We start from the raw sequence: 72,089 nt of genomic DNA, 5'->3' as shown, positions 1-72,089 counted from the left end.
ACCAGAGGTACGTCCAGCTGCGTTTACATCCCTCTCAGAGTTCACGACACATTTCTGCTCGCTTACCTGCCTCCTTCACTCCCTTCACTGTGAGGTCCTTCTGTCAGACACCACATTTTATTCATCTCTGTATCGCCGGCATTTAGCATGGTGCCCACCTCACCCTTGAGTCTCAGTACATGTTTCTAGAATACTGAATAAATATACCATGAATTACAAGCCATGAGACACAAAATCAGGGCAGGTGAAACTGTTAATAAGCCTTGAAACAGAATATACAGTTGAGTGTGAAATGTGGTTCAGTGAACGTTTAGAGGAGAGAAGTAAATAAGGGCTCAAGAGTTGTAGAAAGCTTTATGGAGAACGTAAGACCCAAACTTGGCCATTGGGAAAAACAAAAAGAGAGGAGCCGTAAGAAATCAGCAAGGGCACTTCAATTTTCCACTCTGTCCCTCTGAGTTTTCCGAGTGGGGCTGTCTTTGTTTTTCTGCTCATCTTATCCCAGCCTCTCTCATTAGGTCGGCTGCATGCTTCCCTTCCACCTTTACCAACCTGGCCTAAAAATCCTCTTAGGGTGCTCATCTGTGCAACCTCATCTTATTTTTTAGCCCAGCGTGAGATATCAAAGACTCTGATGGACAATGCCACTTTTGTCTCTTCTTCCAAAGGTCCCTTGGGCCACTCTCCCAGCCTGGTCTGGTTACTGAGGCTGCCCCTCTGGAGAAATGAGGCTGTGGGGTAATTAGGTCATAGAAAGCACTGAAACCAGAGGATTCAGCTGGAGATGAGGCTAAAATTCATAAATAAAGATTGGCATAGCTTGAATTCAAGATAAGCTAATTTTAGATCCCTAGGCTTGGTCTAGCAGAACAGTGACAATTATATCCTTTCTTGAAATGTTTTGCCTCTGCTGGCTTTTGAAGCATTTATTTTCTACCACTGAATCATTCAATAGCAATATAATTGTTATTTCCATTTCCCTGGTTCGACCGGGTCTGAGAGCCAGTTACCATTCCCAGTTCATTAACCGACTGGCCTTCGAATTAACAGCCCCTCCATCGGGGGGTTGCCTTGGAGACAAAGCTTCCTGTGGGTAATCCAAGATTATCTAGCTCTTTATCCTGCATGTGACCCTTAATTACTTGCTAAATTAGAATGGTTTTCTGAAAATCACAAGCGGAGGTTAATATGTTCTTCCAGAGCTGGTCAAGCTAAGATGACACTGAATTCACAGGGAATTCAAGTTACATGATCCCTGAAGGCGTCTCTTTGAGGAAGAAGATGAACTCTCCCACTGGGAGGCACTGCCCCCCCATAAAGCCCCTGTCACTCACTGTTCCTCTGCCTGCTTTTCGAGTTGCAGTTTAATCTCCTCCGGACAATTCGCTATGTCAATATTGAGCAGATTCATTCTGGCGCAGGAGCCCGCACCCATTTGTCTTTGATAACTCATGCTTTCAACTTAAGGACATATTTTTATCATAATTGCAGATTTTTGCTCTATGCATTTACACAATTACAAGGCTTCATGGACCAGTTATGGACAAACAAGAGAATGGAAGAAACTATTTTTAAAAAAACAAAGTAAACACTTTGGGGGAAAACGTTGGGGCCCTGTAGTATTTTCCCTAACATTATACAGGCCTCAAAGCAAGATTAGTGGAAAGGAGGGACTCTTAGAATGCACCTAATGGGATGCCTCTTGAGATGGCTTTGGAAATAAGGAAAATACGAGTAAGTGCAGGTATTGAATGAGATTTGTCATGAAAGTGTACATTTAGCGTTACTAGGTTTTTATTCATTTAGACTATAATGAAATTATTGAGTGTAGTTCCAGAAGATTAAAAAACCTGTCTTAAAATCTTAAATATTATTAATAGTCCTCAACATTAAAGTATCAAACTCAAAATAGTACAGAGCCTGGAATCTCACAGGCATCCATCCAAAAAGTGTTTAGGAAGTTGAACCGAATCGAATTAGAAATAAGCATCATTGGCGATTCGGCACCTCAAATAATTCATTCAGGTTCCTGAAGGAGTTGTCTGCAAACTGCTAAAATCCTAGTCTCTCAGAATGCTTGACTGATTACATACACAGCTTTGTGTGTTCATGGTTATATTCCTCAGCTGTGTACCACCTTTAACCATATTTAAGCATCTATTGTGTATAAGGCATCACGCAGCCCTCATTCTGTTCAACTGTAGTAGTCAGAATAGGAATTATTAGAAAGGTTATATGAGAATCATTTAATTACATTTGTTCATAGCTTAATCATGGTATGTGGGAAAAACCAGGAAATTGACTTTGACCGTGGCACCTTCAATAAGCCATCAGAGTGATTTGCTTTTAGAGAGGTTTGGTAAATCTTGGAGTGGTTACCCATGGAAACTGAGATTTTCTTTGACAATGTTTTAAAGTAGTTTTGTTCAAGACTTATGGTTGCCAAGGGGGAGGGGAGAGTGGGGATATGGGATGGATTAGGAGTTTGGGATTAGCAGATGCAAACTATTATAGAGAATGGATAAACAAGGTCCTACTGTATAGCACAGGGAACTATATCCAATATCCTGGGATCAACCACAATGGAAAAGAATATGAAAAAGAATATATATACTTGTATACTTGTTGATTAAAAACTGATTATTTAAACGATAGTGTAATCTTGAACTGAAAAACTCTTTGTTCTTATAATCATGTTATCACATCCTCCTAACTTAGATCACTCTTTCATTTTGCATCCTTAGTAATCTATAAACTCTATAAGACATTATCGTGTTGTTGCTTAAAGAGTGGAGACATTGTTGGTTGCCTTCCAGTCTTTCATTTCAACTTTCTTCCTTCTGAACTGAGCTCCTGGCTTTGGTTAGATATTCACCCCCTCACACATATAGCCCATGTGGCTTGGGAGCCGACCCCATCTTCAGCTCCTAGGATAGACCATGATTTGTCTAGGCCGGTGATTGTCAACACGTAGTCCCCAAACATCATTAGCATCACCTGGAACTTGTTAGCAATGCAAATTCCTACAGCCTATCCTCAGCCTACTATGTTATCTAGAAAGGCTGGGCGTGGGGCTCCCCAGGTGATTCTGAATCCCACTAAAGTTTGAGAACCATGGTTCTTAACCACACCTCCTAATCCCATGCTCTTTACCAGTAATTGAGTCAGTGCATGGTCTTCCCCTGTCTACTGTTAATGTTCCAAAGATGGACATGTAACCTAAGTGGACCTCATCAAATGAAGGGTGGAAATTTTATTCCAAGGTTGGAAGAGAGATTTTCTATCTCTCGTGGAACATGAGGAAGAAACCGCCATCTTAGGACTTGGAGAGAAACCTGAGGACAAAGTCAGTGCAAGGTAGGGCCACAGACATTTCCAAGATGCAGAGCAGAGATGGCTTATACCTTCCTGCACCCAGCCCGACCTACCTCTAACTTACAGTTCTGTCCAATGCCAGGTTTCCCTATTGTTTCAAATTGAGTTTTTTCATTCTTGCAGCTGAAAGCATCCCATTTATTAATTTTTTTTTTTTTTTTTTTGGCTGAGTTGGATCTTCGTTGCAGTGCGTGGGCTTCTCTTGTTGCAGAGCACAGGCTCTAGGCCTGTGGGCTTCAGTAGTTGTGGCTCACGGGCTCTAGAGCGCAGGCTCAGTAGTTGTGGCACAAGGGCTTAGTTGCTCTGCGGCATGTGGGATCTTCCCAGACCACGGCTCAAACCCGTGTCTCCTGCATTGGCAGGCTGATTCTTAACCACTGTGCCACCAGGGAAGCCTCTATTAACATTTTATAACAATTTTTTAAGCTTAAGTCTGAAATCTCCCAGGAAGTTGTATTCCTACTACCTTGCCTCTAGTATAGCGGAGCACTCAATATTTTTTTTTATTATACCAGCAAAGCAAGTTTATTTGGGAGCAGAAAACAACTGCAATTCAAGACACGCAACTATAGTAAACCACATGCAAGTCCAGCAAAGAAGGAGAAGAAACGTTTTGTTGAGGAGAAGGGAAAGTCGGGAGGCGCTGTTATAAACAAAAAGTCCACTAGAGCAGGGGTCCGCAACCCCCGGGCCATGGACGGGTACTGGTCCATGGCCTGATAGGAACCAGGCCGCACAGCAGGAGGTGAGCGGCGGGCGAGTGAGCCATTCATCCCCATCACCCTCACCACTGCCTGAGCTCCGCCCCCTGTTGGATCAACATCCTCATTAGATTCTCATAGGAGCACAAACCTGTGAACTGCGCATGCGAGGGATCTAGGCTGCGTGCTCCTTATGAGAATCTAATGCCTGATGATCTGAGGTGGAGCTGAGGCGGCGATGCTAGCGCTGGGGAACGGCTGCTAATACAGATTATCATTAGCAGAGAGGTTTGACGGCACAGGGACCATAATAAATCAATTGTTTGCAGGCTTTTATCAAAACCCTATCAGTGAGTGGCAAGTGACAGTTAAGCTGCGTCTGGTGGCAGGCTTTAAGTCAGAATTCGACACTTATTTTAGTCCACGCGTGGCCTGCCCATTATTTTATTTACCACTTGCATCTGCGCCTCTTTCCTGCACTGCGCACTTGTCTCAGTCACAGTTTTGGTAAGGCCACAAGCTAACCCTAGCCAAAACGGGTAAAAAAACAAACATTGCTGGAGAGCTTCTTTGAAAAGGGGGACGACCCAATGATGAGAGAGCAGAAGACTCTGAGGCTGCCAACAAAAAGAAAGCTGCATTTAAAAGAAAAACCAAGAGTCCTACTTAAATTACAGGTTCATTGCAACAGGTGATTCACGTTCTCCAAGCCCACTTTGTACAACATGCGGTAACCAGCTATCCAACGAAACCATGAAACCTTCAAAACTGCTCATCTATCTCAGCTTTCAAAAGAGTTTGAGCATTACTTCCCAACCACAAAAGAGCCCCCGAACTGGGAAGGAATGGATCTGTGACCCATTTGTGAATAAACCTGGTGAATCGACTCTGTCCGTGCTAGAAGAGGATCAACTGCTTGAGATCGCAAATGACGGTGGCCTTAAGAGTATGTTTGAGACAACTTCAAATCTCCGCACGTTCTGGATTAAAGTCACGGCGGAATATCCTGACATTGCCACAAAAGCACTGAAAAGTCTGCTTCCATTTCCATCATCCTGTCTTTGTGAAGCAGGGTTTTCTGCAGTGATAGGCAACTAAAACGAGATTACAGAGTAGATGGACATAAGCAACACACTTCAGTATCACTGTCTCCCATCACCCCCAAAGGGGAACATATAGTTGCAGGAAGACAAGCTCAGGGCTCCCACTGATTCTGCATTATGGTGAGTTGTATAATTACTTCATTATATATTACAGTGTAATAATAATAGAAATAAAGTGCACAATAAATGTAATGCTCTTGAATCATCCCAAAACCACCCCCACCACCACCACGCCCGGTCCGTGGAAAAATTGTCTTCCACGAAACCGGTCCCTGGTGCCAGAAAGTTTGGGGACCGCTGCACTAGAGGAAACTGGGAGTTCGAAGTATAGAGGCTTTCTTTTTTTTTTTTAACATCTTTATTGGAGTATAATTGCCCCACAATGCTGTGCCAGTCTCCGCTGCACAACAAAGTGAATCAGCCACGGGTATACATATATCCCCAGATCCCCTCCCTCTCGCACCTCCCTCCCACTCTCTCTATCCCAGCCCTCTAGGAGGTCACAAAGCACCAAGCTGATCTCCCTGTGCTATGCGGCTGCTTCCCACTAGCTATCTATTTTACATTTGGTAGTGTATATATGTCCATGCCACTCTCTCACTTTGTCCCAGCTTACCCTTCCCCCTCCCCGTGTCCTCAAGTCCATTCTCTATGTCTGCATCTTTATTCCTGTCCTGCCCCAAGATTCATCAGAACCTTTTTTTTTTTAGATTCCATATATATGGGAGCACTCAATTATATTTGATGAGTAAATAGGAGTAAACGCATGCATGCATGAATGGATAATCGCATTCAAGAAGCAAGCAGACAATGCCATTTTCAAATACAATTGATTCGACGTCATTATGAGGTTCCACTAATGCAAGCAAAGAACTGACACGTAACCGTAGTTTTAACACCATTTTTGCTGCAGCTAAGTGGAATCCTTTCCAGCTAGCTTAAGCAAAAATAAGGATTATCATATCGAATTCTAAAGCTAACTGAAGTGTCTCATGGACTATAGATTTCATCCCCGACTCTTTGCTAACAAGAATATGTGCCTTTGGTGAGGGGAGTGTCTGGAAGTTCCCATTTCTCTATATACTAGCTAGTATTTGATATTATCATACTTCTAAATTTTTACTAGTCTGATAACTAGGAAATGGTATCCCATTGTTTTAATTTCAATTTCTCTGATTTAATTCACATTACTTGGGATAAATCTTAACATTTATTTCTTGGCAATTCAGATTTCCTCTTGGGGGAATGGCCTATTGTAATCTCCTTTTTTTTTTCTTTTTTAATTGGGATGTATGTTTTTTCTTATAGATTTCAAGGAGTTCTTCTTCTGTTCTAGATACTGATCCCTTGCCAGATTTATGCATAGAAATTATATTCTTCCTGTATGTGACATTTTCTTCCACTTTGTTTAGTGTGACTTTTGTTGAATAAAAGTTTTTGTGAATTTTCAGTAGGTGAGTATATCAATATTTCTTCCTTATGGGTTGAGCTTTTGTGTTTGTTTGAAAGAAATATTTTCCTACACTGAAGTCATAAATATATTCACTTATATTTTCCTCTAAAATATTTATAATTTTGCTTTTTCACGTGTAGATTTTTAATTCACCTGGAATTTAATTTTGTATAAAGTGGGAAGTTTGAAATAATATGGTTTTACTATATGCTTGCCGTTCTGGAGAGAGGAGAGAAAAAAACCCCTAATTCTGACCTAAATTGCTTAAAGCATTTTTTTGGTCTGGTGGGAGATTTGCATTGCTGGAGATTTCTTATTAACAAATTATTCTCTTTCCAGCATCATCTTGCCATGGGTGCCACAACTTTGAAAGAATTAAATAAAAAATCCTTTACTTATTGAGCTAGCCAGTAGCTGACAAATTTTTGTTATTGCCTCACATGTCACTGAGATTTCTTTCAGTTTCCATACTGAATAGGCTCCAGCATTCCAAATGTGTGCAAAAGACTTTATCTCCAGAGAATGGAGAAATAAACTCCTAAAAGCTCTGGTTCAATTCTTCTTTAATATATAGTGGAGGGGTGCGATTATTCCCTATCTATGTTAATGTCCCCTTTCTTTACATCGAACTTTGACTCCCAATTTAAGTGTTTTGCTTAACCTCCCTTTACTGGTCTTTGTCATTTTGCATTGGGAAATCAGTATCTACAAATATTTATTCTGTGGTCAAAAATGGTTCAGGATATCACAGTTCAGATAAGAACGTTTTCCTCCCCTCTCCAAACATTTCTTTCTCTCTTCTTTTGCTTTCTGTTCTCCTGCCAACTATTTCTTTCCTTTTTTCCCCTTCTTAACTTTACCTTGAATTTGTCAAAGGAATGAAAGATAATGTTTTGTCCCAATGGAAGTATAAAGGGTCATATTATGACTGACCTTTTCATATATGAAGAAAAGTTAAACAGTTCTGTTTTATGGTGAACAACATATCTTCTTTCAAGTGTCAGGCCTAATTTTACGTTTACCAAGATGGAATTTACATTTTACCAAAATCTCACATTTTGGTGAAATTCCAAATTTAAAATTATATATTAAAGGTTGGAATGGAGTCAATTAGTCTATTTAAACATCACAGGACCAAGAAAAGTATCTTCACATACACCGACTGCTTAAGACAAATATTATTTGATAGCTTATGGATACCTAAGCCACACATGACATATTAATACATAGACAACCGATGTCGACACATACTGTGCCAAATATAGCATCATTCTCCCTTCTCTGTCCTAACCTAAACTGCATCCAAGGCAATTCTTACCTATATTTTATTCATTGACTAAAAGGTAACCATGAAGAAATTAAATTGCAAATTTAAATGTAATTGGCAAATTCTTTAGCACTAACTACTATAGCATTTGTAATACAATTAAAATAGACCAAATTAGCCATATTAGCTCTGCTCTTTCCAAATCTGTGGCATGACTCTGAGGCTATTCATAAACTATCTGCTACTTACCTAAAAGATGTCGGGCAGTTTACATTACTATGAAGTCACGAGTTCTTCAGTGTTCACTGTTCAAATCTGACTGCAACTTGGGTGTGTTTTCTTACCTTGAGGAGAAAACAAGAGATGGGAAGAAGTGATGGACTGTGTTTCTTGATGAATGCAACCGTGATGTGACTGATTTAATGGGGCTGAGTTAGGCTTCTCTTTGCTATCAGTGGAAAAGGGAAAAGATGTCAGCAGAATAGTTCACGTTTATTGAGACCTTACTGGGTTCCAGGCAGTGAATTCTTTCTAAAATGGAAAATTTTAAATGGCATAGGTACTGTTATTAATCTCCCTTATCTAGATGTGGAAACCAAGCTTTAGAGAGGCTAAACACCTTGCCCAAGACCACACGCTGGGAAAACCAGGGGTCACCCCCCAGTCAGTTGACTCCAAAGCCTTTGTGCTTCATCACTGGTTTATAACTGGCGAAAACTTGGAGAAGAGCTTTTAAGATGTCCAACATGTTATTTTAGGGAAGGCAGTCAAGTACGTTAAGAGGACTGTTTCTTATACATGAAACAGTAGCAGCAGAGTAAATGAAAACATTGGGTTAATTTCCTCTTAAATGAGTGAATGTATATTTACCACCCAGAACAGTGCCTGGTACATAGTAGCACTCAGTGCATGTGAGCTATGGTACCAGTTAGGATTGCAGGTAACAAAACCTGGAAACAATGGCTTAAATGAGTGAGAGTCTTATCTCAGAAGATAGAAGTCTGGAGATAGGCAGAACTCCCCTGCCAGAGGGGCTCAAGAAAATTGCTAAAGGTGGGGTTCCTCTGGCTTCCTGGGCCATCATTCTTAATGGTCACAAGATGGCTGCTGCCCTCCGTCATTGCATACACATTTCAGGCAGAAGGAAGGACAAACAGGGAAAAGAAAAGCCTTCATCTCATGAGGTTTTATCTTTTTACTTGGTAAGTGACTCCTTCCTCAAATATTTCTACCTACCTCTCATTAGATGCCCAGCAGGCTGGAGAAACAAGTATTTCAATACGCTGTTGTATAAAATAAGCTACAAGGATATACTGCACAACACAGAGAATATAGCCAATATTTTATAATAACTGTAAATGAAGTATAACCTTTAAAAATTGTGAATACTATACAGTATTGTACACCTGTAACTTATGTAATACTGTATATCAACTATACTTGAATAAGAACATTTTTTAAATAAAATAAATAAGCTCATATGTGCAGAGCGCTTAGTGCAGTTTCTGGCAGATAGTAAGCATTCATTAAGTATTTGCCATAAAGATAAACGTTAACATTTCTGTAACATTTATTGATTTTTCACTCTATGCAAGGCATAGAGTTAGTTCCCACAGAGATGAAAGAATTGGAGGTAAACTGATTAAATCCTATGAATTGAAAACCCTGAAGAGACTGGAGCAATGACCCACAAGTACTATACAGACACTAAATGTTTGTTCCTGCTGTTGCTGAGGTGGCAATGAGGAGTGTACTTTCATTTAGTTACATCTGGAGACTGAAGAATGGGGAGCCATAAATCCATATTCAACTTAAAGGTTTGATTTGAGCACTAGAAAGAGATTTAATAGTAATGGCCCATGAATCTGGAGGTAAGTTGGGAGGCCAATGAAAAATAAGTTAAAATAATGTGGGCACACAGCTCCTAGGGCTAATGTGGTACTCACAGCCCACATTAAGAGCTAATGAGGAGAGGGGTCAAGATGGAGGAATAAGAGGACGGGCAGTTCACCTCTCCCCACAAGTACATCAAGAATACATCTACAGGGACTGCCCTGGTGGCACAGTGGTTGAGAGTCCGCCTGCCGATGCAGGGGACACGGGTTCGTGCCCCGTTCCGGGAAGATTCCATATGCCGTGGAGTGGCTGGGCCCATGGGCCATGGTCGCTGAGCCTGCGCGTCCGGAGCCTGTGCTCCGCGACGGGAGAGGCCACAACTGTGAGAGAATGCATCTACAGGGACTTCCCTGGTGGTCCAGTGGTTAAGACTCCAAGCTTCCACTGCAGGGGTTGTGGGTTCGTTCCCTGGTTAGGGAACTAAGATCCCACATGCTGCACACGGCTCGGCCCAAAAAAAAAAGAAGAAAAAAGAAATCTACAAATGGAACAATTCACACAGAGCACCTGCTGAACTCTAGAAGAGCTAATGAAATAAGCTATTTAAATCATACTGCTTATTCTCAGATTTGAAAAAAAAATTCAGTAAGACATTTATGAAAAACAAAACTCTGGATGATCATTAATATTTTGACAATATTTTTTCTAGGTAAGGCAAAGGAGATTCCCTTTTAAAATGCAGAACTTATTTGTTGAATCAAAGACCAATACTATCTCAAATGTCCAGGTTCTATTTCTCCCTCCCTTCACAGCACATTATTCCTTTTATCAAAACTAAACTCAGTTTCATTTGAATGCCTTATTGCTATGGTTTCAAAATTTGGAAAGCTCTTGGGATTAGATTTTGAGAACGGTAAATGTTGAGTGATAAACTCACACCTGATTCAACACCAACAAAAAGATCTTAGGTTTCTCCAGGCCTGTGGATTGCTGGTTCCCAGTCTGAAATGCCCTAACACAGGTTGGTGGAGCTCAGGGGCTAGGACCATTAGTATTCGTGATTATGCCTTGTTTCTGGAAAGACATGATTCTGCAAAGTCCACCTAATGAAAACCAGCTACTGAACAATGGGTATCACATCAAAAGGAATGCCTTTCTTCTACCTAATACTGAAAAGGTTTATTATAGTCAGGGAGGATTGATGTGGTGGGTCCACAGGTGTCAGGGCTCGAGAATTCTTTTTTTTTTTAAAATAGTTAAAGTATTTTATTTTATTTTTTTAACCTCTTTATTGGAGTATAATTGCTTTACAATGGTGTGTTAGTTTCTGCTTTATAACAAAGTGAATCAGCTATACGTACACATATATCCCCATATCCCCTCCCTCTTGCGTCTCCCTCCCACCCTCCCTATCCCACCCCTCTAGGTGGTCACAAAGCACTGAGCTGATCTCCCTGTGCTATGTGGCTGCTTCCCACGAGCTATCTATTTTACATTTGGTAGTATATATAAGTCCATGCCACTCTCCAATTCGTCCCAGCTTACCCTTCCCCCTCCCCGTGTCCTCAAGTCCATTCTCTACGTCTGCGTCTTTATTCCTGTCCTGCCCCTAGGTTCCTCAGAACCTTTTTTTTTCTTTTTTTTAGATTCCATATATGTGTTAACATATGGTATTTGTTTTTCTCTTTCTGACTTACTTCACTCTGTATGACAGTCTCTAGGTCTATCCACCTCAGTACAAATAACTCGATTTCGTTTCTTTCTATGGCTGAATAATATTCCATTGTATATATGTGCAACATCTTCTTTATCCATTCATCTGTCGATGGACACTTAGGTGGCTTCCATGTCAGGGCTCGAGAATTCTAAAGTATGTTAAGAGGCAGGAGGAAGCTCCTGGCCTTCGGGTTTGCTCCTCCAACACTCCATATCAGGTGGGAAGGGTATGTTGCAGTCCCTTTCCCGCCCTGGGAGAGGATAGGAGGAGCGGGCGGACCCTTGCCGCCCCAGGCCCCGCCCACAGATGCTCTGGGTCCAGCAGCCTCCTGGACAGCGGAGCCTGGGGGCGGAGCTCACCCTTGCCCTCGGGGTCCCCCGGGCTCCGCCAATCATGGAGCGCCCTGTTGGCCGGCGGCAGCGCCCGCCCCCACCTCCTTCCGCCGGCCTCCAGTTTCCCAGAATCCAAGATGGCGGGATCCAGGCAAAGGGGTTCCCGGGCCGGAGCTCGGCCGCTGTTCTGCGCTTTGCTGCTGTCGCTCTGTCGTTTCGTCGGGGGCGACGGCGTGGGAGGCCACCCGGCAGCTGCCGGCGCCACGGGCACCCCAGGCGCGCAGCCACATCGGCGTTTCGAGTACAAATACAGCTTCAAGGGACCGCACCTGGTGCAGAGCGACGGGACCGTGCCCTTCTGGGCCCACGCGGGGAGTAAGCCAGGGCAGAGGTCGGGGGGCCCGGGTCCCCTCCCCGCCTTGAGCCTCCTCCTCTTCACCTTCTCCCCGCGGCACCCCGTATGCGCGGTGAAGGGGACCTTTCTCAGCAGCCTCGCCTGCACGCCGGCTCTGGTCCGCAAGGTTCCCTCCGCCAGCCCCCCCAGTCTTTCCCACATTCTCTCCACCCGACCTTCCTCCTCCCGTCTTTGATGTTGTCTGTTCTTTCCGTTTGGGTTAGAGGTTTTTCGTTAGTTCCCGCACTTCCAGGTACTAACTTGAGCTCGCTTCTGGGCATCACGTCTCACCCCAACGCCACGTCTCCTCCGAACCTGAGACCTGGTCTGGCAGCCCTCCACCTTCTTTCCCGCTCCCCCTCGGCCCTCCCCTGCGTTTTCTCCTCCAGTGTTAGCAGTGGGTAATGCTCCAGTTTGTACCCGATGCCCCCTGACGGCTTTAGAGGTGGCATGTGTTGGCTTTAGAATAATCTTTAAGTCTTTATGTCAGAGGACATTCTTCTCACCCTCTTGGAACTGTACGTTAAGTTTGCCTTTCTCAGTGACTTGGTGTGGTCTTTGATCTTTTGTCTTGTATTAACACAGTAGGTAATTTAATAGTCACACTCGTTGCTTTATTTAGTAGAAGAAAGGAGGGGGGTTATTGACTGAGAACTTGAGGCTAAGAATAGCATTATATATACAGCTGTTTTGGGGTTTTTGTGGGGGGGAATTGAAATAACCTGTGCGCCATGTGTTACTGATTTTATGTGTTTGGCACTGTTAAGCACTGTTAGTGGTTGAGAGAGCCTTGCTAGGTATTTACATATGTGAAAGAAAACGTATCAACTTTAGTGCTGATGTGTCACCTCTGACTAAGGAATCAGCCGTAGCACTTGGCATGCTGTAAACTCTGTTCAGTGACCATCAGATGCAACCTTTGAAACAAGTGGCAAATGCCTTTATCTGGGGTTAGAAGCACTGGCAGTTTGAATTCCATCTTTATGGGTTATTAAGCAATCATTTATGTAAGGCTTGTATACATCGTTTTAGATTGTCGAGTGCTTGAAACAAAATGTTCCATTTCTAGAAAGTAGTTGCTGACTAGGAAGCACACTTTTAGGAAGTGCTATTTCACTGAAATTAATGTATAATTAAAAGGCATAAATTTCAATTTGACTTAATGACCAAGTCATTAAATATTTGAAGTAGAGTGCATATTGTTACTCAGCGGACATTTATTATGTGATCACTCATCAAGGGTATGTAGCTGGGCAACTGTTATCAAGGTAGCATTGTTTTAATACACAAAGACGATGCAGGTGTACCAGACACAGGTTTGGGGGATTTTTGTTTCTTTTCTTGGAATGATGATGAATTTTTCAGTAGTGGTGGTAAATGTGTTGACATTTTTTCGCTTCTGCCATTCTCCATTGCCGGCTTGCTGTTCTTTTTCTCACACTCACACCACATACATCAGCCAATTAGGAACGTTAATCAGCTACTTAAATTAGTCACATTGACTTTCTTTTCAGAACCTATAACCAACTAAGCTTTTCTGCTGCAGAAATGTCAGATAATGTACCTGGGTGAATGAAAGTTGTATGGCTAGATTGAATTTGAAATAAAGAGATTAGAATTTTAGCTAGTGACTTTTCTGTCTGTTGACTCTGGGAATCACTGCTTATGGGTATCCCTTGCTTTCATTATCACTGTAATTTTTACAGTCTCACAGCTTTCTTAACTCCACTGATCATTTTTTCGCCTTTCATTTTGCCCTGAGATCCATTATTTAAAACAATTTTTTTAATAGAGAAATTTTTAAGATTTAGTTTAAACGTGTCCCCTTACATCATCCCCAAATTAAGACCAAATCTATGGTGTTTCTTTTTCTTAACTCTCATGTTCTTTTGTACTGTCAGTACACATCCTTGGGTCCATAAGGGCAAAAATGATAACAGCAATTTGTAAGCCTTTATAGCTCTCAGAGCTCTTTCACCTTCGTGCTCTGATTAGATCCTTGGTAGGCAAGGCAGGTGTTATCTGTTTTCTAGGTGAAAAAAACTGATGTTCAGAAAGGTTAAGGTTCTTGGAAGAGGTTACATAGATAGTGTCAGTAGAATAGTACTCAAATCCAGGTCTTCTGATTTCTATATCCAGTGCTTTTCCTGTGATGACTGCCCCAAACCTTTAAGTGTTTGAAAGTCATGGTGACAAATAGTGGCTGAACTTACTAAAATATCTCAACTTGTCTTTTAGTCAATTTTTCCTACCTGTAAAGAAACAATACAGTTATGTCCCAGTGTGGATGTCAGAATGTCAGAACTGGTTAATATCTGAAAAGGTGTGCCAGAATTGTTCAAATATAGACCTCATAGGTGCTTTAATAATTATCTAGTCCAATAATAGGAACAGCTAACATTTATTGAAATATTTATATGCACTTATATGCCTATGAGGTTGTTAGAGAAATGGAGTAACTTGCCTACGATCAAACAGCTAGTAAGTGAATGGAGATGCAGGCCATCATTTTGGGGATCACTGTTCTCTCTGAGAAGCTCCTGATGCTGAAGAACTGATTATTGACTTGAAATTCAGTTGATTGACCCTCTCCCTAGAAGAATGTTTATATGCTCAAAATTTTGCATATAACTTTTAGAGTGTATATAAGTGATTGAGCCCAGCCCCTTCATTTTACAGGTGAACATATGGTGAGCCCGAGAGAGTAAGAGAATTATTTGCTCAAAGTCACACAGCTGAACTGAGACTAGGAATAAGTCTCTTGATTCCTAGTGGTATGTTCTTTTCACACTGTTTGAGATTTCTAACGTTTGTAAACTGGTAAAAAATATATATATACAGTTTTAAAAAAGAAAATATGCGGATTTTTCAGGTGTTTGAAAAAGAGTATCATGAGAATTAAATAGTTGATTTACCTTTCAAGCTGTAGTTTCCTCCCTGCTGCCCCTTGAATTTTTAGTGTTTGGTTGCAGCTTTAATTTTTTTTGCAGAGATATTGCACTCTTCCAAAGATAGGAGACGGGTATCAAAACCCGCTAAAATTTAAAAGCTGAAACTGTCAACATGAAATTTTTTCCTAACAAAGTTACCATACAGGTAACTGAGTTAAACTTAGGTCTCAGTAGGTATATGTAACAGTTTGGTGGTGATTCATTGAGTTTTATCTAATTATAACAAAACTTTTCTTCCCTTATTTCTATTCTAGATGCTATTCCAAGTTCAGATCAAATTCGAATAGCACCATCTTTAAAAAGCCAAAGAGGATCGGTGTGGACAAAGACAAAAGCAGCCTTTGAGAACTGGGAAGTTGAGGTGACATTTCGAGTGACTGGAAGAGGTCGGATTGGAGCTGATGGCCTGGTACGGTAATTTCTTTAACTTGGAAAATTTGTATAAATGCATATACCAGTAGTCTCTAAATGTCCCGTGTTATGTATTTACAGGCAATTTGGTATACAGAAAATCAAGGCTTGGAGGGTCCTGTGTTTGGATCAGCTGATATGTGGAATGGTGTTGGAATATTTTTTGATTCTTTTGACAATGATGGAAAGGTATATTTGTTTTCAGGACTGTTACCCATTTTAATATATTTGCTAACAAAGTTAGGCTGTGAACAATATAGCTTATTTAACACTTTTGTCAGTTTAATAGTAGAGGACTCCCCAAACTGTATTTTAAGTGTGATGATTAGTCTTTATATAGCTGGGAATTTATAAATTTAAAGCTAGGAGTTCATGATTCGTCATCTACCAACTTGAGGTAACAGTGGAACCTCAGGTCTGAGAACTTTTCAGTACCCACCTCCCCATCACCCTGTTTATGCTTAATAATTTTTTTTTTTTTGCGGTACGCGGGCCTCTCACTGTTGTGGCCTCTCCCGTTGCGGAGCACAGGCTCCGGACGCGCAGGCTCAGCGGCCATGGCTCACGGGCCCAGCCGCTCCGCGGCATGTGGGATCTTCCCGGACCGGGGCACGAACCCGTGTCCCCTGCATCGGCAGGTGGACTCTCAGTCACTGAGCCACCAGGGAAGCCCCTATGCTTAATAATTTTGATGGATCAGCATGAGTCATTTAGATGTAGGTGGTTAGTGTTTAGAAGATTATTACTGTTTGTTTTCATGAAAATGTGTGCATAACTACTACTAGCTCACATGTTGATATGTTTTCGTATATGTTAATCACACTTTTTGATCAGCCGATTTCTCTAAAACAGTTAAGAGCAAAATGTACTTATGAATTGGAAACATTAACTTGTGCTTTAGCAGCCCGAAAACCGATGATCATTGTTTCATTTAGTAGTTTGTCCACTGATTATCCGAGGTCATGATTAGCAATTTAAAGGAGAGCTTTAACATTGAGCTTCTTGAATGCTGAGGCCATGTTAGTCCTCCTGTTACTGAGCTCCCATAAGTCCCATACCAGTCCCATGCTCACAGTGTCCTAGGATTTTAGAGGTGTAAGAGAACTTATAGCACACCCAGAATGATCTATACTTCTTTGGCCTAAGGACTTTAAAACAAATACATTCTCTTTATTTATAGAAAAATAATCCTGCAATAGTGATTATAGGCAACAATGGACAAATCCAATATGACCATCAAAAGTAAGTGTATATTTTTTACATTATTCCTGATTTCAGCTTCTTTTTAGAAACCTTATAAAATATATTGTTTCAAATCTGAACATTTTCCAGATGAAGTAAGATTATTCTTTTCCTTAAGATGTTTTTTGTAACTTAGTGGAAAGGTCTTATCTTAATTTGGTTTTGTTTTAAAGTTCTTTCTGCGGACCACCTAGATTTCAAACATAAAAATGTGTTGTAGTTAACCTGAAATTAAATAGTACCTTTAAAGGTTGATAAAACATTCCTGGCTCTTAGTGATAACAATAGTCATGTTTTTTCATCTTTATTAAGAGGGATCTTTAAAAAATAAGGTTCAGAGCCTTAACCAACCTAATGACTAAGCAGTGCGTGCCATGTCATTCAGCCTTTGTATTGCTGTATTGAAAAGATTCTCAGTGGGCTACAAAACTTCGAGTGTTCAGTATATTTATAATGTGTATGAATCAGGTATGTACATTTTTAATTTTCACGTGTTTGTTGGGGGGATTACCTTTTAGCCAGTCAGTGAACTGTAAGAAAAATTACTTTCCTACCTTAGTGATTTGTAACTCTGGTAGTTCATCATGACCACCCATTGAAATATATAAACAAGAGGTCCAAGCCTCCCCCTTGTGATGCTGCTTCAGCTGATTGAGGGTGGGATCTAGGAATCTGCGTTGTTGAAAGCACCGTATGTGACTCTGACCCTGCCCTAGTCTTGTGGAGAGGAAGAGTATCCCTTCCCCTTGCCGGCAGGCAGCCGTGGTAACATTGGCTCCTTTTGTTATCCAGAGTCCTTGGTGTTTTCTGCATAAATAACTTCAAATATCCCAAGCTTTGTCATAACTTGATTTTGTTTTGACCTTTCTGGACATTAATCATTTTAAATAGTGAGTGTTTAACATATCGAGAAGCTTTAAGTTTCTTGTTTGTCTTCCTTTCCCTCACACTATAGTGATGGTGCTAATCAAGCTTTAGCAAGTTGCCAAAGGGACTTTCGTAATAAACCCTATCCTGTCCGGGCAAAGATTACGTATTACCAGAAAACATTGACAGTAAGTAACATGCATTTAGAGATAATCAAATGAACAATATTCTAGTATGACTTCTCATTCTGAATCTTTGATAGAAATTCAATGCATTTGAAATTTGGATATTGTTCGCATACTCATCAGTGTTACTCTGAGAGAGCAGAAGTGGCTTCAAAGCTCGGTGTAAGTGGTCATGTGTTGTCAAATTTGCCAGTAGGTTTGTGTTTAGTCAGTGAATGTTTAGGCATTCTACTGTGTGCCACACAAATATGAATAAGACAAAGGTCATTTTCTCCAAAGAGCTTGTCTAATGGAGGTGACATTATGTAACATTATGCTTATGTAATGTTAGTATGCTATGTGGTAAATTTAAGGGATCAGGAGGTTAGAATCCTGTAACTCTGCCAGGCTGGAGCGGTGAAAGTCAGGAACAGTTTCTCAGAGTTGAGCTGCACCTTGAAGGAGAAGTAGAAGTTTCCTAGATGGAGTGCATATTCCAGGCAGAGAAAACGGGCATCGGGACTGTTGAAAGATTTGGGAAAGGCAAATAGTTGGTATGGCTGGAGGATAGAGGAGATTTGGAGAGTGAGGTTGAAAGGTTGGCAGTAACAAGTCTCGCAGCCCTCTGTGTAGTTTATCCCGTAAGGAACAGTTTACAGTTTTAAGCAGGAATGTGAAATGATCAGGTTTACAGTTGAGGAAGATGACTTAGGCAGCAGTGTTTTTATAATGGTATTTGTGAAAGGAGCAAAAAATAGGATGATTTTAGCCTCCTTGCTGTAAATGAGCCACCACCTGTACTTGGTACTCTACATGCAGTTGCTCACGTTTTCTTTTTTCTTCCAGTTTTATTGAGATATAATTGACCTACAGCACTGTAGAAGTTTAAGGTATACAGCGTAACGATTTGACTTACATACATCATGAAATGATGACCACAACAAGTTTAATGAACATCCATCATCTCATATAGAGAATTAAATAGAAAAAAAATTTTATATTAGATTAGAATTTTTTATTAGATCGTATTTCGTGCATGATTTCCAAACTGAAATAAAACTGCACATGTAAAATAAAATTTAAAAAATAAAATAGTAATGTCAAACATTTTTTTTCCTTCTGATAAGAACTCTTAGGATTTACTCTTTTAACCATTTTCATATGTAAGACGGCAGTGTTGATTATACTTACCATGTTGTACATTACATCCCTAGTACTTATTTATCTTATAACTGGAAGTTTATCCCTTTTGACTGTCTTCATCCAATTCCCCCACCCCCATCCCCTACTGCTGGTATCCACAAATCTAGTGCTATATGTTTGTTTGTTTGTTTGTTTTTCAAGTAAAATTGACCTATAACACTATGTTAGTTCCTGGTATACAATGTAGTGATTCAATATTTCTGTACATTTCAAAATGACCACCATGATAAGTCCAGTTATCTATCACCATACAAAGATATTTCATAATTATTGACTGATTTCCCTACACTGTACATTTCATACCTGTGAGTCATTTATTTTGCAACTGGAAGGTTGTACCTCTTACTCTCTCTCACTATTTCTCTCCTCCCTGCCAATTCCCTCCCCTCTGGCAACCACCTGTTTGTGCTCTGTGTCTATGACTCTTTTTTGTTCTGTTTGTTCATTTGTTTTTTAGATTCCACTTATAAGTGAAATCATACAGTACTTGTCTTTCTCTGTCTGACTTCACTTAGCATAACACCCTCTAGGTCCATCCATGTTGTTGCAAATGGCAAGATTTCAATCTTTTTATGGCTGAGGAATATTCTGTTGTATATATGTACTACATCTTTATCCATTCATCTGTTGGTGGGCACTTAGGTTGCTTCCATATGTTGGCTGTTGTAAATAATGCTGCAGTGAACGTAGGGGTGCCTATATTTTTTCATTAGTGTTTTCATTATCTTTGGATAAGTTCCCTGGAGTGGAGTTGCTAGATCCTATGGTAGTTCTGTTTTAAATTTTTTGAGAAATAATCTCCATGCTGCTTTCCATAGTGGTTGTACCAATTTACATTTCTGCCAACAGTGCACAAGGGTTCCCTTTTCTCTACACCCTCACCAGCATCTGTTATTTGTTGTCTTTTAGATAATAGCCATTCTGAACAGGTGTGAGGTGATGCCTCATTGTGGTTTTGATCTGCACTTCCCTGATTAGTGATGTGGAGCGTCTTTTCATGTACCTGTTGACTATCTGTATGTCTTTGGACAAGTGTCTATTCAGATCCTCTGCCCATTTTTTAATCTCGTTGTTTGCTTTTCTGATGTTGACTTGTATGAGTTCTTTGTATATTTTGGATATTAACCCCTTGTCAGATATATCGTTTGCAAATATTTCTCATTTATTCCAACAGCCCTATGGGGAAGGCATCCCCATTTTATAAATGGGGAAATTGAATATGGGAGAGTTTAAGTAACTTGGACAGTGTCTTACCACATAAGTAACAGAACTGTGATTTGAACCCAGCACTATTTTAGCGGCAAGACTCCACTTGTGGTCTGAACGAGGGTAGAGGAAAGAAGAGATGATTAGGAGGTGGAGACTACAGAACTTAGTACTAGTTGGCTTGGGGCTGGGAGAGTGAATATAGTTGTGGAGTCAAAGATAGTTCCTGAATTTCTGGCCAGTGTTCAGCTAAATGGTACCATTAACTAGCCAAAAAGCAGCACGTTTCTTTGTGTTTGAGGGAGGAGTGGGAAGGCAGACAGTTGGTAAGGAGTTTAGTTGTAGACAAATTGAGTTTGGGTTAATATTTAGGTTAGGTAGATATACCCAGCAGGCAGTTATAATAACTAAGGTCACTAATACCATGTGAACATTGCATTTTTAACAATGCCATCAGTACCTGGTTATATAATGCTTATAAGTAAAGAATATCTTGTATACATTTTTCTTTTCCCTAAATCATGAGCCAGCCTTGCACTCCTTTGTATAAATTCTGAAAAAGACAGTTATTTGGAAAACTTTGTATTGGCTTAGTCTTAAATTCCAAACTAATTTAGAGACCTCAGAATAGAGGCACTGTCCAGTCTATTATGACTAACTTGGATATGAGTTCCGCTGGAATTATTATACGTCCTGTACAGTTTCATCAGGGGCATCAGTAGGTCATGCTTACCTTCATGTGGCAGAACCCAGATACCAACCATGGCGAGTACAGACACACACCTGAGTACACAGATCACAGGGAGGCTGCCTAGACAACCCCACGCAGTGAGGCCGTCAGCCCTACCAGCAGTTCGCAAAACAGTAATCCTGCAGGACCCCAAAAAGAGTTCCGTGGTCAGATAAGATTGGGAGGTCTGTGCACAAGCACGTTAAAGACGCTGGGAAGTCCCGAAATAAAGAACCTTTATTAAACCCCTCATTCTTTAGGCTTACTGGGCCATGGAATTCTCTTTTCACTTCGTATCTGTGAATGTCTATAGAGCCAGTGTTCTGAAGAATACATTTTAGAGAGACTTGGCAGGACATCTGGTTGTGACTTAACGGTCCTAGCCTCCGTGTGCTTGCTCCGTCTGCTGCCCCTTCCTATAATACTCTCCCCTTTCCTCTCTACCTGGCAGAGTTGTGCTCATTCTGGAACGTACTAGTTCAGGATCCCTTTCCATCAGATTTCCCAAACATCAGCTCGTAAGGATCTGTCTCTCTTAAACTCTAAGTGTTTTTTTTTTCCTCTGGTGCTTATTTGCCCTTTAAAATATGTTGTCTTGACTTGCTAGTTAATTATGGTTTGTATGTCTTTTCTCATCAGTATGGTTGTACACATCTCAGTGCAGGCACTATATCCTGCATTCCTCATACTCTCTAATATTGTGCCCGTGTTTAGTACTCAAGAAATGTTTATTAAATATACTTACATCTTTAGCTCCCAGTTGTTTGAGCTTTGGAGGGAAAAACAAAGCAAGGGGAAAAAGAAATGCTGTTAGTGGAGGAAATATGTCAAAACAAGATATTATACACTTTTTTTTTTTTGGCCATGCCGTGTGGCACGTAGGATCTTAGTTCCCCCGACCAGGGATCAAACCCACGCCCTCAGCAGTGGAAGCGTGGGGTCCTGACCACTGGACAGCCAGGGAATTCCAAAACAAGATTTTAAATACTGCAAGCATGGTATTTAACAACGGGTCGAAACTGTAAGATGAATAAGGGATGTTATCTGTAATCTCAAAGAAGCGTTACTGGTATTAATCAGTGGATATATTGTACCTGTACAGTCACAGCCCTAAGGTTCCTCCAGACTCATCGTGCAGTGAATATATTGTACCTTTTTTGTTTGTTTAAAGAATTAGAACTGGATAGTAAATACTTCTGATGGATTTTCAATTTATTAGGGCTCAAGGAAAAAATATTGAAGAGTTGAAAGTTCTTAGTATTAATTTTAGAATATGATTAACTTAACACTTCTTTTTTTATCTCTTGAAGGCAAATGTCTTACTGATCGGCGATTTGAAAGACTGTAGGAGAATCAGTTGTACATGCTATAAACTCAAATAGGAACATTACTGAATAGAGGAAACAGAAATATTAATATTGGTCAATAAATGGCAGGTGATTTTTAAAAAATTGGTAGGAGTTCGCGTGTTGCCATCCTACGTTATATAGAGATTAACCCTTCATATTGCCCTGTCCCTTACTCTTTTGCTAAAAATTTGGATCAAGTACTGTCACATTTTACCTGTATGACTTTATCTTAAGTGTCACTAACGAAACTTTGCATCTGGAGGTAATGACAGAAGTGCCCTTACTCTGGTGCCGTGTACCTGCTCCCTTTGCTTCCACTCTATCTCGGTGGCTCTTTTTTAGGGTGGGGCTAGTGGTTGCGTTGCTAGAAGTGAAAGGTATTAAAGAGGCCAGACCACTGCTTGACTGGGCTCATGAGAATATTCATGTGCCAGGTGGAGTCCTGTGCTTGCTCAGATTTCCAAAGTTCGTTTAAGACATGTAGGGTCATTATTTCAAAAATACATTCTGCAGCATAGAAGCTTATGTGTCTTTCTGTTTTTTTCATTTTCTGCCTTTTTTTGTCTATATGACTTGTCACTTTTGCTGACTCTCTGCTAACTTAGTACAGTCCAGTTACCCCCCTGTTTTTTTTGTTTTTTTTTTTTTGGGCAGTATGTGGGCCTCTCACTGTTGTGGCCTCTCCCGTTGCAGAGCACAGGCTCTGGACGCGCAGGCTCAGCGGCCATGGCTCACGGGCCCAGCCGCTCCGCGGCATGTGGGATTTTCCCAGACTGGGGCACGAACCCATGTCCCCTGCATCGGCAGGTGGACTCTCAACCACGGCGCCACCAGGGAAGCCCACCCCCCTAACTTAATGAAGAGGAGTTCACTACTTGCTGAGGCAATCTGTTTAATTCTCAACCTCTATAGTAAAAATTGTCAATTTAACTTATTCGTTGTAGCTCTGTCACTGGCGTTTCAGACCAAGCCTGATCCCTCTTCTGTAGGAACTATTCAGAGAAAGTAATCATGGTTGGTTCCTTAAGTCTTCTCTAGAGAAGGTGAACCACATTCTATTTTAGAAAGATTTTCATGGAAAGTTATCAGATTTTTATTTTTAAGCCTTTGACACACAGTAGGGCAAAAACCATTTCCTGAAGTGAATTATCTCATTGTATAATGATCCCAAATAAGTGAGTTTATTTAATGGACAAGGGATTACAGCTTTTAAATTTTTTTAATTTTCATTTTTTCTTCCAACTTTATTGAGATGTAATTGACATACAACACTGTAAGTTTAAGGTGTACAGTATAATGATTTGAAGCTGATAGCTTTTTGGTGGTTATTAGACCAAATATAAAGATCAAATAGTCATAAACTGCTTGAGATTCATTTTACAAGATCTTTGTAAAAGCTATAGCTACAGTTTGTCTTTCTAGGTAATGATCAATAATGGCTTCACACCAGACAAAAATGATTATGAATTTTGCACCAAAGTGGAAAATATGATTATCCCTGCACAGGGGCATTTTGGAATATCTGCTGCAACTGGAGGTCTTGCAGGTAAAATCTTGGTATCTTTTAATATTGAAAGGTTGTGAATTGAATTTTATTGGGAATAATGTATTTTGGACATGGGTAGCGTTGTTTGCTTTTAACCTTTTAAGACTGGTTGTAACCTTCCATGATCTGGGATGCCAGTCTTTTGGGTCTCTTGGGACTGCTGATCCGCTACTTTCTGTAGGTTTACAGTTGGCTGGGGCTATGTGCAATTATGTAAATTAGACTGTCAGTTTGGATGTGATATTTTATAGTGAAGGAGACATTTAAAAGGTTAACTGCCAAGTGCTTTAGGATCCTGAGAGCTGTCACAGCACATTTAAATGAGGAAATATTATTGGGGGCTAAACTTTAAAGAAGACGTACTTACCCTTTTTTTTCCATGAGTGGTGATAAATGAACTTATCATTGGATGTTAACACCATCTTGTGTTCATATTGTATAATATTTTTATTATTTTCAAATATGTGAATTTTTCCTTACAATAGAACAAGGAAGGAAGGAGAAAGGATAGACCATATTTAACCGATTTTTAGGTGACTTGGCCAAATCTTGGATTAAAGGGCTTTCTAAAGATCACATGGCCAATAAATCAGACCCAGGCAGGACTTGGTTTAGATTTCTGGCTCCTGGGTCTAGGGCTCTATTAACACTGCATGACTTCTCCTAATGTTACCTAACCTACACTATGGTATTACAATTTTCTCTTTAATCTGGCTGTATATCTAGATCTCCATAAAAGTAGCAGAAAGCAAAGAGATTGCTGCAGTGGAAATTCATCTCTCTTGCTTTGTAGATGAGACACTAGCCAGGATGAGTATTGTAATTCGATGTTATGAGGTTTGATCTGTTAGCTGTTTTTAGCTTAAACAGCTTGAAATGAATTTGATTTTTTTTTTTTTTTTTTTGCGGTACGCGGGCCTCTCACTGTCTGTTGTGGCCTCTCCCATTACGGAGCACAGGCTCCGGACACGCAGGCTCAGCGGCCATGGCTCACGGGCCCAGCCGCTCCACGGCATGTGGGATCTTCCCGGACAGGGGCACGAACCCGTGTCCCCTGCATCGGCAGGCAGACTCTCAACCACTGCGCCACCAGCGAAGCCCCTAATTTGATTTTTTAATACGATTTTAGGTGAAATAAAATCTGTATGAGGGAAACAAATATAAATAATATATAGAAAAGTAATCATATTCTAATCGAGATGATTTGGGAGTAACAGGAGATGCTATTAGTAATGCCAGGGGAACACAGATAAATCAGGACTGTCCCAGTAATCCAGGACAGAGCAGTGTCATGCATGGTTAAAACAGGAAAGTAAGGCTGGGACTGATAAGCACTATAAGAAAGGTTCAGAGACAGGTAGGAACAGGAAATACCTGAAGAACAGGATTTTGTCTCACTTGACTGGAGCGCATGAAGGAGATTTGTGGAAAAATAAAGGAGGATCTTGCAGCCAGAATTAGGAGTTTGGACTTGTTTTGACCCTTCATTTGTTTGTTCATTCCCTTATCAGGCATTTATTAAACATCCATCATGTGTTAAGCACAGCTAAATGTTCTGATTTAGGTTTTTAAAAAGTGAATTCTAACCTAGTTCTAATATAAGTCAGATGAATTTTTGTCTCTAAGCTCACAGAGCACCGTTGCCTTTACCAAATTAGAGCAAATTTTTGTTGTTTCCCTTATTGATTATTATTTTAAAGCAACAGATGTCTATACAGTAAATTCACAACCATAAAAATAATCTATTACAGAACTTTTTCAGATTTTTTTTTTTACTTTGTAGATGACCATGATGTCCTTTCTTTTCTGACTTTCCAGTTGACTGAGCCTGGGAAAGAGCCGGTAAGTATACTCATTTTTTTCCAAAAGTTTATCTGTAGTTTAGTGGTACTGCCTCGTAGCTGAAAACTTGAGAAGGCTGACTTAGGTTTGGATCTTGTTTCTGCCAGATATTGCCATTATGACCTGGTACAAGTTACTTAACCTCTGTAACGCTCCATTTCTTCACTGGTAAAACTGAGATGTTTGTACTGGCCACCTTAACGTTGTAAACATTAAAGACAGTGCCCTCTGGCAAGCACTCAGTAAATGGTAGTGGCTATTTTTATTTTTTGTTGTAATATTAGTAGCAAGAGTAAATTAACCTTTCAACTAGTGGTAGAGTAGTTAAAATGAGAAAAAGAACATATATTGAGGTTTATTATTTTCTTTTTAATTTTTTTAATGATCTATTCTTAAACTCCAAAAAAGCCTACACCAGATAAAGAAATTTCTGAGAAAGAAAAAGAAAAGTACCAGGAGGAATTTGAGCACTTTCAACAAGAATTGGATAAAAAAAAGGAGGAATTCCAGAAGGACCACCCTGACCTTCAAGGGCAGCCTGGTGAGTTGGAGCAGAGCTGTCCTCCGCTGCAGCAGTGGCTGTGGCACTTCATTCATTCTATCTTTGCTCTGTGACCTGGCACATTCCAAGTAATTTCAAGAAATAATTTTTAAGCAAATCTTCAGTCTTTAAAGGGCTCGGGATTGATGTTTTTACCGGGAAGAGTATCGCTTAGTGAAGTGTGCAGTCGGGATGATGTGGACAGTGAACCGTTGGAGTGTAAGCTCTGTGAGCGCAGGGGTCTTTGTTTGCTGTGTCTACTTCTGTGTCCCCTAAGCCTAGGAAAACAACAGCGGTGCTGACGTAGTAGTTGAGACTCAGTAAATATTTGTTGAATGAAATCGTCCAAAGTTTATTTCTTTCCTTTTAGTGACACACAATTACCTTAGTAATATAGAGCTAACACTTGAAAACTATCAAGACTTGCAAGAGTAATGTGAAGTAATTACCGACTCCTCTTACTACTCAACAGAATTCTGGACATTAAAGGTTGAAAAATTTTTAAATATTAGTCTAAGCTAATGTAATTAAGAACTTACATGGGCTACATGTCAAAAACAAAACAAGATAAGGCCAAATAGAGGGACTATATATAATCTGCTAACTTTTATGATCTCGGTTCCCTATGAGCACAAATGATCAAGGCTATATCTAATAAAGCCTGGGCTAGCTTTTGAACTAAGTAGTGTGTTAATATAAATGATTAACAGTGTGATTCAGATTTAATGAAGATAAAAATGAAAGGTAAGTCTTATATTTTCCTTGGATTTGTTTTAAACATCACATATGATTTGTGAATATATCCTGAAGCTTATTGTAGTAAGTGTTTGAATGAAACGATCTGATTTAAGCATGGTCAGGAATAAAAGGAAAATCAGCTATTCTCAACTCCATTTCTTAATCTTTTTTGTAAGTAAAATGCATAAATTTTAAGAGAATAGTTTGATGAATTTTGACAAATGTGTATACCCTTTTAACCATCAGATCAGTATATAGAATATTTTTATCACCCCAGAAAGTTCCCTTACCTCTTTCAAGTCAGCCCCCTTCCAGAGGCAACAAATTACATTAGTTCTGCCTGCCCCTGTAAATAGAATCACACAGTCTATTTAAAAGACAAAATAATTTTTAGGTGAAAAAATTCAGACCTAATTTATAATAAGTATTCAACCACCAGAGATGGTGAAAACAGTAATTTAATCACGATTGAATTAATTACATGCATGTTTAACACTGTGGGAAGATCATAACACTGTGTTGATGATGATCTTATTCTAGTATATGTTAGTGCTTTGGTCACTTACAGTAATTTGAAAACTATGTGTAGGTGATTCTAATAATTTTGATTTGTAATTTCCATTTCAGCAGATGAATTATTTGAGACTGTAGGAGATCGTGAGCTGAGACAAATCTTTGAAGGACAGAATCGTATTCATCTTGAAATCAAGCAGCTGAACCGACAGTTAGATATGATTCTTGATGAACAGAGAAGGTATGTCTCTTCCTTGACGGAGGAGATCTCTAAAAGAGGAGCAGGAATCCCAGGGCAGCATGGACAGGTGAGCTTTGAAAATATGCAGATATGCCTTAGTTATTAGCCTTTGGTGGCGGAGAGGTAGAAAAGAAAAGCTGTATGTTCTGTAGAATGGGGATTATTGAGCTGGGTGGTCATCTTGGTCATCTTTTGTTTTTTTCTCCAGACCACTCAACAAGAACTGGATACTGTTGTGAACACTCAGCATGAGATTCTGAGACAAGTAAATGAAATGAAGTAAGTATACAACAGTAATGTCTGAGTATTGCGTGATACCTTTATCCTAAATTCATGACTTCTCTAGATATGCAAGCACATTATTGTTGTAAGACTGCAGCATGAGTAAGAATCACGTTCCAGATTATTTTCTAAATAGGGGAATGTAAAGTATACGGGGATTTTTGATATTTAGGAAACCTGTCTAAATTTTTTTATTTGTTCCGAGCTAGAAAAGAAAAAGATGCTTTAGCATCTTTAAAAAAAAAAAAAAAAGGTTTTGTCACAGTTGTTTGACTGTGTTTAACATCACAAATATTTATAATGTTAAATGAATAGTTAAACTGTTTTAGAAACAGACCAGATCAATATAACATTTAAAAAAATATTTTGATCTAATTTTAGACTTTAGACATAGCAAGAAAAAATAAGGACATATCCCTCATATATCCCATGTATCCCTCACTTATCTTCCCCCCGATGGTAACATCTTACATAACCACAGTACAATTGTCAGAATGGAGAAATTAACATTGGTACAGTACTATTAACTAAACTAATGATCTTACTCAAATTTCACCAGTTTTGTACCAGTGCCTTTTTCATTCTAAGATCCTATCCAGTATTGCACGTTGCATTTAGTTATCTCTCTTGACCTCTGCAGTCTGAATTAGTTCATATTTCCTTGTCTTTCATAACCATGGCAATTTTCAAGAACATTGATTAATTCATTGGACCAATTTGGTTCCTCAGTTTGGGTTTGTCTGGTATTTACTCATGATTGGATGGAGGTTCTGCATTTTTGACAAGAATGCAACAGTGCATCATGTTCATGATGTTGGTATGTCTTATAACTGATGATGTTGGCTGTGATCACTTGGATATTGTTGTTTCTTCCCGGTTTCTCTACTTTAAAGTTACTATCCTTCCCTTGGTGGTTAATAAATATTTGGGGAAAGATACTTTGAGTCTTTGTAAATATGCTGTTTCACTTTAACCTTTGGCTCACTAATTTTAGCATCCATTGATGTTTTATCTGAAACAAGAATGTGGTGTTTACCAAATGCTGGTTTTTCTATTTCCATAATTCCTTCTGTATCTACTTACTGGCATTCTATAAGGACCACTCCTCCTTCTCCCCCATTTATTTATTTAATCTACTTATATCAGTGTGGACTCATGGATTATTTATTCTGTGGGTTATAATCCTGTACTATCATTATTTATTTTGTTCAAATTGTTCCAGCTCTGGTCGTTAGGAACTCCTTCAGGTTGGCTTCTGTGTTCTTTCAACAAACCTCCATCTTTTTAAAATATTTCTTTACTTTCTGGTACTGTAATATGTTTCAAGCTCATCTTGTATTTTCTGTGCCCCAGCTGTAGAATCAACCACTTCTCAGTGAGCCCTGGTTCCTTTTATTGGAGAGAAGTATTTAGAAACCAAGATCTGGGCACTAGGTATACTCATTACTACTGGGGTGCCGTTGCTTCTAGGCCCTCTCAGTGGGCAGGTCTAGGGAATATGTGAATGTATACTAATCACACATATACACATATTTTTGTATCCCTTACTCTACATTTGTATAGCACGAGATTATACAGATACTTTGGATTTTGGTTGGACTGGACTGAACTGAAAACTGAAGGGCTGATTTTAGCCTTCCTCCTTTCCCTATTTGAAAATTGTTTCTCCAATAGGGAGAAACCTGGTTCTTATCTATAATGTATTTACTTATTGGTATAGTTTTAGTGTGTGCATAAAGTATACATAAAGTGGTTTCAAATCATTAAGCCATATCCCTAATGAGAAACACATATAGTGATGGATTTATGATTTATGTAAAGCTCCTTTTGCCTCTAGCCCTACAGTATCTAGTCCAGACGCTATTTTCCAGGTAGTTAGTTTAGTTCTCTTCTTCCCCACTCTCTTCAGTATGGTTATGATATTCATTTATAATACAGTTAGGCTTTTTGTTAGTGTTTGCATTTCTCCTACATCCTGGTTGGTTTTAATTGTTTATATTTTGGGTATACGAAGGGTATGTGAATGCTGTGGTTCTAGGAGCCAGAATATATTCATTGAGGTATCACTTCCTCTTCATCACTGCTGCCCCACTTCCATTCTCTCCTTCTTTCTAGCTCTTTCCCATCCACCCCCTGTTGCTAACTCATCCCATTAATTTCTGGTTTGTTCTTCCTCTGTTTCTTCTCCACATGTGTATTTTCTTAGATCTCCTTCTTTCTGATGTAAATGGTAGCATGCTTTAGATGCTGTTTTGTGCTTGTTTCACTGAAGAGTAATACTAGAACATCTTAAGATTCAGTTAGTGGTTAGCAAAGCCTAGCCATCCAGTTGTATTATCCATGCAGACACTTACTTAGGGTAGTTAGCAATCCATGTAAATTCCCCCTTATGAATGAAGGACAAATGTCATGCATGCAGTAAGTTAATGTAAAAGCTGAACTCAAATTTCTGAATTTGTCCTCTAAAGCTTTTTCTTCTGAATAAGCTTCAGAAAAAAATGCAAAGAGATAGGAAATATTTGCCTTTCATAGAAAGGGTGGTTTGTGTCTTCATGGATTTTCACCCTCTTAGGGGATCATAGAATTTTTTTTAGCAGAAGCATGTAGTTCAGTTGTCTGCAGTTTACAGAAAGAGGGGAAAAGGCTCTGAATGATAAAAGATCATGATATGAAAACAGTCAGAACTAGTACTCATTATCTCTACTCTCAGGTGCTATTTTTAGCTTACCATAAGTCCTTGCCAATTTTTATTTAATTATGGAAAATTTTAAACGTACAAAAAAGTTGAGGCTAATATAAGGGCCTTCTCTCAGATCCCCATCACCCAGTCCAGCAGTTACTAATAACCAGATTTTGTCAGCCTGAGCCCTTCATTATAAAGTGTCTCCATCAGCCTGAGTTTTAGCCAGTGGTGGCCATAGCCCAAATCCATCATTTCATTAGAGGTTGAAGAAGGATGACACTCTGATTCTAAGATTCCCTCTCCATGTAAAAAGAATTTCTCTGATTACTTACTTGTTATCCTGAAATAGTTCAGGAAAGGCAGGATAAATACTTGATTCTTTTTTATCATTTTTTTAGAATAACGAGTTGGTCCCCTGGCAGTGACCAAGGTTAAATGATGAGATAGTGAGAGGTGATGTTTGTTTGATTGTTTTTCAACTCGTGGAGTTTAACATGTTTTGCTGTTTTACATTAGTCTTTATAATTGACGTTCAGATTGTTTCGTCTTTGGGCGCTAGCTGTCCCTACAGGTTAGCTTCTGCATCCTTTTGATGCAACCCCAGTAGTCTTTGGTAGCTTCCTTCCTTTCAGGTGTAAGACTTTCCAGGTTTCTCTTGTACATTTCTGTCCCACACGTGTCAAAGGCATTTTTCTTTGGGGCCCTGGTCTTTTAGTGAGAAGTGGTATTTAGAGACAGTGTCGTGCTTAGTGCTACCGGATTGTCATTGCTTCTGGGCCTTTTCAGTGGACAGAGTTACTGATCTTCTTTGAACTTTGCTATTTGTATGTGTTGGCTGTGTTATTAATCGGTTGTAATTTTTTTAATAAGTTCTTTTTGGTGAGCAGGCAGCATTTAGCATTTCATATTTACCTTTACCAGATTTTTTGAATACCTATTGCATTCTGGGTACTGTGCTAGGCATTTTCACATGAATATTTTCACATATTCTTCTGGAATCTTGCTCCTAATTATCATCTTCTGTACCTTCAGCCTGTCCCTGTAATATAATATTTAAGCTATTCAGTGATCTTTATTCATTCTGTATCTTCACTACTCTCATTCAAGATCTTCACCACTCTCTTCAAGCCCCATAACTCAGCCTGCCATTGACATTCTCCCTGGGAGATGACATTGTCTCCTCCTTCACCTCCTCTTTTGTGCTGCACCCTCCCTCCCCACACTTGTCTCCATCTGCACAGCTGTTGTCCAGGCTAGTCCTTAGCCCTGGATCCCGTTCTTTCTACTTCTCTGACCCTTGCTCTTTAATGATCCTGTCTCTGTCTTCTACCTTTAACTTACACCTCATACAAAAGGGCTTGCTCTTCCATTATTGAAAACTAATCAAAACAAAACCTTTAATTGACACTTTCTATTATTTTTACTATTGCTTCTCTTTTTCCTTCCTTTTTAGTGAGTTTCTAAAAAAGTAGACCAAACTGCCTGTCTTCGTTTCCAAACCACTGTAATTTGTCCTGAAAGCACCAAACTGTTCTTTCTGCGGTCAGTGGTGCCCTGTAATGAGTACCTTTCAGTCCTCATCCTGCTGGACTTTCTGTAGAAATTGACACCTTTCCCACCCCCTCTATCTTGAGACTTTTTTTTTTCCAAGGCTTCTAGCATACCACTTACTCTTGATGTTCTTGGCCTCTGCTTCTTCTTAGTTTTCTTCATTTGTTGGTCATCCTTCTATTATTCCTTAAAAGGTATTTTTTCTCTGGTGTTCTATCCAGCCCTCTTCACTTGACCTATTCCCTAAGCTACATATGCCCTCCTTCCGTCACAATCCCATCCTCACAGAACCCTCCTTTATCCTTTAACACTCAGCAGTGGGTGCCCAGCTAAGTTAAATGCATCTTCATAGAACTCTAGATGTGCCTCTGTCACATTGCTCTCCTGCTAGTCTGTAGTCTCAGCAGGGCAGGAATTATATTTTTCTTGCACAGTTTATATCCCTAAAAATTGCCTGGCTTGTAACATGTAGCAAATAAACATTAGCAGAATCAACAGGCAAATGAATGAATGATGACTCAGTCTTTGTGTATTAAAAAGACATTTATGTATATGTAAGCAAGTTCATGCTCTGGGAAGCAATATTTTAAAATGCAGATATGTGAGAAGGTTGTATATTCTGGGATGCTTTATTCTTGGTAAGTATTTTAGAGATAGTAGAATATAATTCTTAATTTGGGTTTAAGTGGAAAAGCTTAGACTCACATGAATTTCCTTGAGCATGTATGCCATTCAAAGAAGTTTTAATCAACAAATGTCATTTATTCAGAAAGCACTTGAGATATTTTGTAGCAAATTTTTAACTCTTCATTGCTTGTGTAACTCAAGTAGAATTTTTGAAGATTTTTTATTATACTTAACATTCAGCCTGACCTACTAAGTAATTTTAATATTTGAGTTCCTTTTTTTTGTTGTTTTCTTCTAGCAAAGCTTTTATTGATAAATTTATTTATTTGTTTTTGACTGTGTTGGGTCTTCGTTGCTGTGCATGGACTTTCTCTAGCTGCAGGGAGCGGGGGCTACTCTTTGTTGCGATGCGCAGGCTTGTCATTGCGGTGGCTTTTCTTGTTGCGGAGCACAGGCTGTAGGCGTGCGGGCTTCAGTAGTTGTGGCGCATGGGCTCAGTAGTTGTGGCTCGCAGGCTCTAGTGCGCAGGCTCAGTAGTTGTGGTGCACGGGCTTAGTTACTCCGCGGCATGTGGGATCTTCCCAGACCAGGGCTTGAACCCATGTCCCCTGCATTGACAGGCGGATTCTTAACCACTGACCCACCAGGGAAGTCCAACTTTTATTGATACTTTTTAAACCAAATTTTACTTAAAGGAAATAAGGTAGATAACTTATTTATTCATTCATCCAAATTGCACTGTAACTGTTGAAGGCTGTCAGAAAATCAGAGACATTACTGTTCTCACGTAGCTTATGCTCTATGAGGGAGAAAACCCATATACAGTATTCCGTTCATATCCATGCGATTGGTTCCAGGGCCTTGCAGATACCAAAATCCAGGAGTACTCAATTCCCTTATATAAAATGGTATAGTATTTGCTTATAACCTGCTGTATACTTTAAACCATCTCTTGCTTGCCTATAATACCTCATATAACATATTGCTATGTAAATAGCCGTAAGTACAATATAAATAGTTGTCTGTGTGGCAAATTCAAGTTTTGCTTTTGAGAAGTTTCTGGAATTTTTTTTTCTGAATATTTTTGATCTATGGTTGGTTGAATCCGTGGATGTGGAAACCACAGAAAAGGAGGGCTGACTGTATACAGATACAAAGGAGAAAAGTATGTGTGATGTTTAGGGGATGGTTTCATCTGACAAGGAAGCCTCACGGAGAGGAAAGTATGGAGGAAAGGCAGTAGTTTGAATGGGCCCTTCCATTTTAGACTCTCCCTCTTGGAGGGAAGGGCCAGGACTAGAAGAAGCATCCCAGACACAGAGGCTTTATGTGAAGGATATTCTCAGGGAACATCAGGACCAAGACAGGTGAAAGGGAGTAGTAATACTTTAAGGTAAACTGAAATTCAGATATGTTTCTTTCTTTCTTAATAAATAGCCCTGTTACATTTCTGCCATTATTTAAAAAAAAAAAAAATTGTAGTCTCTTACACTATCATGCTTACAGACTCATATCCAAAGGGCATACTCAGTGGTAGAGCTCTTTATCTTACATCTGAATAGTGGAATCACATCTTACATGGGGATTATATTCTGAAGTCAGAGTGTAAGGTAAAATGTATAAAGTCAGAATTACCCTTCAAAAAAGATACCATGGTGGAGATTACCACACCATTGCTCGGTATGCCAAACAACCAGTTTTTCCTTCATATCTGAAACAGATAGATGTTCTTTAGTTGGCTTCTGGTTGAAGCACTAGGTTTGTATATAGGGGACATCTGATAGAACTGTAAAGAGAAATTGAATTATTGATACATTTGTCTTATGAGTCCCTGAGACCGCCTCTAGATTCTGTGGTCTTCTAGAAGTGCTTACTGAACTCAGAAAAGCTGCTGTACTCACAGTCATGGTTTATTGCAATGAAAGGATATATAATAAAATCAGCAAAGAAAGAAGATGCATACAGTGGAGTTAAGGAGAAACCAGGCACAAACCTTCAGTTGTCCCCTCCCAGTGGAGTCACATGGACAGTTTTTATTCCTCTCAGCAGTGATGCGTGACAACATGTGCAAAGTGTTGCCAACCAAGGAAGTTCACCCAAGCCTTGGTTTCGGGGTTTTTTTATTAGGGGTCAGTCACATAGGCATGGAGCACCCACATGACTGACCTTAACTGCTCAATCTTCCGTCCCCCTAGAGGTCAGACTGGTACTGCAGCCTAAGGCCCCAGGCAAACAAACATAAATCATATTGTTGGCCTGGCCCAAGGCCCCAGGTAGACAAAGACACTCTTAACAGGCAGGATATTCCAGGGGCATAGAGATTATCTCCCAGGGGCTAGTCATGGGCCGGGTCTGAAAACCTTTGGACTGTGCGGGGTTTGGGCAGCCCAGGCCTGATGGGTTAATCCTTTACTGCACAACATTAAACACTTAGAAAGATTTAAGCTCATTAAGAGTATCATCCATTATGTTATTCAATCCATTTATAATATTGTTTTTAACACAGATTATTTAGTATTATTCTCTGTGGTTAGACAACCTTTAGTAAAAGATAAAGGCATAATCTAGTTTTTATAAACTATTTTCTAATCTTGAAGACAGTTTTTTTAAATACTTATTTTGTTTCTGGGGTTTTTTTCTTTGTTTTTTTTTTTTAATCTGATGCATTGGGTTTAGAAATATATCTAACCATTTGAAATCTCTGACTGTAAAAATCATCTTTCTAGTGATTCCATTGTAAAAGGATTTCCTATTTCAGGAATTCCGTGAGTGAAACTGTCAGACTGGTCAGTGGCATACAGCATCCTGGATCTGCAGGGGGCGTTTATGAGACAACCCAGCACTTCAATGACATCAAAGAGCACCTCCACATAGTGAAGCGGGACATAGATAACTTAGTGCAGCGAAATATGGTAAGCTCTTTTTTCTTCTAGTTTATGATTATCACAGTCTTCTTTTGGAAAGGAAAACCACATGTTCCACTGAAAATATTTTAACTTTTAAATTAATACCAGTGCTCCTTCTTAATATTCAAGGTAGAGTTACTCCATATGATTCAAATGTCTACGTGTTCCGTATCATGCTTCCATAGCCTATTGAATAGAATTTTTAAAAAAATAAATTGCTATTCCAGTTAGTGGAGTCATCACAATCTCAGACTTTTTTGGTTCTAGGTTCTTTTCTATAAGTTCTCTTTTAAAAACATGTCTCTTGTTATCAGTAATGATACCTTTAAACGGCTCTGAACAAGGTAAATGTCTCTCGACACACCCATTTGTTAGACAGACGGGCACCAGGTAATTCATATTTCTCTGTCTAGGCTGTTCAGGAAGTGCGGATCTAAAACTGGCTGACTGATAGCAGCTTTCTTTAGGCAAGATTTTTGTTTGTTTCCAGCTACTTTCCTGTATTACTTGGTTCATTTTTTTAAGTTTTATTTTATTTACTTTATTAGGTCTTTTTTGGAGTGTAAGTCCCATCTGCATTTTTGGAGATAGGCAATAAATATTAAAAATAGGTAGCATATTTTTGAAGTTTAACATGCATAGGAGATATTATTTAGAAGACAGATCTCTGGAACTTTTAAGTTTTTTCCTAACTTATTTACTGGCTTTGAAAACCCGTATAAAATTCACAAATGTTTGTAGCATTTGCCTCTTCCCTTGCAGTTTTTCAAATATAGCTTAATAGTTTTCTTATTGACCATTTTACCTCCCATCCAAAGCATTGTCATCTATTCCCTTAGTTCTGTTTGAGTTTATTTCCCCCCAACTCTTGCCTTTGTTGCAGCGGCCAAGTTGATGCTGTTCGTAGTGTGTATCAATACATAGTGAAGACCTTTGTCCCATAGGTGTGAGCATATTGAGAACAACTAACCTTAGAAGCCATTCTGTCTGGATACCTTGATGAAATCTTTGTCCCTGGTATTTCATTACTTGCTTATAATAAAATGAATAATCATGGAAATAGGAAAAGAAACATTTTCCAAAATACTAATTAGTGATGTTGAATGTTAGGAGATTGGGGTGGATGAGAGCTGAGAAAAGGCCATTATCTCTGTCAGGTAGTTCATTGGTAGGGCAACTGTGTAATTGTCTGAAATAGAACACTTTTGAGAGTGAGGATGCTGCTATTAATAATTGCTCTAGTACAGCAAGTATAAACTGGGAGTGTCGAGGGAATTGGTGATCTGTGACCTTCAAGGACACTAAAATCATTGTCACTGTGATGAAGGTAGAAGCCAGACAGCAATGAGTTAGTGACAGGACAGTGAAAGAGTGGAGGCCTTCCCACATTGCCTGCTCTTTCAAAAAGTTTGGTGGTGAAAGTTAAGAGGGTGGAAGGCAATTATGAGATGAATTAATGAAAATACTTGAGTTTATACAGTAAACCATGAGTTTTATAAAGATTTCACATTTATTTCCTTTTCTAAAATACTGATTTGACTAATTGTAATAGCAAGTTCTTTGCCTTATAGCCAGCAAATGAAAGACTGAAATGTCCAGAACTACCGCCATTTCCATCGTGTCTGTCTACGGTGCACTTTGTTATATTTGTAGTGGTACAAACGGTGTTGTTCATTGGTTATATCATGTATAGGTAAGTCTCTAAAATTTGACCCAACATTTTTCTGTATTTATTTAACTTGAGATAATTCAATAAAGTTATCAAGGTCCATAATAGAACTTTCAATACCTATAAAATTAGGTTCATACAAAGCAAATATTATGTCTAGTCTATTTCAGTTCACATGGGAATACATGTGTAGGACATATGTTTATCTTCATGTATTTCATACTTCAAAAGGCATTTTTAATTTATGCAATCCTGTTTCATTCCAATGTATATAGAACTTCTTTCAGTTTTTTTTGTTTTGTTTTGTTCTCTTTTTCCGTAGGACTCAGCAAGAAGCAGCTGCCAAAAAATTCTTCTGACACGATTTTCACACGTGTGCGTCATGTATGATTCTTCTGACACCATTTTCACATGTGTGCATCATGTATGTATGTACAAAATGCCTTTTCGAGGGAATTGAAGTATTTAAATTGCTTCGTAGTCTAAATTATTAAATTTTGTATAAAATAACTGTTTAAACATTGACTTGAATAAGAATAAACCTTAAAGACAACCATATGTAAATTTGTGCATAGTACATAAATCTATTTAAATTTCAGTGAATTTCCGGCCAGTAGAATACAGCCACTGAACAGAATATCAATAAATCAGAGGGTAAATAACAGAAAGGGGGCACCCCCGTATATGAAAGTTACCCCTAAGTCTCTGATGTTGGAAGTTTCTATCTTTAGCATAAGCACCCTTGCCCTCTTGCCCCCTGCCAAAATAAGAGGTCTGAGAGCTACCCATCGTGTTTATTCTGTAACCAAAGCCTTTTTTTTAGAGGCCAGGATTTCCTACTCGAAGACTCAGTCCTGCAGTCCTTGAGCCTAATACAGCTCCCTTTGAAAGCAAAGAATGTTTTGTCTGAGGGCGTTAGGATCTGGATAATAGGCTTCAGAATGTTTATTGAAGTATTTTTTCCCTTCTGATTATCAATGATATATTTCACTTTTAAAGGAAGTTGGAGGGGAGAATTAAGAGCTGCTTTTTGCCTGCAAACCCGTTTAGGTGACAGCATTCCTCTGAGGATGGTTTTTATGGGTATTTTACCTAGTGATGTGTTCATTTCGTGATTGCTCATATTCTTGAATGTCTATGTTCCAACAGTGTCAGTTCAATATTAGGAAAATCACTCTGCGTTTATATCTCTAAATTCAACTCAGATTGCATGCCCTGAGTATACTTTAAGGTCATTAAAAACTACCACTGCATTCTGACTTACATCACTCCATGCAACCTGGCGATTGTGATGCTGCATATTTGTGGAAATCAAGAAGGCAGTAGTAGAAGCAGTGTTAAAGTTTTTGAAGGCAAAATTTGAAAAATAGTGTTAGTACTTCTGATTTCTTTCTTTTAATGCCAGAACTAAGGATATTGTGAAGCACTTGTTAGTAAGTTAACTTTGAAACATCAGGCTGGAAGGGGTTGTTGTACATAGTTCTAGGTATAGTAGAAACAATCTGTAAATGACATTTTGTTTTCACGACTGATGTAGACTTCAAAATATTCTTTTACTTTACCTCTTCTGGCTAAAACGATACCTTTCATTTGTCACAGAATCGAAAATAGTACCGTTTTGTAAACAGCACTATCTGATTCTTCACAGCCTTCATAAATTTGCTCTTAGTTGTCATTTACAGACTGGACTAACTGCTGAAAACCCATACAAAGGCTCTAAAGAGCTCTGCCTTATAGCAGTACCTAACTAGCACTACATATGCAAACGGTCCTAGCACGGCTTTCTTACAGTAGCCTTTATCCCGGAACGCTGAACGGGAACATTCTAACGATCACTCTCGTACCAACAGCCACTCCAACACAGAACTGCTTTGCTAGCATTTTTCCTTGTAGTGTTAGCATTTTGAAATTCATATTTCAGAGACATGATCATCACAGAATTTACTCTTATTCCATGAAAAAAAATTAATACCTTCAGAAGAATGTTTCAGTTGTAGACTATGAGACTTGGAAATCCTCTTGAGATAAAAGGTTGCGAAATACCCAGTATTATAAAATCCATGGTCACGTGTGCCTGAACTTAAAGAAATGTTAGACCTATGCAGTATACGAGCATGAACCTTCTTTTCTTTCGTACTGATTTAATTTGCTGAAAATCACTCAGTAAATCGGTTCATACAAGTTACCATATTATTGGAAATTTGGTTTATTTTCCTCAAAATCGTCAACTTTAAGTAGCTCATTTCTGTAGAAAAATGTTTTCTCTGTGGAAAAATCAGTCACTGCCAGGATTCTTTCATTTCTGTACTATTTTAAATAATTGAATTTAACTTCTCTCACACCAGCAAGTATTTTACAGGTGCCTTGGATTAAAACAAAATTGATTTTACAATTTTAGTGTAAGTCTTTGTGCTTATGCCACTTTAAAAAAGAAATGCAATTATATTCAATATAATGGTTAATACTCTTATTTAATGTAACTCTTCGTGTTGTAATTGTTTGAATGTTTTATTCAGCTTGAAACTCTATGAGGCCACAATATTTTGTTATGTATTAAAGGGATAATAGTGTTTCTCAGAGTGTGGTCTGTGGTCCATTTGGATCCTGGAGTGCTTGTTAAGAATACCGATTCCAGGCTCAGCTCCAAACCACCTGAAGCAGAACTCAAGGGTGGGGGCTTCAGAATATCAGTATTCAGCAGGCACCTCAGGTGATTCTGAGCACACTGCTGTTGAGAAGCGCTAAGATGGGGGGTGAACAGGAGTCTCTTGTTAACTTCAAAGCTGAGCTGAGAGCCGATGTAACGTTTTCATTGTCAATAACATTAGCAAATGTGCACTGATTCTCTTATACTTACAATTTTTTACTTAATGTTCTTTTTACTAAAACTCCTGGTTTATTACAATTACAAACTAAACCCAGATTGCTGCTTGTAGCTCTTGGTACTTTGGTTGACAGCTCTTAAACGTACAAAAGCATCTTCAGATCATGGTCAAGCCATGAAAACCCCCATCTTCAAGATGGCCTGCTAAAGCTTTTTGCTTTGCTGATTGTGATTTTTGTGACATTTTATCTCAGACAGTTGTACTTTTTGATAACTTGGGGAAAACAAAGATTACTTGAATAAGAGATTGCCTGACCCGCTGCGTTGCAGAGATACAATCCTTGTAAAGGACATGAGTGACAGTTGTGAATATTAAGATGTGATTATCTTTTCCTGTCCATGTGCTTATCGCAGGGAGATAGTGAACAAATGGTTATATTGGGGATTTTTTAATTTATAAGATCTAATGTAAAATCACCACTTGCAACTTTTTAGATCTGTATGTTGCCTGTTTAATATATTTCTTTTAAAGTTTAAAAGGGTTTTCTATCCACTGTTGATTTCAATTGGATAACATTTTGTCAAGTGTTTTTTTCTGATTGTTAATTTGATGCTAGCTGGAATTCAAGAAATGACATTGACCTTATTCAAATAAAGAAATATTTTAGTAAATTTACTTTTTTCCTTCATTGGTCTCGGGTAATAAGTAGTTATTTATTTCCCAAGTAGGCCCCGATTTGTGATAGTATTTCATGTGTCACGTGCTTTGCGTTCTGCCCTAGGTGGCCTACCACCTGCAGAGTCAATACATGGAAGCATAAGAAAAGAATAAGAAATGGTAATGGATCAATGCTTACCCTTGCTGGTAATGAAAAACACAAAATAAGTAACGTATTTGATGTTTTCATCTTTAATAACCAAATACCGGTAATAGTGTGGCTAAGTTGGAACTTTTAGTCATTACTAATGGCAGTTTTATAAAAATCTTTTCCTCTCTTTGGCAAGCACCATTCAACCAAGTAATTCCAATTCTGAGAGTCCATGTGGTATAAAAAGGAAAGAGTAGAGCTTTAGCGTCAAACAAATCCGAGTTTAAATCTTGACTTTGCCACTTACTAAAGATGACCTTCAGTTTCCTCATAATACTTCTGTCTCAGGGTTGGTAGCTTTGTAAAGATGGTCTTTATAAAGTGGTTTCAGAATATGGAAACTAACGTAATGGACCCTTGTGCTATAAGCCCACAGAAAATACTGAGTAATGTAAAATTAAAGAATTAAATTAGATAGGTTTGAAAGAAATCAGAGGAAACTTAAAGCCTGATCAGTGAGCCTTCTGTTGGGGGGGGGGTGGGCAGTGCTGGAAACTAGACACTGGTTGGGGCACTGGGGACATGGCCATAGTAAAGATTTGGGATTTTGTTCAAGTATGATGAGAAGCCTTTGGAGGAGGGGTAACACCTAGTCCTGTTTCACCTGGAGTATTTATTTTCCCTTTCTGGAGGATTCCACACACAGCAAATAGTTGCTGAACGTCCAAGTGGAAAGGCCATTATAATAAACTGAGGAATAAAAAGTTTTTAAAGACGTGATCCCACTTCCAATGGAATCATCTTTTGGGAAGACAATGGAAGATTTGATTTCATAAAGCACCACCAGGGAGTATTCATTTGTCACACTGATGTAGTTACCACGTAAGAGTTTCTGTGATGCTTGACACCCACCCCTCCCCAGCCTACCCCCATCCCACACACACAGACAGACAGAAGAGGACTGGACAGGGAGAGGCTGCTTCACCAACTGGCTTTGGAGTTTAGAATTGAGACCCTCACCATTCATAATATTTCCTAATTCCTAATAAAATGGAATTTTAATAATTTTATAATCTAATAATTTAATAACTTAGAATAACTTATAAAATGGATTTTTATTTTAAATAATAATTTAGAGATCATGGTTTGAATGTATTAGGTCCCAGGCAACACATCTTAAAGTGGAAGTGGAGCTAAGTATGAATGTACATTCTCAATCAGAGAACACCGAGAAAAGTTTCTATTTCACCCTAAATCTTTGTTAATCTTTCAAATTGAGACCATTTTAGCAACAATTTTAAATTGGTTAGTAAGATGAAAAGCAGATCTTAAAATACATTTAAAAAAACATTTTAGGCAAAAATCCAGTTTGTATAGTTCTGTACAATCTGAGGGATAGTCATCTATTTCCTGAAAGGGCTCATGCCTACAGATAAAATAATAAGCATAGGTTACTAATAGGCTGTATCTTTCCCCTCTGCCCCACCTGCTCTTGGAGTGCTTTAATTAGAAAGATACTAACATAGATTAAAGTCTTAGCCATGCTCAACTTCCTCCCTTGACCTGGAGAAAACCACAGCCACTGAGAATCTGTGTTACAAAACATTGTCAAAAGTTTTCTCCAAGTAACACCAGTGAGCTTAAATAGAGCACCCAGGAAGTGACTGCGTGTAAGAGGAAAAGGTGACCTCGATACACACTGATGATTTGACTCGTGTTCTTACCTTCTGGATCAGAGCAGTTAAAGTATCCAGCGCGTCATTTCCATGCAGAAGTGTAACGATGCAGGAGCAGGCTAGGGTAATCCAGATGTAAGCGGAGGACCCTCTTGCCTCTTGCCTCAGTTGGGTATTTATGTACAGGACACAGTAACCGCTGAAACAGTATAGAATTCAAGCAAATCCTTGCATAGTCCTTAGAGTCCAATGAGATAAAATGATGGATCAAAGGATTATTTTTGCTTAACGAAGCATTTCGGGTTTTGAGTCTCATTGGACTCAGTTTTCAACAGGATGTTGTCCTCAAGGGCTGGAATTTGGAAATTCCACTACAGCCATATAATCGGTCTGCTCTGATTAATTTAATTGAACCAACTCTTGATGAAGCCCTGCTGGCTTATAATTTAGAAATGGGTAGGGAGAGGGATGGATAATGTGAAGGGTTTTTTCCCCTCTGAAATTAGCTTAGTGTATTAGTTCAGAAAGTAGTCGGTTGCGTCTGATCGTACGCTTTAGGAATCTGAACCATCTGCCTCTCTATACTAAGGAGTTCACCTCTTTAATCCAGCTTACAGCGCACAAACCACTCTTCTGTATCATTATGCCCTTGAATAGATGAGCCTGTGCGAAGTCCTCTGCTTTTAACTGTGTTGCTGTCGTTGAAGATATTTAGAGGTTTTGTGGGGGTTTTATTTCCTTCAGGTTTTGTCTGAGTTCTTGGTATTCTTTTTCTGGGGCAGAAACAATGGCTTTCTTTATGAAAACTATGATAAGTAGTCAGGTAAAGAATTTAGGACTTGGTGGCAGGTCTGAAGAAAAAAAAGAAGAAGGAGGTACATCTGATCCTGCCGCAGCTCAGGGGATGACTAGAGAGGAATATGAGGAATACCAAAAGCAAGTGATCGAGGAGAAGTGAGTACATGCAACTTCCTTTCCTTTTAAAAGCACAAAGAAATTCATTCTGGCCAGACTGTCTTCAGCTCCCCAGTTTCTACCTGTTTGCTCTTTAGATGCCTTTCCTCGTGCTGTTTGCTTCTAACCTGAGGAAAGTCTGTTCTGCTAAAGTGAACCATTTCCTAGCGTCAGCAGTTACTATGTCCTACTTGTATGAAGGGAAATGAAAACTACGAAATAAATCTGCATGTTGTCCTGAAAGCCACTGAACACTTTCTGATCCAGACGCATTTTAATTGACCTCAATTGTTCAAATGAAAAACTGTGCCTAGATAACTTTACAGTCGTCAGGAAATTCACCCTCCTAGCAAGTAGAAAGCTTTCAAATTGTGAAAATTCAGACTTTGCACTTGGAAGAGGGCCTTAAAGAACATAGAGTACAGTGTTCTTGATCTTACATGTGCAGGAAAAAAAGCCTAGAAAATACGACATGACAATTATGTCATAAAACTTGGCTTCTCAAAGACTGAATAAATGTGTGGACTGCCTATTATGAGAAATTTAAAGATGGAGAAGAGTACAACAGTGTAATGAATGCTCATGTATACCTATGGCATAAAGCTGACAGTTGACATTTTGCCATATTTGCTTATAGATGATCATCTGGTTAGATCATAGATAGATACATGGAAACGTAGACAGATAGAACTATTTTTAAAGTAAATTACAGACATCACGATACTTTACCCCTAGATACTTTGGCTATATACCTCCAAAAAATAAGGACATTCTTCTGGCTATATAAAATGTAATAAAAATAAAACAGTAACATTTCAGTTGGGTATTATGGAATGTGAATATCACCATTTTTTCACTGCTGAAGACTGATCTTTAAATAAGTGTAATATAGATGTAATTTTTTAAAGTTTAAGGTAGAATTAATTTGAGTCTTAATAATCAAATCAACTGAGTATTGAAGCATCAGTCTTGAAGTTCAATGTACATTGTATGTTACAAAAGTATTTCTTTTTGCCACCGTGGCTGTTTTGCTAATGATCAATTACATAATAGTTGCCTGGGTCCTAGATGATTAGAGGTGAAAGGGTTAATGACCTGGAGGAAACTAAGAAAGCTTAAAAGCCTGCATTTAATGGAAACCTTGTCTATTGTATTTTTTCCTGAAAGAAATTGTGACTTATACAACTACCTAGAATGTATTATGCTTGGCTCTGCGGTAAATTTAAGATCAGTTTTTTTAAAAAAATGCAACTGCAAAAGTAATGTTTGTGCTAAAATAATACTTAGGCAAAAAAAGGCATCATTCCTTGGCATGTTTTAAAAAAAAAAAGAACACATGTATAATGAAACAGAAGCAGAATAGCACCAAATGTTCTCAGCTCAAGGGGCCCAATAAAAAGAAAATGGTCAGAAATATAGACTATATACCTGATATTAAAATATCACTCAGTATGTCCCAGCAATAAATCTGGTCACAGATATGGCATCTGTTTGATTAACTAATGACCTTGTTTTACTTAATTTTATATCTGGACAGATGAAAGACTGAGATAGTCAAATGGCATGGTCAGTCAGTGGATTGGGTTGTTTACCAGCTACTCAGGGGTGTGTGTGTGTTATACATTTATGTGATCAACCAATTTAAGCAATAGTAGCAGGACGATGAGGCTGGCCTGCTTTCCCATGGCAAGAGGCATGACTTCCTGTCCATTGCTTGAGTTTTCAAGAGCTTCATCACCTAGAATAGAATACAACATAAAGAAGTAGGCATCGGGGAACTATACTCAATATTTTGTAATAACCTATAAGGGGAAAGAATCTGAAAAAGAATATGTATATGTATATATATAAAACTGAATAACTTTGCTGTACACCTGAAACTAACACAACCTTGTAAATCAATTATACTTCAATAAAAAAATAAAATGTATAAATGAGAGCAACTATTACAGTGAAAAAAAAGATGATTCCAAAACTTGGAGTCAAGAAATAGAAACCAGTTTAGCCACCTGAAAATGAAAACAGGGAATTTATTTTAAGGCAAATCATGCTTCATGCAAAGATGCTTCAGCAAACCCATAACAGAAATCCCCCCAGGCCTCATATGTGCCTGAACCAGGACCAGAGCATTGCTGGGAAGCCACGAGCCCTCGTTTTCAATCTCTTGCCGTGGCTTCCACCTCAGTACAGCTGCTTTGTTCTTTTGGGGCAGTCAGCCCTCTACTTGGTCCTCTGCCCCAACCACGTGACCAGTGAAAAATGGCAGCCGACATCCCCCGAATTCACCCATTACAGCTCGAGCCACACTACTGGTCTGTTTCTCAGTCCCAAACCCGAATTCCCAGAGAAGAAAGTCCATTCATCCAGCTTGGTCCAATCCTGTACAGCCAGAGGGCGGGGCCAGGTACATAAATACAGCCTCCAGTAATGCACTTCTTTGGGCAGCTGGGAGAAGAGGTGGTGAATGTGAGCTTCACAGACGTCCCCGAAGGTGTCCACTTCTCTCTGGATCATCTTGAGCAAGGGAGCCCACTTCAAACCAGCACCATCACAAGTCCAGTTAGGCCACCCGCAGGGCATTATGGAAATCCATACCCTACCTTGTTTGAGGATGCCTCCCTCCAAACAGGGAAGGGAACACTGATCCTAAGTTGGGGCTTAGAAGGTGACCTTGTTTATTTTATTTTATGTTTTTAAATTTTTACTGGAGTCTGGTTGATTGACAGTGTTGTGAAGGTGACCCTGTTCAGCTTGTGTAAGAATCGCCGAGGGAGTTTGTTAAAAGTGTTGCTTCTCAATTGTGGGGCTACGATGGAAGCAGGGAGATCATTTAAACGGCCAGGGCCTCTCCAATCAAGTGGCCCGGCATAGTATTTATGATAGAGAAAAGTGGACAGGCCATATTCACCGTTTCCATGCCGGGCAGTAGAGGCCCAGGGAGATTGCTGAATTCAAGAGTAGCTGATTTAAACAGTGCTTGAGCAAAATTAGTCTTCCAGCCAGTGACATGCTGGAGCTGACCTACAGCAGCGTGCACTGACTCATGAAAGCTGACTGTGTTCATCTCTCCGCAATTCCTCATTCAGCGACATCAAGTTGATAGTTTGAAATCCGCCTGGGTGGGAGTATTTACACCATGGAAATTGGCAAGTTCTACAAACAGCTTCTTTCCCCAAAGAGCTGGTTGTGATACGTTTGCCAGCACACCACTGCTTCCAGCTCTTTTGATAGAATACTTTAGTCAACAGACTGCTATTTAAAGAATCACTGCACAAGATACGGTATGGAGTAATGGAACATTCGTGAAGCTGCTATAGTTAAAATGAAAGGCATGGTTATGAGAGATGCTGGGAAGGAAAAGTCTGCCAGACTTGGTGGTTTATAAATGGCAACAATGGGAAGAGAGGAGCAGATGTGTTTTCTCCCCTGGACGAAGGCATCGTTTCCAGAACACATCTCTCTTTGGTAAGATTACAGAGAGAACATTTCACAATTGGATTCCCTGCCGTATGTTTAAATGTCCCTGCTTCAGCTGTCAAGGATTTCAAGTGCTTTTTAAAAGTTCCACATTATTGTAGCTCAGAGTTCTGAATTCTATCACAATTTATTGGTGAAATTAAATGAACAGAATAATAACTGAATCTCAGACTCTCAGTCACTGAGTGTAACTGTCTTGTGGAAACACAGCTCTACAGAGATCTGAAGGAGAACATCCTTTAAAACTCAAAACTGCGGACTTCCCTGGTGGTCCAGTGGTTAAGACTCCACACTTCCACTGCAGGGGGCGTGGGTTCGATCCCTGGTCAGGCAACTAAGGTCCCGCATGCCGCATGATGTGGCCAAAAAAAATTAAAAACTCAAAAATGTCTTCCACTTTGGGAATGTTGCAGAATCAAGGCAGCATGGGTGGAGACGGACCCAGACCTTAAATAGATACATGGAAAGTTCACATAAGCGTTTAATAAAGGGCATCAGGAAAGGAAGTAGAAGGAGATGCTAGGGGTTTGCTCCAAACATTTTTTTCCATAAAAATAAGTGTTCTGTAGAATTTAAAACTTAGGTCCCAGGTACAAACTATTATGTATAAAATAAGCTACAAGGACATATTGTAACACAACACAGGGAACATGGCCAATATGTTATAATAATTATAAATGGAGTATAACCTTTAAAAATTGTGTGAAAAAAGGGGGAGGGGGAAATTCCCTGGCAGTCCAGTGGTTGGGACTCTGTGCTTCCACTGCAGGGGGCACGGGTTCAATCCCTTGTCAGGGAACTAAGATTCCACATGCCACATGGTACGGCCAAAAAAATAAAAATTGTGAATCACGATATTGTACACCTGTAACACAATATTGTACAGCAACTATATTTCAATTTTTTTAATTTAAAAAATAAGTAAAACTTATGTCCCAAGAATAACACTCAACATCCTTTGTCATCAGCTCCTACACCTAGCATTTCAGAAGAACTAAATGTGTTAACCCCTAATAAATACAATAAGAAACAAAATGATTTTTAAAATGTAGCTTCTCTCCACAATGCAGTCGGACTGGGAAGCTGCATTCTTTTTTTTTTCCAGTTTTGTAAATAAAGTTTTATTGGAACACTGTCATACGCATTCCTTTACATGTCATCTTATGGCTGCTTTTGTGCTACAAGGGCACAATTGAATATTTAAAACAGAGACACAGGGCCCACAAAAAATCTGCAATATTTACTCTTCGGCCCTTTACAGAAAACGTTTGCTGACCCCTGATCTAGAATAACCCAGGTCTGATTTTTGCCTACTCTTTTTTTTTTTAACATCTTTATTGGGGTATAATTGCTTTACAATGGTGTGTTAGTTTCTGCTTTATAACAAAGTGAATCAGTTATACATATACACATGTTCCCATATGTCTTCCTTCTTGCGTCTCCCTCACTCCCACCCTCCCTATCCCACCCCTCCAGGCTGTCACAAAGCACCGAGCCAATATCCCTGTGCCATGCGACTGCTTCCCACTAACTATCTACCTTACGTTTGTTAGTGTGTACACGTCCAGAAGCTGCATTCTTAATGAGCGCTCCGGGTGATTCTGACGCTTGTGGTCTCAGGTTGTACTTAGAGAAACATAGTGAGGTCGGGTCTACATCAGGAGTAATCACCCTGCCCCTCTCCCGGGGTGCATCAGAAAGAGATTCCCAGAACTGAGCTGTCTTTGGGATTTAGGGTCTGTACTGAGTTATGATAGTGGAATGACAGACAGAGAGGCAGAAATTTGGGGATGTAGGAAAAACTCCCCTATTTCCCATTTGTCTGCCGGCAGTGGGAACTAAGAAGGTGTGTCCCAGTGTCTGGCTCCCCTGAACAGGGGCTGGAATGGCCTTAGCTCTCTTCGTCCTTTGATCCTTTATTCTATTCTTTTACTTTTAGGATGGAAAGAGATGCTGCCTTTACACAAAAAAAGGCAGAGAGGGCGTGCCTCAGAGTTCACCTCAGAGAAAAGTACAGACTCCCAAAGGTGAGACACTCAACACGGTAAACATCCAGTCATTTTTTAAGTAATAAGAAATGGAAAGTGTTTGATTATCAGGAAAGGGTCACACTCATGGGTATATATATACACACACATAGATGTACATATATATAATACATAAATATATTTATATGCCGTAATTGTAATTGAGGTATCTGATATAGTGAAAATAGCATTGAACTTGTTCATAAAAACTAGATTCCAGTCTTTTAACCTCTGAACTTGCATTTCCTCTCAACAAAATGGAGTAATACCTGTTTATGTAAATTTATCTAAAGACTATAGAACATCTATATATAAATGCACAATGGGGATAATCATCACAGCTGACATTTCTTGAGCGCCTTCCTAAGTGCCAGGCACTGTTCTAAGTGCTTGGCACATATCAATTCATTTAATCCTCAGGACAGTCTTGTAAGGTAGGTTTCTTAGAGGAAACAGAGGAAGAAAGAGAGTAACTACCCTCCGGCCAAGGGCCATGCTGCCAGGCAAAACAGAGCCCAGGGTCTTAACTTCTATGACATTCTTCCTCCACGTCAGAGGAACAATCTCTTCCTTCCTTTTGGAGATGATGTGGTGGTGATGGTCGTCACCGAGCACCATCTTATCCATCCTGGCTGAGAGGACAAACTCCTGTGGGCTTTGGTCAAGTAGCTGGTCTCCAAAAGTCATGGGTCTGACTCGTAAACTAAAAACTGCTTGCAAGGACTTCCCTGTGGCGCAGTGGTTAAGAATCCGCCTGCCAATTCAGGGGACACGGGTTCAAGCCCTGGTCCGGGAAGATCCCACATTACGCGGAGCAACTAAGCCCGTGCACCACAACTACTGAGCCTGCGCTCTAGAGCCCGTGAGCCACAACTACTGAGCCCACGTGCCACAGCTACTGGAAGCCCATGTGCCTAGAGCCTGTGCTCTGCAACAAGAGAAGCCACCGCAATGAGAAACCCGCGCACCGCAACTAGAGAAAGCCCGTGCATAGCAAGGAAGACCCAACGCAGCCATAAATTAATTAATTAATTAAATTTAAACAAAAAACACTGCTTGCAGTGCCCTCTACTGCACAACTGTTTTGACTTTGCTGCCTGGGAGGTGGGAACAGGATATGTTGACATGACCTGGCACAGGGCTCGGATGCACTGCTCCAGGGCTTGTATCCAGGGGTGACCAAGGGCCTAGTTCCCTGCTCCCGACTCGCTTCTCATTTCCCCTACCTGGGGATCGCCCAGCTCCTCTAAATGACTCCACCTCCACCTTCTGGGTTGGCTGTCCAACTCCCCCTTCCAGAGGGGCACCCTCCCTGAGAGAACATCTTCCACCTGGAGAAGCCAAAGAGATCCTTCCAAAGCACATGGTCTTCTCGCAGGGATGAGAGCCAGCGGGCTGGGCGGTTTGGAAAGTGCAGCTAAACCAGTTGCTTCAGTGGGTGCCCTGCAGATCCCTGGGAAAACTGACTTCAGAAGCTGCAAGCTGTAAACAAAGGGAGCGAGCCCATTGCCCAAGCAAGGTCACTGCTGAAGCCACTGAAGAGGTATAGAGCCCCGCGCCCGGGAGACATTGATCCTAAGACGGACGTGCTCACTGAGGGGGGAAAACTCACAATAAAATTTAAACTCATGTTCATTTGCAACCAATGAATTTCGAAAAGAGTGCCTTGCTGTTTGCCCACCTTATTCCAGGTTAGTACTTTTTCCCACCGGGACTGCATTTTGGGAGTGTGGAGCACTTCTAACACGGTCCCTCCGCTCCTGTTGCCTGAATTTTCTGAAGCTCCCTGGGATGGTTGGGCTGTGTTTAGCAATGTGGCAGCAGATTCACGCCACTCAACTGAAGCCCCGCCCTCCCGCCTCCCGCCTCCCGCCTCCCGCCTCCCGCCTCCCGCCTCCCGCCTCCCGCCTCCCGCCTCCGGTGCATCTGATGAAAGCACCACACATCTCGTTTGGAAGGAAGCAGAAATAAAGTGCACTTGCGTGCTTGCGCACACACCCCCACACACCATCAACTGGCTGTGTCTCTTCCAGAAAGGTGGGGCTTTTTTGTGTTTTTTAAATTTTATTTACTTTTGGCTGCGTTGGGTCTTCGTTGCTGCACGTGGGCTTTCTCTAGTTGCGGCGAGCAGGAGCTCTGCTTCCTTGAGGTGCATGGGCTTCTCATTGCGGTGGCTTCTCTTGTTGCGGAGCCCAGCCTGTAGGCGCGCGGGCTTCAGGAGTTGTGGCTCGTGGGCTCTAGAGCGCAGGCTCAGTAGTTGTGGCGCACGGGCTTAGTTGCTCCGCGGCATGTGGGATCTTGCCAGACCAGGGCTGGAACCCGTGTCCCCTGCATTGAAAGGCGGATTCTTAACCATTGCGCCACCAGGGAAGTCCCAAAGGTGGGGCTTTTTAAGAATACATATATATCTGTTGTTGTTGAGGATATATTTTTGACGACTGTTCTGTTGTTTGGTGAAGATATAAGGAGAACTGGCTTTCAATTCTGGCTCTGACATCTGCAATCTCAGATGGTTTTTTAACATATCTGAGCCTCCGTTTCCTCATCTATAAAATGGGGGCAGTGATACCTACCTCCTGAGGTCTTTGTCTGAGATAATAAGGTGTGCCTGACGAGGCGAGTGCCTGATGAGTGGAAAGAGCTCCATGGGTGATCACTCTAATTGCTGTTATTATCTCTATGCACAAAAGTTTTATTTCTTGATAATAACAACCAGGGGTCTTGGAGGCCTGGGGTGGGCACACTGATGTTTGTAAACAAGGCAAGAATTGGAGGTCCCTGAACCACAAGCATCTGAGCTTTGTTGGTGAGCCCACGGTCCTGCTCACCTCAGTTCTCAGAGGTGGACACCTTTGGGCTTTGTAAAATGAGTTTGATGCTCTTCAGAGAAAAAATAATTCCCAAATCTCTGAGCCAAGCTGTCCTTTGAAACAAGAGCCTTTCCAACAGAAACTATGGGAAGAGGGGAGAATTATAGCCACATAACGTACAGATTCATACGCTCCCTGGAGCGATAGTGACTCTATCTGCACAGGCTACTGCTCCCTAAAGCCAGCTAGAGGAGGGGGACCCCAAAGAAATCTATACATGGTTAACGATGGAGCCCAGTGTCTTTTGTTGCATGGGTTACTGCTGCCCATGTACCCATTTTTCTACAGCTGTTTCAAATGCACAATGCATGAGAGCCCACCTGATGTTTTCATAGACCCTGAAGGAGACCTTTGAGTTCATCTAAGAATCTAATGCCGCAGCCTCACTTTAGACCTGAGGAAACTGCAGGCAATGGGGGATGGGGGTAGGGGTGCTGTGGCTAAGGGACTTCGCAAAACCCCACAGCTGTGGAGTGACAGAACCAGGATTGGAACTTGGGCCTCTCAACCACACAAAAGAGCATCTTAACACACAAAGGGATTTGGATGTAGCTCCTTCTGGCTCCAAGGTCTCTGCTATTTCTACTCTTAATATTTGAGATGTCCCAAAAGTTTTAGAGTGGTTTGGAGTTCCATGTGGTTTAAAATTATCCTGAGACTTTGGGGGAAACCGGCACTGCTCACTATTTCAGCAAAGTGTCGCAGAATCCATCCCCCGGAGGACCAGGTGCATCACTTTTCCTGCCCCTGTGTCAGCTAATGGCTTGACCAGAGACCTGGGAGTTGCTGACGCAGTTCCAACACAATTCAAGTAAACAGTGATAGTGTGACTTGAAAGCATTCCACGTGTCATCCTTCACCGCAGAGTTTACTTTCTGGTGGAGGCCTCCCTAGGGCGCTTTGTAACATGGCTGGATTTCGTAAAAATGGATGCTACACATAATGTTGCGAGACTTTGCTTATGGTGTGAAAAACCCCAACAATACAACTGCCTGCTTTTTTGTAAGCACATGGATATTCTATCTAATCCAATGTGTACTATTCATAACAATGGTAATTAATAGGAAGAATGCCATAAAACGTCACCTGGATCATACTCTGCCTTGTCCAGTTCTCACCAGATGTGGCTGACACCCCAACCTCAAGGCAGGCCTCGGGCTTGGAGTGCAGACCTGCCCCACTTCCTTTGCCTTGAGTGGCTGTCACAAGTTACATGCTCTCCTCCCACCCCTCTGAGGCACAGGGTACAGGGGGCCTTCAACAGCACCCATGGCTGGAAAGGGGCAAGGAGGGACAGACACTTTTCCCAGGCCAAGATCAGCCCAAGGGTGGCTGCTTCCTGTCTGTGCAGACAGGTCACTCCTGTCCAAGCCAGATTCTGGCTTTGGTGTGGTACTCGTGGTAGGAGCCGCTGCCCGCACAGGGACAGGAATCTGGGTCCTTCCAGCTCCCTGGTGTCCCCAGACGCAGCCACAGGGAAATGCACCCGGGCTGCCCCAGAAGAACCACCCCTCAGATGTTCTCAGTTCTTCCCCGGGGACTGTGTGCTGTAGCAAGGGCCGTGGTGGTGCTGAGGAACAGAAATAAATTTCTGGACATGACTTTTTTTTTTAAGTCCATTCTTTTGATATTAAGGACCAGATTGTGCATTTTGTTCTAAAGCGGTCGCTGCACTAGCGAGCCTGGAAAGGCCTGGGGGGCTCTGCTGTGAGCACCTGTCACGAAGCAGGAGGTGGCAGCCCACTTGAGGGACAGTGGCCGGTACAGCCTGGGAGGGCAGTGTGAGCAGCAGGATCCTCCCCTGGCACGCTGGGAAACAGCTAGAAAACCAAGCGTTGTAGCTGTCTCCGCAGCAGCCAGGATGGTGAGAGATTTTAAAACGACTGACTGTAATTGAGGAAGCATTGAAGGAATTGGAATATTCAGCCTTGAGAGGAGATGACTTTGGGGAAATGACGACCATGGGGGATAGTCATTTCCCAGGCCCAGAATGTCATGCTTTGGTTCTAATATTTGTATCAAGCCAGCTTCTCTAGAGGGACCCATGCTGCTGGCTGGTATGGAACTGGCTGTAACTCTTAGGTCTTTCTTTAATTATTCAGAGGAACCCTTCATAGTGGAACCTTTAGAAAGCCTTCTGAAAAGCATGATGGGAATATAAGTGGTAGGTTTTCATCTCCTAGTTGTTCCAATAAGGAGCAAAGAGGCCCAGGAAGGCCAGGCAGTGCCCATGGGCATCACTGTGATTGGGAAAGGCCAAGGCCATGGCAATGTGTACAGTGAATTGGAGGGAAAGGGATGAGGGGCTGGCTGGTCAGTACTAGACCCTTATGGCAGCCTGGACAGGGCTGAGGGTGGCCTGGGCCAGCGAGGAGGTGGGGAAACAGATTCCCAGGTCATTCCTTGTGTCCCCTTCATGGGGCTTGCCATCTTGATTACTGCACTTATCGGATTATTCATCTGATTACCACGATTAAAAGGTGGTCATCATGGTACATATAGACAATGAATTGTTATCCAGCCATGAAACAGAAGGAAATCCTGCCGTTTGTGACAACACACATGGACCTTGGTGACATGATGCTAAGTGAAATAAGTCGGACAGAGAAAGATCCAAGGAGATCTCACTTATACGGAGAACCTAAAAAGTCCAAGCTCATAGATACAGAGAACAGGTTCGTGGTTGCCAGAAGCAAGGTGGCGGGGGGGCGTGGAAAAAACTGGGTGAAGAGGGTCAAAAATACAAGCTTCCGGTTAGAAGGTAAATAAGTCCTGGGAATGTAATGTATAACATGGTGACTGTTTAAAGAAAACAAAAAAGGGACTTCGCTGGTGGCGCAGTGGTTAAGAATCCGCCTGCCAGTGCAGGGGACACGGGTTCGAGCCCTGGCCCAGGAGGATCCCACGTGCTGCAGAGCAACTAAGCCCATGTGTCGCAACTACTGAGACTGCTCTCTAGAGCCCACGAGCCACAACTACTGAGCCCGTGAGCCACAACTACTGAAGCCCGAGCGCCTAGAGCCCGTGCTCCGCAACAAGAGAAGCCACCACAATGAGAAGCCTGCGCACCGCAACAAAGAGTAGCCCCCGCTCGCCGCAACTAGAGAAAGCCCGTGCATAGCGACCAAGACCCAACGCGGCCAAAAAAAATTAATTAATTTGATTTTATTTTTTTTAAAAAGGTCATCAAAAGACATGAGTAGGACAGACATGGTATCGTCATTAGCAACGACCATGACCTCAGGATAGGCGGGCACATGGGAGAAGCACACACTCCGCCCCTTCTTCTGGCCTCTCTAGACTCTTCCCAGGGCAGGTGTGGATTCCTACACTGCCGCGCCGCTTTGGCTGCTTGGTCCCAGGGTCTGAGCTTCATTTTTCTCTCTCTTTTTTTTTTTTTTTTTTTTTGCGGTACGCGGGCCTCTCACTGTTGTGGCCTCTCCCGTTGCGGAGCACAGGCTCCGGACGCACAGACTCAGCGGCCATGGCTCACGGGCCCAGCCGCTCCGCGGCATGTGGGATCCTCCCGGACCGGGGCACGAACCCGTGTCCCCTGCATCGGCAGGCGGACTCTCAACCACTGCGCCACCAGGGAAGCCCTGCCTTTCTCTTTTTATTAAACATTTTTGATATACAGAAAAGCACATATCATGGGTGTACACTCAATGCATCATCATGAAACTCATGCAGATCAAGGGTCTTGCCCAAGGACTCAAAGTTCCCCTGAGCCTCTTTGGTCTTTTCCCAGTACTTCTTCATGCTCCATTCTTCCCCCACCCGCTCCAAACCGTGTGTCTCCACCCAGGATGGCAGACTTGAGAACTGAACACAACCGTCTAACAAAGAAAATGGTGCTGGGCGGAAAGCAAGGCTCACCAGGACCTTATTGGGCTCCTGATAACAACCTTCCCTCCCCTCGTGGTTTGCAGAATCCTCAGCCCTGGTGCCGTCTTATAAAATCCATGTTGGGTAAACAGCCGAACTAATACTATTAACAGCCCACAGGCGGTTGGACACATTCACCAGGTCCTCCAGCTAACGAGGGGGGACCCCTGGGGGCCTCATTCACAGTTCCTCACGGTCACTCGCAGCGGTTACATAACCGGCAGGAGCGGATTCTGGGCCCGTCCCCTCACCCAGGCCCAACGGAGAGCGGATTTGAGGAAGATGTCTTCCCAGGAGCCGTCAGGTCTAATGAGGATAACTGTGTCACATTTTGGAATTAGAACTGTATTTTCTAAAGAAATTATTTGGCTGGTGTTTCCTGTGAAAAAGAGTTTCAGTCGATTGCCGACGGGGCAAAGGAAATGTGGCCTCTGAAAGGAGGAGTGTAGCCCTGGTGTCCGGCAAACAGCACAGGCCTTCTCTCCGGGTTTATTGTTCACCGTCAAGGTCACCCCCGTTGGTCGTACCCTTGTCTTTTGATGGCCACTTTTCACTCATCACATAAGGAGTCAAATAAATGCAAGCATCAAATCACAGTAATCAGACGTGTTTGTGGGAAAGTATATCCGTCGTGAGGACGTTCACGTCCACCCTTATGTTGGTTTCCTCTGGTTTTCAAATTCCAGGTAATCAGGGGACTTCAACTGCCTAACGTAACCCATGATGCTCATGTTAGATTTGGGTCTCATTCCACTAATGATCGTCTGTCCTGTGTCTTCAGCGTTTCCTCCCTATGGGCCTCTCCTTTATAAAAGAGGTCAAGTCTCTCCCAACTAAAGCAAACAGCACTTTGAACGTGGCTTTCTGGGCATCTTCCTAAATTACTTGTTCCCACTGCTCTGCCGAAGGCTGCCTCCTGCCGACGCTCGGCGGTCGGTCTCAACGCGGTAGATGGTTCCTCTCTTTCCTTTGGGGACCTCCTCCTGGAGCAGCTCTTCCTGGGGCAGAAATTTCTTTGCCTCCTTTAGCTCATTGCTTCCTCCTTGGAGCCCTCTCTCTCCTCAGCTTCATTCTCCTTCTACTGAAACTGTTCCTTCTCTGTCTCTTTCAAGGGTTACCCTTCCCCTGACTGCCCCCAAATTTCCGAATATCCCAGGGTGTTTCCTCCATTGCCCTTTGTCCCACTCAAGCCATCACATTCTCCCTGAATGGCTGAGTCTTCTATTGCTTTCAGCTGCCACTTAGGTGTGTGTTGATGACTCCAATCTATCCCGCCTTCCTAGACCTTCTCCCTAAATTTCACCGCTGCGTCCACCTCTGCTCGGGCACCTCTTAGCTCGGATCCAGGACAGACACCGATCCTCCCCCAGCCCTGCGCCTCCTGCAGGCTCCACCTCCACCGAGGGCTCCCCCACAGCACTCCCCCTGGAGTCACCCTTGCCTCTTCCCTCCTCCAGCCCCACATAGAGCAAAGCACCAGGTCACCGTCATTTCACCTCATAAGTCATTCTCAGCTCATCCCCAAGTGCAGGGCTCGTCACTTCTCAGCAATTTTACTACAATACGTCAAGGAGATCGTTGACTTTCTCTTGCTTCCCTCAGAATTGCAGTGAGGTTTCCAAAATGCAAACTGATTCTGTTCCTCCCGTTTTTTATATATATATATATTTTTTAATTAATTTATTTTTTATTTTATTTATTTATTTATTTTTGGCTGCGTTGGGCCTTCGTTGCTGCGCGCGGGCTTTCTCTAGTTGCTGCGAGCGGGGGCTACTCTTCATTGCGGTGCGCGGGCTTCTCATTGCGGTGGCTTCTCTTGTTGCAGAGCACAGGCTCTAGGCGCGCAGGCTTCAGTAGTTGTGGCACGCGGGCTCAGTAGTTGTGGCTCACGGGCTCTAGAGCGCAGGCTCAGTAGTTGTGGCGCACGGGCTTAGTTGCTCCACGGCATGTGGGATCTTCCCAGACCAGCGCTCGAACCCGTATCCCCTGCATTGGCAGGTGGATTCTTAACCACTGTGCCACCAGGGAAGTCCCCTCCTCCCCTGTTTTTATAAAAAAAAAAAAAAAACAACAACGAAGGTTTACCATGACTTTTCAGAATCAAGTCCAACCCCCCTGGCCTGTACACCATGATGTGGCTCCTAACTTTCCAGCCTCACTTCTTGCTACCCCTCGCCTGGACTATACTACTCTCCTGCTTCGCGTCCCCTACACCCTGCTCCCTGTGACCTCTTTCCTTCCTGTAAGACGTTGGTCTAGTGCCACTTCCTCCAGAAACTTCCATGACCTCCCTCCCCTCCCCCTCCTCCATGCTCGCGTAATACCTGAGTGCATGTCTCTTATGCCATCTTTCCAACCTGAATACTCTCACCTGCTGGATTGTGTGCTTCTTAACAAAGGGGCTGACGTTTTGTCTCTGTCATCAGGGCCTTGCATGGTGTCTGACATGTAGAAGCTGCACACACACACATGCACGCACACACACACACCACGCACACATACATATGCACATACTACACACACACACACACACACACACACACACACACACACAGAAGGTTTGCTGAATGATCGATGTCATAGGGAAAAAAGGAAAACAGAAACACACCCAAAGTATCAAAAACAGCAGAAGGAATCTATCAGCCATAAGAGTTACATTAAAATCAAGTTTCATGAAAAGAACAAGACTGGATTCGACATTATGATTTTGTATAAAATACAGAATTACTTTATATAATAATTAAGACGTCATATTTTTTTGCAAATAGCAGTAATACATTTTAAATAAAGCCACAAGATTTTTCTCTGAAAACAAAGGTGCCCCTCTTTCTAGCCAATTCAAAATGTATATGTAAGTCAAGCCAAATTAATAAGAGAAAACAGTTCCACAATGAACCCTAATCCTATTAACAGAATTGTCAGTCTAGGTTAGTCATTGAAAAATAATGTCATGCTCCCTGCTGAGCTATACGATTTAGTTACACCTGGTGTTTGTCTGCTGTATTAAGGGCATCGTTCACTCTGAACAAAGATGAAGATAGAAGAAAATCTATCAGTAGAGTTTCTTTAAACGTAGTGCATTGAAAGCTCCATTAGAACTGAATTTGAAAGTTGTCTCTAACAAACAGATCGGATTTTGTGAAGCTTTCTTCGCCCGCCTTCTTCAGATCAGGAGCTCTCAGGGCTGCCTGGCCGGGTCCCAGACACTGAAACCTCCTGCTTCTGAGCAGCTGTTTCTGGTGGCAGCACAGGGAGGCCATCAGAGGCCCATTAGGGGCTGTCCCTTCCCGCTCCTCCCTTTGCTGCCCTAGTTCAGTTGCTCCTTTTACTCACGCCCTTGAAAGAGCCGTGGATTGAAGGTCCTGGGGGGAACCTGGGAAGGGAAGAAAGTCGTCAGATCTGGATGTGTCGCTTAGCCGCACTTTCTCACTTAATCCTCACAGCCACCCTGGAAGGTAGGTAGATATCATCTCCCCTTCATAGATAAGAAGAGTGGCTCAGAGAGGGAATGGGACTTCCCAAGGTCACACAGCTGGTAAATGGCAAGATTCAACTCCAAGCCAATCCGACCCACTGGCCACATTTTCCTGCGAGACCTGGCAGCAGGGCTGGTTTCTTGTCCCCTAACAAGCAGAATGACATTTATGCAAGTATCTTCACCTCCCAGGACCTCGGTTTCCTTATCTGTAAAGGAGAGGCTTGGACAAGTGGCCTCTAAGAGCTTCTTGAGTCTCTCTGGAACGTCTGCGTAAAGGAAAGAAGTTTAAGATGTACACAGTGGGGACATTTCATCCCACGAGGGGCCCTGTGTGTGCACCCTCTCAATCAAACATTAAAAACTGACGGCTGGGAGACTTCCCTGATGGCGCAGTGGTTAAGATTCCGCGCTCCCAGTGCAGGGGGCCCGGGCTTTGATCCCTGGCCAGGGAACTAGATCCCACATGCATGCCGCAACTAAGGAGCCCGCCTGCGGCAGCTAAGACCTAGCACAACAAAATTAATTTTTTAAAAAACTGAAAACTGTATTCGAGGAGTCAAATCCACAGCCTCTGTCCCATTCTGGGTGTGCTGAGGGCTCTTTAAGTAGCTAAAGAGGGAAAGACGGTGTGGTATAGCAGAAGTTGCAGCTAGCAAGCCCGGGACAAGGTCTCAACACCAACTCATGCGTTAGAATCACCCGGGGAAGCTTTTTAAAAACTCTATTGCCTGGGTCTCTGCCACAGATCCCTAGAGCCAAATATGGGGGTGGGGCCTGACCATCGTGGTTTTCGACACTTTACAAAGGATTCAGAGGTACAGAGAGGGTCGAGAACCACTGTCCCCAGGGAGAAAACATAAACTCAGTTCTTCAGCAGCATCTGATCAGAGCAAGGATGAGGATTTCTGCTGAAGCCTAGCCCCCAAGGGCCTCACACCCACCTCCCTCCTGGTCCAGCCCGAATTCCTCCTTACTTTCGGCAAAGCAGGCCATGCCCCCTTTTCCTCTCTATAGAGGCGTTTTTTGACTGGCTGTATCCTTCGATCTACACCCCACACTCCCAATGTCTTGTAAGCTCCAGCAGGATGGGAGCCAGGGGATGCTGTCCCCTTGCCTAGGGGCCAGCGTGGCTGCCTCACTCATCACCAGGACAGTGAGGGGTGGTTTGTGAAAACAGGTAACTGCTGACATTGGAGATCCTCAGAAATAGGTAAAACATCAAATATTAGATCCACTCGTCCACGGGAAAGAAATCCATTAATCCAGCGGTTTGGTATCCTGTGGACCAAAAATAAGGAAACAAAGCAAAATCAAAGCTACCTTGTATCAAACAGACTGGTGTGTGCTTGTACACCAAGCTTGACTGACTGGACTCTTAAGTGGTAAATACTCAGCCTTTTGATCATATAACCGTGTAAGATAGTTTATCATCATATCTCCAGTTTGGTACAAGATGAAGGCCAGTTTATCAAGATGAGGATGTAGGAAGTCTGAATCCAGCGTCGTGCTTACCCTTCAGAGAAAGGTCAGAAATCAGTCACAGGGAATAGCAATGCAGGCTACGGGGCTATTTAAATAATGGGGCATTCAGCACTGGCAATTAAGATTATAAATCTGGTTAAAAAGCAAGAGATTAAAACTAATTCTGGTCAGCCAGCATAAAAATAATTAGCTCTTAACTGCATTAAACAATAGCGCAAGTTGATAAGCTTTCTAGAAAAGAGGAGGCTTCTGAAACAGAACCCCGAAGAATGAAGTATAGCCTATAGTTCCTCTTTCTATGCTGGTTCACTTCACTTTTTCCCTCACTCACTCACTCATTCATTCATTCATTTATTCACCTACACCACGGTTCTCAGCGCCAAACTTCCCCTCCCTCCCTGGAGCTAATTTGTATTGGCTGTAACTGCGTTTGTGCTCGTGGGCTGTGATGAGGCATTGCTGCCTTTTCCTGATGCGTGAACTCTGTCAAAATATTCCTAGCATTCCCAACCTGGAGCAGCAGAAAGTCAGGAGAAGACTTTCCTTGTGTGGATGGTAGACAAGGTCCTATCGGCAGGGTGGTTTGTCACGCAAGGGAGAGACAAGGCCCAGGGTCCACGGTATAAATCCCATAGACGGGCCTGAATTGCTTGCTCTGTCCCGATTTTTTCCTTAAGGGCTGGTACTCTTCCACCCTCTCTTTCACTGTGCACGCCTTCTTTCTCCCAGGGATCCTTTCAGCAGGGATCTTGACGCCGTGCTGCGCTTTTTCCTCTAAAATATTAATAACCACAGCTACTGTTTGTCCAGAGTGGAGACGCTTACAAGGCCGTTTCACAATATGTCTCGTTCAATCTGCTCAGTAATCCTCTGAGGGTCCCACCTGGTGGGCATCAAATTGTAAGGTGACTTGCCCAAGGTCACGCAGTGGGCGAAGGACAGACCCGGTCTCCCGGCTCTAAATCCCACAGTCTTCCCACTGTCATAGCCGCCTCTGCAGGATCGGGGTCGGGGTTGGCTGCAGCTTTTTGCAAAGGGGAGGGACCCTAACCCTTGGCCTGTCCTAGGTCTACAGCTGACCCACAGTGCTAATGAGTCCGGGAGTTCAGGGTTGGTTCCAGAGGACTTCATTTTGTCCTCTAGACCTGCCTGGTTGTCTTACGCTTAGTTACGATGCGCCCAGGGCACAGGCTGCAGCCCAAGAAAATTGATTCCAGGACTAGAATCATCACTTGCAGCAATGGTGCTTTGATGCACAGTCAGTAGCGTTGTCCTTCCAGAAGGATGGTGGTCACAGGACTCTCTGACCACAGCCATTGACCACACCCAGTGCCGCCCTGAGGCCGGACAAACAGCACCACCAGCCCCCGGCCCTGTGCTTTAGAAGACGCTCCTCTGTTCCTCCACCAGCCACACCTTCACAAGGGGTGAGAAGTCTGCGGCCAAAGGCACAGGCCTGCCCACACCCCTCTTGTAGACCACACTCTGGCTGCCCAATGCCCTGAACTCCCTGCCTAAATGCATTCTGGGGCCTGCCCAGGCCTCTGCACCAGGTCTGTCCTCTCGAGGGTACACTGAGCTGCTGGCCTGAGTACCCCTGGGCCTGAAAAGTAGGGTGGCGGTCTGCATACTGGAAACCATACACACAAGCTTCCCATGGAAGGATGGAACCAGGGACTGGGGAAAAAAGAGGTACAGGTCTAAGCCAGGGACCTCTGTCAGTATTTATCCTCTGTGTCCCACAAACATTAGGGTGAGCCTGACAAGGGGTAAGGGGAGCTGGACCCTCTGGGCAGGTTTCTCCCAAAATTGAGGGCCTAGTGCTGAAAGGGAAATGAATAGGCCCAGTTTGCTAGGAACGCTGAGCCTCTGGAGTGAAGGTAGGGAGGGTTCATTCCCAGGCCAGAGGTAAGGGGCCAAGAGAGCGAGGCCTTCTGATGGGGCTGAGCACCACGTGCAGAGTCAAGACTATGCAGTGCAAATCCCCCTCCCCCTCCCTCTGAAGGTCATTACATTCAGGAGTATCTACCTTTAATTATATATAATTATATATATGCTTAATATTTTCCAGATAATTCAGTTATCATTTAATTACTCTTCTGTAACTCTTAGGCAAATAACATAACCCCAATTTATAAATAAGGAAATAAAGCTCAGAGAGGTAGTGTTAGGTGCCCAAGGTCACACAGCCTGTAAGCGGTGGCAGTAACCTTCATGCTCAGGTAATCTGATTCTCAAACCAACACTTGACCTCTAGGCTGCACTGCCTCCAGCAGAGCGTAAACATAAACAAGTCAGTAGCTATGAAACAGAGCTCTTGACAGTAGAGAGGGCCTGCACATTCAAGTGTTGTTAACGCTGCTATAGTCCCTGACAACGGGCTCACCGAGTCATTCAATAAACATCTATTGTCCGTGGCGACACGCCAGACACTCCGCTGGGTTCTGAGACTTACTGATGAGTAAGTTACAGCCCCCTGTCTTCAAGGGATGTGGAGCGGGGCTTCTTAAACTTTAGCAAGCACCAGAATCACCAGGAGGGCTTGCTAAATCACAGATGGCTCGGCCCACGCCCCCAGCTTCTGAATCAGCAGGTCTGGGTGAGAATGTGCTTTTCTAACAAGATTCCAGGACATGCTGCTGTGGCTGGCCCCGGGACCCCACTTTGAGAACCACTTGGCTAGAAGTTGTGCCGACCCAGATCCCCTCTGTGAGTTGGGAGGCAAAGTGGAACCCCACTACCCTCCCTTCCCTGGGCCAGTGGAAGAAGGTAAAAATAAACCCGAACTGGTCCAAAGCGGCAGAGGCAGAACACTGAGCTGCCTGGTGAAGAGGGTGCTGGGGAGCACCGGCCCGGGAGCCCTCCTGAGTGCCTCGGGTCTCTTTGGGCACCAACTGGCTGGCTCGCTGGCCCTTTGGCCCCTCTAGCTGCCTGTCCCTCCAGGCCCCCAGCAGCTACTCTCTCCATGTGCAGAGATCTTATTACGAACAAGAGGGGCGGGGGTACCAGAATTCCCAGCAATGCCTTTGCAAATCGTGTATGTGTGTGCAGGGGTCCCACAGTTACGTGAACTGAGAATCACCAGGAGGCCCTGCTTTCTCTCCTGTCCCTGTAAAAATGCCCTGAGGACCATCCTCAGAGGGATGCCTCAAAGGGCAACCTCGAGGGAAGGTAAATAAAAAATAAACAGAAATGGAGGATTGGCTGGGAGCCCCTGGGGATTAACTAATTAATCCCCACACCAGTTTGACGAGGAACTAATTAATCCGTTAAGCGCCTTGAGGGGAAGAGGCCTGGCCAAGTGCACAGAGAAGATTCTCTCACCTGGGGAGTCCACACTGAGAGTCGCCATTCCCAGGGGTCTCCAGGGAGGGCCTGGTGAAGACCACGCCGCCCAAAGGCATCCTCGTCTTCTCAGCATCAGAAGTCGGCCTCCCGAGGTGGGGAAAGAAAGCAAGGGAGTAAATACGAAGAGGGAACTCTGTGGAGGGCAGGGCAGGTAATCTAGAAGTTTCGCGTTGGAAGGTGAGCCGCTGAGCTCCATGACCGCGTGTGGACAACACAAAAAAAGAGCTCAGAGCTGCTGAACAGGATCGGCAGAGACACCACGTCAGATCCTTCCAGACAAAACTGAGACTTCTCTCTTGGGCTGGCTAACTGCCTCTGTGAAGCTAGCTCCACTGTGTTTGCAAAAGGAAAATAACTGAGCAGGGGCCAGCGATGGGGGAACCTGTCCATCACGGCCGAGCTGAGGCATCCACCCTGGTGCCTCACATCCTCATCTGTCGATGGTGCCCTGGGGCTGCCAACATGATGGCATACCCTGCCCAGAGGGGGTTTTTACAACCTCATCCTGAGCGAAGTTCACATTGTTTTTGCCTAAACTGAAGTTTTCTGGGGGGAAAATATCAAAAGTCCTTTGCTGCATTTTGTAACAAATTATGTCAACTTTTAATGTTTAGAATAAATCTTTTTGAGTTAAAAAAAAAAAAAAAGTCGGCCTCTCAACCTGTTTCTGGAGCCAGGCTTGCTGTCACTTTACCCAGAGAACCAAATAAAAGGAGCTCTGGGGAAAGGCTGTGGTCTCCAGCCTCTCGAAGGCCATCGGAGAAGTCTGGAGCTACAGAGCATCAGAAGTGGGGACTTGGCGGGTGCCCAGATCTTTCTCCAATCAAATCAATGCAGTCTGCTTAAGACTGAGATGATCATTTTGCCTTTGTGTGGATTTTCATGCCCTTTGGTAACTAATTCCAGGCTGGTCACCACATCCTTGAGGTGGGCCCTACAGTCTGCTTAGATCTTTCCCACCACTTAGACCACAAGATCACTTAGATCTTTCCCGTCATTCGCTTTTCTGGTGCTCTTTTTAAACTTCTGTGTCCCCAAAGCCCAGTTTCCCTCACGTCACAACCTCAGAAATTTATATCTGAGACCTCTCAGAAAATTATATCCAAGAGCAGTCATCTGAGAAAGGAAACCCTTGCCTTTCCCAGAGAAACTTTTTCTCTAGATTCTTCTCTGTTACAAAACAAAGGGCTCTGCAGCCTAAGGGTAAAGGGATTTCCGAGGCCAGGCGGCAGGAACTAAGAGCTCGTGGGACAGCCACAACTAGGACCACAAAAGGAAATTGTAAGGCATCGGCGACATGCAAGGCTAGACGGTGCTGGACGATTCACTTAACAAGCAGTGCGCCAGACTCGCTTCAAGGTGATAAGGATGTAAAGTTGAGTTTGGGGCGATTCTGTGTCTAGTAGAAGGGAGGGAAGGGGCGATGGTTAAACAGACGTTGCCCCTGAAGAGAGATGGCTGGATCGAGGGAGCACTGTCTGGCCCTGTGAACCCAAACCCCACCCTCCAGAGTGGGATCCCTGAGTCACAACAGCCTGGGGCTGATAGACAACAAAGCTTGCAGAGCTGCCCTGAGGCGGAGTTGGTTAAACTTTTTGGGCATCAGCACGATAGGAGAGGGATTCTTCAAATGCAGATCGCTGGACCCCCACCCCGGAGTTTCTGATTCAGTAGGCCTAGGGTGGAGGCGGGGAATTTGTCTTTCTAACATGCCCGGTCCAGGGACCACACTTTGAGAACCACTGTGCTAGAAGGTTCCAATCGACCCAACTGCAGTGAAAGGTTGGGGGGGGGGGTCTCAACCGGCATGTCTGGCCTCCATAACTGGTACCAGGCCCAGGCTCTGCTGCGAGGTGGCCAAATGTTCCATTCCCTCCATCCATCCGCAACAGACCTCTATCTCCCTGCTGCTTTCAGGATTTGTGTGTTTGTTTTAGAATGGCTTCTCCATCTCCGTGTTTGTTTTGCCGCACAGAGTGAAATGGACGAGAACCAAATCCAGATGGCTGGAGATGATGTGGATTTGCCCGAAGATCTCCGGAAAATGGTAGATGAGGATGAAGAAGAGGAAGAAGATAAGGATTCTATTCTCGGGCAGTTACAGAATCTCCAGAACATGGACTTGGATTCCATCAAAGAAAAAGCCCAGGCCACCTTCACGGAGATCAGGCAGACAGCGGAGCAGAAGTGTTCTGTGATGTGAGGGGCAGGGCAGGCATGGAGGAGGCGGCCAGGTGAGGGTGGAGGTGACCCCTCCCCCGTGGAGCATTTCAAACCACATAGGCTTTAACGCAGTGAACAGTTAGGAAAACCATATGAAAAGCTCTCTACAGACACATAGCTTGGTTGTTCTAAATGTTCCCGGTAGAACGATTAGCTAGCACCTTCCAGCAGGAATCATACTGTCCTTTTAGTTATAAGTGTGGTCAAGCATGACCTTTCAGCTGTGAGTGATGCAGAACACACCTCTGCTTGAAGATCTTCAGGATAGCCAGGAAGAAACAAAAGCGAGTGGCATTTCATCCATGACTTCCTTCTTAGAGGGCAAGGTCCCACCCTGTCCAACAATTAGCAGGACTCCAGGTCCCTTCAGAGAAAGATGTGGAAGGTCAGGGCGCCCACTGGGGAGCCCAGGCTGCAGGCTCAAGGGCTGTCAAAGATCACACCACCTCTCACTCCAGGCTTCTTGATGTCGTTGATGCTTCTTGTCAAGTTTTGCGTGACGCCAAGGAGCAGGGATGGGGTAGAAGATGAGAAGGAGGCAGAGACTAGACTTCGCCAGCATCTGCCTTAGAGACCATCATTCTAGAAGCATGTGAAGAATGGATGTGGGTGGAGGCGGGAAGTTGGGGGGAAGGGGAGGTGGAAGCTAGAGGCAGGGGGGCAACTGGAAAGGCTACCGCTGTTGCTGTATTCAGTGTCATCTCCTCTTGAACTTGGTGATAGCATGGGGACCAAAAGGGTGGACAAATAGCGTTGAGATGTTGCACCCATCTGTGTGTGTGTGTCTCTTTATCTCTCTCCTCCCCTTTTCTCTCTCATCCTCTTCTCCTCTTCTTGCTCCTCTCTCTACCTCTCCTCCTTCTTTTTCTTTTCTGTCCCTCCCCATCCCACCCCTTCAGACTGGATTCCAATAAACCATGCTATTTTCATTCTGTGCCGCAGTCTTCCGGGCTACAGTCAACCCTCCGTCTCCACAGATGCGGAACCCGTGGATGCGGAACCCAGGGATATGGAAGCCGACTGTACCATGCCATTTTATATAAGGGACTTAGCATCCTTGGATTTTGTATACACGGCAGGTCCTGGAACCAATCCCTGGCAGATACCCAGGCACGACCGTATACATAGATTTCTTTTGCCTAATGTTTGCTCTCTTTCAAAGGAAATTACCCAGAAGAGTTAGAACTTTCACCTCTGAGGCACTTAGAGCTGTTTAACCAAACCCAACCCAACCAAAACAAAATACTGTTTTCTCCATGAAACTTCACAGAATAAATAATTCTCAAAGACCAATTTTATCAAGAAGAACTGCTCTATCAGAGGAAAAAGGAACTAAGACCAAAAAGTTAGGGGCTAATCTGTTCTCTACCCAGAGTTTCTGAATGTGTTGTATAAGAACAAGTTTCATGTTTTGAAAATATGCAAATAAAACAGATTATTAGGGGTCCAGAATCCATGGTCTTGGGCAAAGTGTAGCCCCTCTCAGAAGTTCCTGGGAGAATTCTGGTACAGTGTTTAAGGATAATTAGCCCTCAAGTCCACTTAGTCCATTCAGGCTCAGTCCATGGTAATAAAATACCAATAGACTGGGTGGCTTATCAATGACAAACATTATTTCTCATAGTTCTTGAGGTTGGAAGGCTGAGATCAGCACGCCAGCATGGTTGGGTAAAGGCCTACTACTGGGTAGTAGAATTCTCATTTTATCCTTACATGGTGGAAGGGGCAGGGGAGCTTTGGATGAGGGGGATCTCTTTTATAAGAATGCTAATCTCATTCATAAGGTTCTCTACCCTCATGACCTAGGCGCCTTCCAACGGCCCTACATCCTAATACCTTCTCCCTGTGGGTTAGGACTCAACATGGGAATTTGGGGGGGACACAAATTCAGACCATAAACCCCAGATACCATGAACATTTTTTTTAAATCATGCTCATCTGTTATCAGAACTGGCATGTGAGTGGTGATTTGTTTTATACCAGAAACTTTAAAACATTCACAATTTTTTAAGACAATTTTTAGAGCAGTTTAAAGTTCACAGCAACATTGAGAGGACGGTACAGAGATTTCCCATATGCCCCCTGCCCCACCCCCAGACACAGAGCCTCCCCCACATCAGCATCCTCAGAGTGCAGACATTGAAAACATTCACAATTTTAAAACTATAAATAATAGATAAGATTTATTTTCAGTTCAATACCTGACTCTGCCCTATAATTGGAAACGTTGGTGAATGGGTGACGCACGTGACCCTACTTTGTACACTTTGTTGTGACATAAAATACTGTGACTGCCAAATTATTCCCAGACCAGTTGCAGGATGGCGTAGAAGACTTGCTTTCTTGTCAAAGATGTAGCCAGTGCTGCTCAGAAAAATCACTACATTGACACTTCACCTTGACAACCCAAATTGCTCCAATACCATTTGGTCCCTGCCACAGGGGGGCTGTATAACTCCTAGAAGACTCTGGCCATGTTTATCTGATTCCTATCATATGACAACACACCACACCACTTTACACCATACAGCCTCACACCATGGCGTATCACACCACACCACAGCACACCAGACACCACCACCCATCAATACAGTGTCTCAGGTGTATGGGGTCGGGGCAGGGAAGGGCATGTATTAGGGCATTCAGAAGGCCTTTTTCCCTCTAAAGGGTAGATGTGTCTATGCCATGGGATGGACACAAAACAGAGACTCCAACAATTATAAAGGACCAGGAGGGAATCTATTCTAAAATCCCACCCAGTAAAGGGGCCTCTTCTACAACAGCCTAGTTGAGGCTTATCTGAAAGCTCCCAGTGGTACAGAATTCACCACCTGCTGCTCCAAGGGAATTCAGCCACCACCCCTTCCATCTGTGGACACCTTTAATTGTTAGAAAATCCTTCCTTGTCTTAAGCTGAAATTGGCTGCTTCTTCGGCCCCTTGGTCATGATTCTGTTGTCCGGCGCTCCACAGCTATGCCTCAGTTCTCACTCAGTTTCCTCTTTTCCAGTGACGACATCCTCAGTTCTTTTCTCAATTCTCATCACACAGTATCGACACTGTTAACCCCCCAGGCGATCCTGCTCTGATTGCCACTGTCCACTAGTGAAGGCAACCTTGCAGAAGACTCTGATGCTATCACTCTCCACACCTTGCCACCGGACTTGATGCTTGCAGCCATTCCTTTGAGCCAACTGGTAGTCAGGAATTGGGATTCTAGCACAAATTCTGCTAGTGTGAGACCTTGAACAAGTCATTGATTGTCTCTGGAAATTCATTTTCTCAATAGTAAAAATGAAGGGGCTGGGTTACTTTACATTCTATGATTCATGCTATGGTCTCGGGGCTGGTCAATATCCAATGCAGATTTATCTTATGAAAGAGAGCAGATTGGCAACAGTCACCGTCACAGAACTAGGTTTCTGTCCCTTTACTAACGCCAGCTGAGCAAAGAGACAACAGGCCCCAGGGGTGGTGAGGAGACAGAGTTTTAGTAGGTACTAGAAGGGAGAAGAGCCAGGAACACAGAGGGTTGCCTGTGGAGAGAAAATCTGGAGGTCAGGTAGCATTTCTAGCTGGGTGGAAGGAACCACAGTGGCTCTGGGAAGAGGTGCAGAAGAACGAATTCCAAGAAGACAAATTAAATGGACTTTCCAGTTTGCCAGGACTTAGTCTAGTCCTCAATTAGATATGCACTCTTACAGCATAATGAAACAGGAGGTCTTCTTGTGAAAGAATATTGACATAGTGAGCTCGGCCATTCAGAGGCCAACTAATCCAGTTTGTGAGTTATATAAGCACTTCAGTTTTCGCTCCTGATGCTAGAAGTCTGCCAAATCACCGCTTACAAACGGAACCATCAGAGACAGGGAGAGGGGTAAGATTAAAAATGAACAAACACGGACTTCCCTGGTGGCGCAGTGGTTAAGAATACGCCTGCTAATGCAGGGGACACAGGTTCGAGCCCTGGTTGGAGAAGATCCCACACGCTGCGGAGCAACTAAGCCCACGGGCAACTACTGAGCCTGCGCTTTAGAGCCCGCAAGCTGCAACTACTGAGCCCGCGTGCCACAACTACCGAAGCCCGTGCTCCACAACAAGAGAAGCCACCGCAATGAGAAGCCTGCGCACCACAACGAAGAGTAGCCCCTGCTCACCACAACTAGAGAAAGCCTGCATGCAGCAACGAAGACCCAATGCAGCCAAAAAAACCCTAAATAAATAAATAAATTTATATTTAAAAAAAGGATCGCTCACAATCCCACCATCAAGAGTCAAAAATTTAAAAAAAACCCACAAAAACTGTGTATCTGACAAAAGACTGGAATCTGGGAGATATATATGTCTTTTTTCAGGTATAATTATATATAAATATATAGTTTATGTATTTTATATAAATTACATATATATATCTTGGATTCCAGTCTTTTGTCAGATATAAATTATATAATTTATATAAACATATATATCTGAAACTCTTACAACTCAGTAATAAAAATTTTAAAAACAGAAATAGAAAGGCAAAATATTTGAGTAAGACACTTAACAAAGGAAGGTACACAAATGGCTAAGCATATAGAAAGGTGCTTGCTGTAATTGTCAGTTAACGTTAAATCCAATCACAAAATGACATTTTCTTTTTTTTTTTTTTTTTTGGCCGCGCTGCTTGTGTTGCTTTTTTTTGGCTTGTGGGATCTTAGTTCCTCAAGCAGGGATCGAACCTGTGCCCCATGCAGTGGAAGCATGGAGTCTTAACCACTGGACCACCAAGGAATTCCCTTTTTCTTCCTTTTTCCTTTTTTTTTTTTTTACAGAATGACATTTTACCACAGACCCACTAGAGTATTTAAAATTTTAAAAACTGACAGCAGCAAGTGTCGGTGAAGATGTGGTGCAACTGGAACTTGTATATTGTTAGAGGGAGTGCTAACTAATGCAACCACTTCTGAAAAAAGTTCTGGAAGTTTCATATAAAAGTAACATACTAAGCTAAACTGCATCTGACCTAGCGTTCTACTCGCAGGATTTGAAAGCACATGTCCTCAAAAAGATGTGTCTAATCACCAAGGGGTGAAAGTGGCAGGGGGGTGGGGGAGGATGAATTGGGAGGTTGGGATTGACATGTATACACTAATATGTATAAAATGGATAACTAATAAGAACCTGCTGTATAAAAAAATAAATAAAATAAAATTCAAAAAAAAGATGTGTCCAAGAATGTTGACAGCAGTTTTATTCATAAGAGTCAGGAAGTAGAAACAGTTCAGGTGTCCATCAATGGGTGAATGGATAAACAGCCATGGAATATTCTACAACTCAGCAATAAAAATGAATGAACCTCTGAGACACAAAACAGCAAGGATCGATCTCAAAAGCATCAAGTTGAATGAAAGACATCTTGGGCAATGTACGTGCTATACTATTCCATTTGTAAGAAGTTCTTGAACAGGTAGACTATTCTATGTTGAAAAATACCAGAACAGTGTTTGCCTCTAGGGGAATGGTGGTGAGCACTGACTGGGAAGGGGCAGGCGCAAATTTTCTGGGGTGATGATAATACACCCTGTCTTGATAGGGGTTTGCTATAAAAAAGCATA

General features: G+C 42.2%; 2 protein-coding genes across 3 annotated transcripts; both read left to right on the top strand.

Annotated features, from left to right (window-relative positions):
• The first annotated feature begins 11,920 nt into the window (after positions 1-11,920).
• LMAN1 (lectin, mannose binding 1) lies at positions 11,921-38,262 on the top strand. Of its 2 annotated transcripts, none has more exons than XM_082667304.1 (13): positions 11,921-12,159; positions 15,384-15,538; positions 15,622-15,729; positions 16,721-16,782; positions 17,738-17,837; positions 23,724-23,847; positions 25,631-25,689; positions 26,098-26,230; positions 27,599-27,789; positions 27,931-28,001; positions 35,624-35,777; positions 37,343-37,464; positions 37,763-38,262. In XM_082667304.1, the coding sequence occupies exons 1-13, from the start codon at positions 11,922-11,924 to the stop codon at positions 37,797-37,799; spliced, it is 1,554 nt and encodes a 517-aa protein (XP_082523430.1). In that variant the 5' UTR covers position 11,921; the 3' UTR covers positions 37,800-38,262. The 2 variants fall into 2 exon arrangements, with proteins under 2 accessions (XP_082523430.1, XP_082523429.1); XM_082667303.1 differs by having other exon boundaries at positions 27,596-27,789.
• A 5,274-nt stretch (positions 38,263-43,536) lies between these two features.
• Positions 43,537-66,473, top strand: CPLX4 (complexin 4; the record flags this gene model as incomplete). Its single annotated transcript, XM_082667744.1, has 3 exons — positions 43,537-43,703; positions 49,120-49,207; positions 66,246-66,473. 3 exons carry the CDS (start codon positions 43,537-43,539, stop codon positions 66,471-66,473), a joined length of 483 nt encoding a protein of 160 aa, XP_082523870.1.
• Between the last annotated feature and the right edge of the window lie 5,616 nt (positions 66,474-72,089).

The sequence above is a fragment of the Grampus griseus genome (assembly GCF_964374135.1).
Source record: "Grampus griseus genome assembly, chromosome: 12".
Classification (NCBI taxonomy): Eukaryota; Metazoa; Chordata; class Mammalia; order Artiodactyla; family Delphinidae; genus Grampus; species Grampus griseus.
The sequence above is the reverse complement of the archived record's forward strand: the minus strand, read 5'-3'. Positions and strand labels throughout refer to the sequence as shown.

Coding starts and splice junctions, on each gene's coding strand:
- LMAN1 (XM_082667303.1), top strand. CDS start 11,922: ATGGCGGGATCCAGGCAAAGGGGTTCCCGGGCCGGAGCTCGGCCGCTG. Junction 17,838..23,723: donor ATTACCAGAAAACATTGACA/GTAAGTAACATG, acceptor TTGTCTTTCTAG/GTAATGATCAATAATGGCTT. Junction 37,465..37,762: donor ATTGGTTATATCATGTATAG/GTAAGTCTCTAA, acceptor CTTTTTCCGTAG/GACTCAGCAAGAAGCAGCTG.